Here is a 72,089-nt window from a genome sequence, read left to right on the forward strand (position 1 = left end):
GACAGACATTATGACACACTGCTTGGCCTATTCCAATGAGGCCATCAAAACATGTGGAGATCCGTGTCAAAAGCCCTGAATCCCTTTACTTATTCATGGATCCAAAACGTAACATCTGGAACATTTCATTTCACTGTCAGATTTATTTCTGCCGACTCTAACGCCCTGGTTTGCTCTCCTGCGTCGTCGAAAAGCCAAGTGACAAATTAGAGAATGCCAGACAGCCCGCACTGTGATAGTGCCACTCTGACGGATGGTTGAACAAATAGATTCCCCTCCTGCTCCAGTATGTGTGTCCCAAACATCCTCCCTGATCTTGTTTGTGACCGAAATATGACCCGTAATCTAGTACCTGGTGGAAAATGGATTCTCCCATGAACGACCTGCTTATTCTAAGTAGAACAGAATCTAACCTACTCGTATCTACTCCAATGGTTCAGCGTCAGGTTCACTTTGGGCTTTAGCACAATTACTACACAGGGTGAATGATAGCTTCCAAGTAAGGAGTTGAGCAGGCTGACATTTTCCCCACCAATGTGTAATTACTCTACATCGGCTTGGTGTAACGGAGTTAAGCTCACTCCACAGCTAGCTGTTACATTGGCACACATTTGATTAAAAATAATGATTTTTGATTCAACATATAATTGTAAGGCAATAAGCTGCAGTAGGATTGTGTGTTTGCTCAAAAAATAGCATGAAAGTTGATTCGATGTACAATTGTAAGGCAACCAGCTGCAATATCAACATTTGGGCATATAACTGAACCAACCTACATTTTCAAGTTTAATCGTGTTCATTCAACTTTTAAGTTTTGGTTGAGTGAACATACAATTCAGCGTGATAATTTATTCCACCTTATTTGCATATTTCCCAGTGTAAAATTAAACTCTTTATGACAATACATTACATAGCATAAGGCCTTTCTTTAAGAGCCTAGTTAAACCCTAACGCAATGGTCTGAAACTCCTGGTTTACGGGCCACATCAAGCCTGCAAGTCACATTATGCTGGCTTGCAAGGTGATATGTAATTCCCATTGGAGTGAGGATATCCAACAATTTGAACTTTCAATCACACAAAACCTGCATTGAGAATGACTGCCAGGGTAGGGAAGATTGATTATTGAGACCGCCTAAATCATGTAAACTGGAACAGTCATCTCAGTAACAGATGCAAAAAATCCAACCACTAATAGATTGGATTAGTTTAGAAAAATGTTTTACCTTCCAAAGACACACATGAATTTGTAATCAGAGTTTGGTAGCCCTTTCAAAGGCCCTTCCAAAAGTCCCTTTAAGCGGCCTCATGGGTCGAATAATTTCATAATTATTATGAATAAACATTAATAGAAATTAAACTCAGAAAAGCTGGTGTTTCTATGTCAAATGGTTTTGTTATACCATGTTTAATTGAATAGGGGCCAAACATTAAATTAACTAATTCTTTCCACCTATCAACAGCTGGGTGCTGTGATATATATAAAGTGCAATAATGTGATGCAAACTCAAAATTGTTAAGATTTCAACTCTATATCTGACATGGTACAGGTTCCCATAACCATGTTGGAGAGGTATATACTTTTGTTTCAAAGTAGATTTGTTTAAGACGACCAAGAAACCCTCTGCGTGACCCTGATTCAACCCACTGCAATAAAATTAAGTAAGCAAACTAACACATTTGCTCAAATTTCCGTCCATTTGAAGTCCACTCAATTCACAAAATAACTCTCAGATTAAGCAATTGGTTAAGTTGACTTTTTACAGTGCATATACTATTGAATTATATTGTATTTCGGTATGAATCAGATGTAGTCAATTTGTTGTGTTTGTGCGCCACATTTTGTCACAGCATGTGTGTACTGCTTTCTGTCAGGCCTTAAAGTGGTTTTATTGTGCTGGGTTTGTTGTTGGACAAGGCTCTCAACCAGTAAGCGAAAAATTAAATGCTGTCACATTATTTCAAAAACACTGAGCATGCTGATGACATGGAAATAATGCTCCATGGGGCTGTTTTTGAAACAACACACTTTGTTTTAATTATGGGCAGGTGTTAAGAATGACAGCGATGGCTACTTGCTCAATTGTATCACTTGACAATTTAATTGTCTTGTGCGAGGCTATTGTGAATAAAATATGCGAGGTTTTGTACATGTCTCCTCAAATCGCAGATGACATGTTTCCACTGGCACAAGCAATTATTATAGAAGCAGATGATGAATTAAGCCATGTCAACAAGAACAGCATTGATATCAAGGGACTCACGTACAGTAAGAAGCAGGGAGTAGCACTTCGCTGCTCAGAATAAAGGGGGAATCAATTGCATAGAAAACAACATAGAAATGTGTAGTACATATTGTTGTATTTGTAATTATATCAACTCCACAGTAATAATTGAGCAATTCATTCAAATAACACTCATGTTGCCTAGAAACGTGGAATTTCACACATATCTCTAAATGCTATATGGCTTATGATCTATATTGTATTTCCATGCACTTTAGAGCTAAAATCAATATTAAAACACAACAGCATTGTGACTTCTACACTTCTACACTGAACAAAATTATAATGTGAATTGTTGGTCCCATGTTTCATAAACTGAAATAAAAGATCACAAAAAGCTTATTTCTCTCAAATGCTGTGCACAAATTTGTTTACATCCCTGTTAGTGAGCATTTCTCCCTTGCCAAAATAATCCATCCACCTGACAGGTGTGGCATATCAAGAAGCTGATTAAACAGCATGATCATTACACAGGTGCACTTGTGCTGGGGACATAAAAGGCCACCATAAAATGTGCAGTTTAGTCACACAATGCCATGCCACAAATATCTCAAGTTATGAGGGAGCATGCAATTGGCATGCTGACTCCAGTCATGTCCACCAGAGCTGTTGCCAGATAAATTCATGTTAATTTCTCTACCATAAGCCACCTCCAATGTTGTTGTTGAGAATCTGGCAATACTTCCAACCGGCCTTACAACCGCAGACCACGTGTATGGCATCATGTGGGCAACCGGTTTGCTGATGTTAACATTGTGAACAGAGTGCCCCATGGTGGCGGTGGGGTTATGGAATGGGCAGGCATACGCTACAGTGAACGAACACAATTGCATTTTATTGATGGCAATTTGAATGCATAAAAATACAGTGACGAGATCCTGAGGCCCATTGTGAGGCCCATTTTTTAAAAAGGTATCTCTGACCAACAGTCATGCGAAATCCATAGATTAAGTCCTAAGGAATTTATTTAAATTGACTGATTTCCTCATATGAATTGTAACTCAGTTTTATATTTTTGTTCAGTATACGAAAGAAATATACATTCTTCTCAAATATTAAACCTACAAAATAAGACATTGACAAGCTTTGCAGCAAAAACACTTTACAAAAACCCATACCTGATGGCAACTTTTGATTACTCAAACAGTACATTATGTGCCAAGTTCTAAACAATTTAATACAGACAAGCTGTTACTTGTGAGCCAGTGAGTGAGCGAGTGAGCGAGTGAGCGAGTGAGCGAGTGAGCGAGTGAGCGAGTGAGCGAGTGAGCGAGTGAGTGAGCGAGTGAGTGACTCAGTGAGCGAGCGAGTGCGCGAGTGCGCGAGTGCGTGTGAATTACTCATGAGTATGTGCTGTCCCCTAAAAAAAATCTGTTTTGTAAGCTAGAAACATTAATAATTTTAACTTGGGGGCGAAGCAGAACAGAGGTGGTCTGATTTCAAAAATGAACTTAATCAGAATGCCTTCCAAATGATAACTTTACACAGACTATAATGGTAACGTCCAAATGAAAACTTCAACGTCAGTATTTTCATATTGGCAAAAGCCTAGTGAATCAAAGTTACTCACAAAACTGCATTACATTTTAACAATTAAAACATTTGTTATTAAAATGTAATTGTTTAATTGTCCAATGGGGTTTAAAGTGTTAATATGTGACTGCATGGATAAAACACAATACCAAGTCCACCCTTATAAGCCCAAGTAAGAGATAGGCAGCTTCATTGATTTAATTAACTATTTTAATGACAATTGACACTGTAATTGTGAAATAAAATGCTCTTCCTGGGTTAATGCCCCTCCGTAATAAAAAAAATATATTAGGAGGAATTCAGTTGTAAAATGAAGGTATTGATATTTTTCCGGGATACAGTAGACTTCAGTGACCTGTGGCTATTCTTCCCCGAAGCTTGCTAAGTCCAATATTGTTTTATGAAACTCTAACATCCAGTGAAACTAAACATCAAGCATACCCCCAAATACTTTATGTCAGGCTAAAGCTTTACTCTCCCTTATCTTAACTTGCGACGCATGCACACATCTCAACTTTCTCTTAGATCGTACAGGGACAAAATCCTAACTTGAGATTCATGCGTGCAACTCTCACTTTCACTGTTTCACATAAATCATGCATAGATGCCAATGGGAGATTTGCATGGAAATTCTAGTTAGTCACACATGCATATCGCAAGTAAGTATTAGGCCTGCATAGCTAGAATAAACATTTCACCGGGCAGGTGGACCGATTTCTTAAATGTTTTGCTTCCTTGTTAAATATGCGTGTAGCACGGGAGAATTGTACTTTCAGATAGATCGTTTCTGGGGATGGGATGACAAATACGTTTTGACAAGTAAGATTCATAAGATAACGGTGATGTCCTGGAAAGTACTGAGTTGCCAACATTTTCTAGCCCAACCGCAGTGAAACACAGTAAAGCACTCTTGGCTTCATAACAAGCTTACCATAACCCATGAGCAGCCTGTCATCAGCCATATCAGTTGTCTTAGAGCAGCCTGTCATATCCGTTGTCTTAGAGGCTGCACATTTGAGTTGATTTATAACATTAAACATGAGATAGTCCTTTGACTCAGTGTTTTAAATCATCCATAAGCACTAGCTCTGACACCACCGTTATATGGTCTGTGCAGAGTGCGTCCCATTATGTGTGGCAAAAATACAAATACCACAGATCAATGGTTTTACCCCTTAGAACAGAGCTGCCTTCTCATTTTCCAACTGAATTCCCCTTAATTGATTTTATAACTAATACCAACTTCCTAATTTCAAAAGCATCGTTTAATTGCAGTGTTTTCAAAGTTGGAATATAAAGCCACACCTTTTGTTTGTACAATTACAAGGGTGAATGAATAGGCTTTTTATTGGGTGATAATTGTCTCTTGCCAGTGTTCATTCATTGCTGTTGTTTATCGTGATTTCATACTGTAGAGATCGTTATTCTTCACAGAAGTTATTATGAGCCCCATTTATTTGTAATACCACATGCAACAGCAGAAGTTACTGAAAATGCTGAGAAAGTAACAGAAGAGGGTAGCATATTATTCATGGCCATGCTTCACTGATGTTCTAACTAGAGCTAGGTATTACCTCCAGCCAATGCATTTTCTCCGGGAGGATCTCAAAAAGTTCCCTGTTAACTCAGCCCACAGAACAGAAATTTACAGTATATACTGTATATATAATTTATTTCATTACATTCTAATGAGAGGAAATCAAATTATGTATGAATGGCTGATAATTGGCTTTAAATCCTTTAGTAATATTAAAAATATATATTATTACTGCTGCAACATTAAAAGGCATTGATGGGACACTTATAAATAAAATTCAAAACATGAATAAATACCATTGCATAAAGATACAGGCAAGATAAGGATACAGTAGTCCTGCAATGACTGCCTAGGAAGGAATGTTACAACCACCCCCAAAAAGTTTAACCTTTATTGGAAAGGGGGATACTATTAGGGGATACCATGGCATATGGAAATGGCAATATAAGGATACTGGCAAGATAAGAAGCACTGCAACGACTGCCTAGGTAGGAATGTTTACAATCACCCCAAACTGAAAAGTGTCTTCCGCATTTAACCCAACCCCTCTGAATCAGAGAGGTGTGGGGGGCTGCCTAAATCAACATCCACAGCACCCAGGGAACACCGCCTTGCTCAGGGGCAGAATGACAGATTTTTACCTTGTCGGCATGGGGATTCGATCTAGCAACCTTTCGATTTACTGGCTCTAACCACTAGGCTACCTTCCGCCCCCGAGCAGTGATCAGCAGGTTTTGCCTAGGCAAGGTTCAATACAGTACTGAAGAACAATGATCATTCCTCATTATCATTACTAAGATTACTCATTACTCATTATCATCACTAAGATATGCAACCCATATCGAGATAGCTCTCCATGTTGTTGTAGTTGTATACTATGCAAGAGTAGAAACAAGGGTAGTAGTGTCACGAGTTAGTATAGTTCATTCCCCTGTTGCACTGACATCATCATTACTGCAAAACTCATCAGCACACAGCTGGTCATTTATTCCAAAACAAAGCCCTATCAAATCAAAACAACACACTTTTGATTAGTTAAATCGTAGCAAAGTGTCAATTGCAACATTACAAATCAAACTCATTATCCAAATCATGATCTTTAGTGGAAACTGTCATGAGCAACTAGATTGAGACATATGCTCTCAAGTGTATTCATGTCAGCTTTTTGATTCACAAGGACGATTAATAAAAGCGGAAATTCGATATAAAGTTAATATTTTTGGTTTTGTTCGTTACCTTTTAAAATGGTATCTGATATATTTCAATCATGTGTGTCACTCAGAGCCTTTAGTCAAAATCAATAGACGACCACTAAAGATTGTTTTTACATCGGTAAAACCACTCCCTTTGATGGTTGATGATACCATGCTTGTTGATTAGCAAATTCATTTAATTGGAAACTAAGAGATAAATTCTTGGTCCAAATTTAGTATTTCGTTGTTTTCAAGGTTGATATCCATAGATCTCGTGAAAAGAAATTAAGCTTTTATTGAACTCATGACAAAGCTGTTGCCAAAGGGAGGGTGGATGACTTTGCAGGGCATAAATCATGGCAAATAGCTGAACAACTCCCATTTTATTGGCTGAGCAGGTTGCTCAATATCGGCAAGTGCAAGTTGCTGATCTCTGATGGAGATGAAGCATTCCCAAGAGCTTAAATACGCTTTACCGTCCTGTTCAGGTGTAGTGGGGAATGAGACACGGATCAGCTGTCCCCATAGGAGAACCCTTTTGGAATTCATAGATAGCACCATTTTTTCTAAGAGTGTAATGACCTGCCTTGCACAACTCAAACTGTATGTGCCAAAAACAAAGGGCCCTATAGATGAGATCTATAGTATATGACTAGGAATCATGGCACTCAGGAAGTGGTTGCCTCGCCCTGATGTGATCTCGTATTCACAGTGTGTCAAAAGAGAGTCATTATATGCACTTAACCAGACTCAGGTTCACCCTATCTGCTCCACGAGAGCTTTGCTAGTCTGCCATTTTCAATATCATAGCCTGAGGCAGTGCTGATGCTGTGAAATGTGCTGTGAAAGTACTGGGAGAATCCCCCAACTCTCTTCTATTCAAATTATTTCCCTTGGTGTCTAAACTGAGAGGGGTTACTCGGACTGAATTTTTCCGACAACAAGAAGTTGAATGGCTTAAAACATGTCCTAAGACTATTAGCGCTGACATTCTCTTCTAATCTAATTCTTACTTTTACACGGTGAGAACAGTTAGTCCCCCTTTAGTACCTTAAGAATTTGATCAATTACTGTGTTATCATCCTGCCCTCATAACAGGTGTTTTAACTACAGATGGAGAAAATAGTAGAAATTTGAATGGATGGAAAGTGACACACACACACACACACACACACACACACACACACACACACACACACACACACACACACACACACACACACACACACACACACACACACACACACACACACACACACACACACACACACACACACACACACACACACACACACACACACACACACACACACACACACACACACACACACACACTAGTATTCTATTCAGCTGAAGAAATTCTCAAAAATCTTAACCCATATACAGTTCATTCAGAAAGTATTTAGAACCCTTGACTTTTTCCACATTTTGGTACATTACAGCCTTATTCTAAAATTGATTTAAAAATACATTCCCTCATCAATCTACACACAATACCCAATAATGACAATGCAAAAACAGGTTTTTAGAATATTCTGTAAAACTATTCAAAAACAACTGAAATATCACATTTACATACACTACCGTTCAAAAGTTTGGGGTCACTTAGAAATGTCCTTGTTATTTAAAGAAATTAATTTTTTTTTGTCCATTAAAATAACATCAAATTGATCAGAAATACAGTGTAGACATTATAATGTTGTCAATTACTATTGTAGCTGATGGCAGCTGATTTTTAATGGAATATCTACATAGGCGTACAGAGGCCCATTATCAGCAACCATCACTCCTGTTCCAACAGCACGTTGTATTAGCTAATCCAAGTTTATCATTTTAAAATGCTAATTGATCATTAGAAAACCCTTTTGCAATTATGTTAGCACAGCTGAAGGCTGTTTGGCCTGATTAAAGAAGCAATAAAACTGGCCTTTTTTACTAGTTGAGTATCTAGAACATCAGCATTTGTGGGTTCGATTACAGGCTCAAAATGGCCAGAAACAAAGAACTTCTTCTGAAACTCGTCAGTCTATTCTAGTTCTGAGAAACTAAGGCTATTCCATGCAAGAAGTGGCCAAGAAACTGAAGATCTCATACAACGCTGTGTACTACTCCCTTCACAGAAAAGCGCAAACTGGCGCTAACCAGAATAGAAAGAGTAGTAGGAGACCCCGGTAGCATCACTACACAGCTATTTTCAGGTCTCTCCAGAGATGTTCGATCGGGTTCAAATCCTGGCTCTGGCTGGGCCACTCAAGGACCTTCAGAGACTTGTCCTGAACATTTATCCCCCCTTGTAAATTTAATCTGGTGTAACAGAGTGTGCTTTGGGCATTAGTAAACTCAGACGGCTGTCAGATTGTCAGTTTGTAGTTCAATAGCGCACACTGGACGCTCTGTCCGAGGAGTAGGTGATAATCTGAGCGTTCTGACCTAACAACAGCACTCAAGCTAAATGGCTAACGTTGGCTAGCTTGGTAGCTACTTCCAGACACAAATGAGAGAACAGTTGACTGACCATTTTACAATTTTACAGCAGAGCTGTTAGGCTGTTTTTATGTTATCCAGAGCGTTGGTGACTGCAACTGTGCTGCTGGCAACAATTGAATTATGCTTTTTTGCCGACGTTTACTGACAACGGCTATATTCAACGGCTGTGGAGCATTTTTAAATTCATCAGTTATTCTGTGCTCTGGCACACTCAAACAAGAGTGCTCTGAAATTGAAGTAGATAGCCAGAGCGAATTTACCAGCTACGTCTATCGACAGTTGTTGCAGTGACATCATGAACATTCTATTGAAATGATAGTGGAGTCTTTCGTTTAAACATGTACCTAGCTAGCTAAAGAATGAGCTATAATATCAACTCATAATGTCACTACCCTGCATGAATCTGCAGGTAGTTAACCAACCAGGTTCAATGTTACCTATCCAACATTAGGCTATAACTAGCAATGCAAATGGCTCTGAGATACTAATAATATTACTGCACAGATCATACACGTAATGTTAGCTAGTGAGCCAGCCAGCTAACGTTAGCTAGCTAGCTAGCAGTACACTTTAACTTGAAATAAAAATGACTTTCTGACAAAATTAGAAATGTGCAATATCTGAAAATGGATGGATGCTTCTCCTTCTCTGTCATGGATGCCATGGTTGCCCTTAGTTTGAAGATGTAATCCGGAGACAGGTGTTTTATACAACAGCCTTCTTTCTCTATGCTCTCTTTTCGACTCAGTCTGCATATTTGCAATCAAACGACAGAATTTTCTCATATTCTAATTCCACTGATTTCAAAACTCGGTTCTCCAGAAAGTGGCAAGCAACACTGCAATTCTACTATGTGATATCTTTAAAAAAACGTGTTAGAAAGGATTACCTACACATACTGACCAGCTCAGGTTATAGACAGAAGTGCGCTACATGGCAGACCAATCCGAACTCATCTCTCGGCATATCCAGCCCACTCATTATCTCAGCCAATCATGGCTAGAGGGAAGGTTGCTGGCTTTTTCCATGGCTAAAGCTACTAGGCTCGTAATTTAACAATTGTATTCGTATTTACAGATGGCATAAAAGTTTGTTATTAAGGCACGTGAAAGTTCACATCTTCCAGAAGGCATTTCTGACAAAGAAAACGCATTTTGATACAAAAGAATGTACGTTCAAATTGCTCTCCTGTGAAGTAGTGACAAGTGACATATGCCTCGTTCCCTGAAACTCACTAATAGTCATCCTCTAAATCCAACTAATGATCAATGTCTAGCGCCCAAAGGATTGTACCTGTTTATTCACCAAAAATCATAGTGCACAAAAAGGCAAACATCGTCATATTTATTCACATTTCAAGAGTGTGCGAAGCTGCCATCAAGGCAAAGGGTGGCTACTTTCAAATATAAAATATATATATTTGTATTATTATTTATTTTTTAACCTTTATTTAACTAAGCATTGAAAACAAATTCTTATTTTAAATGATGGCCTAGTGCCTTGTTCAGGAGCAGGTAGAACCACAGATTTGTACCTTGTCACCTTGGGGATTTGATCTTGCAACCTTTTGGTTACAAGTCCAACGGTCTAACCACTATGCTAACCTGCTGCCCCACTTTTTTACACTTTTTTTGGTTACTACACAATTCCATATGTGTTATTTCATAGTTTTGATGTCTTCACTATTATTCTACAATGTAGAAAATAGTCAAATAAAGAAAAATTATTGAATGAGTGGGTGTGTCCAAACTTTTCACTGGTACTGTATATATCACAGTGGCAAGGCAAATTAACTAACAGGTTGTAAAGCAAACAACACAAATATCACAACACACAGGTTGTAATATGGCTTTTTTCATGGCTTGGCTTCCCCAGTGATTTTACCCACGCACCGCTACGGTTATTAGAAAATGGAAGTTGCACCCTTGCCAACATCTATTTCCGCATATTAAAACACTTCAGTTTTTTTCCGATCACGAGTATCATCCGATCCAATTCTACTACCAACTGTCAATTTACGGATACAATTACAAATACGAGTATGGCCATGTCGGCACACCCCAAGCGTTTACCCCCCTATCAAACCTAGGTAGCTAGTAGGGCTAGGTAGCTAGCCATATATTAGGTAATGTTTTTGATTCTAGTTACTAAGATAAATAAAACATCTAAACTTATCTAGCTACTCACTTTAGCGTTAAAAGAAGTTAAGTCTTTTTTGAACAGCTTCTCACTTCTTTGTTTCTCCAGTTGTCAGTTCGAGCACACACCGTTTACACACTCATTTGTGACGCCCAAATTAAAAACTGAAAGTTGGAACTCCACAGCAGAAAATAGTGATTATTGCTAGACTACCAGTTACAGTGCTTTTAGCTTGCGATTTGCGAGTGCATTTTTACAGAGGGAATACAAAAAGTATAGCTAATGTCTGAAATAATTATATGGATGTAATACTTGTCAAATTATTGAACGTGTCCTCAAAACTCAAATAAGTGTCAGAAATTGTACTGATTTAGCATATCTAAAAGCATATCAAGATCCTGATATGGACCTCAGTCAAGATGTATGTGCTGAGAAAATATACTGTGTAGGCCTACTAAACTCAGCAAAAAAAGAAACGTCCTCTCACTGTCAACTGTGTTTATTTTCAGCAAACTTAACATGTGTCAATATTTGTATGAACATAACAAGATTCAACAACTGAGACATAAACTGAACAAGTTCCACAGACATGTGACTAACAGAAATGGAATAATGTGTCCCTGAACAAAGGGGAGGGGTCAAAATCCAAACTAACAGTCAGTATCTGGTGTGGCCGCCAGCTGCATTAAGTACTGTAGTGCATCTCTGCACCAGATTTGCTAGTTCTTGCTGTGAGATGTTACCCCACTCTTCCACCAAGGCACCTGCATGTTCCTTGACATGTCTGGGAGATCTGGGCTCTTCGCTGGACATGGCAGAACACTGACATTCCTGTTTTGCAGGAAATCATGCACAGAACGAGCAGTATGGCTGGTGACATTGTCATGCTGGAGGGTCATATAAGGATGAGCCTGCAGGAAGGGTACCACATGAGGAAGGAGGATGTCTTCCCTGTAACGCACAGCGTTGAGATTACCTGCAATGACAACAAGCTCAGTCTGATGATGCTGTGACACACTGCCCCAGACCATGATGGACCCTCCACCTCCAAATCAATCCCACTCCAGAGTACAGGCGTTGGTGTAACGCTCATTCCTTCGAAGATAAACACAAATTCGACCATCATCCCTGGTGAGAAAAAACCGCGACTCATCAGTGAAGGGCACTTTTTGCCAGTCCTGTCTGGTCTAGCGATGGTGGGTTTGTGCCCATAGGCAAAGTTGTTGCCGGTGATGTCTGGTGAGGACCTGCCTTACAACAGGCCTACAAGCCCTCAGACCAGCTTCTCTCAGCCTATTGCGGACAGTCTGAGCACTGATGGAGGGATTGTGCATTCTTGGTGTAACTCGGGCAGTTGCTGTTGCCATCCTGTACCTGTCCCGGTCCTGAAAAAGGGACGTTTCTTTTTTTTCTGAGTTTATCAGTATTTGTTATCATACAGAGAAAATAAGATGTCCACACTAAACTCAGTAAAGTGGGCCTGGTATACCTGTCAATTTCTGACCAATGGACATAATTCAAAACAGGATCCATTTTTCTTCCCACGCATTATGTACTTTGTTTTATTTGGAATCATATCTCTAAACACTGGGCGGAAGCACAGCTATTGCAGTTGTTGAAAAGTTTGCGGCACATTGACAAATTGGATCTTCCACGATGTATTATCATCCTCTGATGTCTTTTGAAACAATGGGCAGAGAGACACTTTGTCATTCTTGAGACAAACTACCCACACTAGAAAACACTTCCGTACAAAATGATTCTGGTCCAGCATGTCTTGAAAATATTTGGCTGCATTGAAGCCAGACTACTGTTCAAGGTAAGGCCAGACAGCGTAAATGGCTGGCCATTAATTAAATAGTTTTCTGTGTGAATACCTTTAATAAGACGTGCAACCACTGACTCTCAGTCCAGCTAAATCCGCTGTGGAAGGAGAGAGATGGCTGTGAGAGAACGGGAAGAAGGCCGATTAAGTGGCATTAACAGGCTTTTAATTTAAGACCTGGCTTATTAAATGTCAAACTCGAAGGGCTGAATGGATTTCAAAGACGAGCTGAGTCAACGTGCCGTCAGACATGACCATGAAATCGGCCTCATTGCTATTCCTAACTGTTGAGGTGCCGTAGATTATGCTGAGACATATCGAAAAACCTGCCCTCTGATCAAAAATACAAAGGTCAAGGAAGAAGTCAGAGAAGTTGTTGATCCCAGAACAAGATTAAGTAGTCCTGCAACTGTACCCAAGCCCTTTAAGAAAGCAGATACATGAGATGGTTTCTTTTGGAATTATTAGTGAGGGGAGGGAACGGGCAATTCTTGGTTATTCACATCAACAGGACCCTTTCGACCCCTCATTCCCTGTCGTAGGGCTTTCGTGCCACATACGTTATTTGAACCTCTGATGCAGATGAACATGTATATTTGAAAGGCAAGACAATGTCATGCCTGCTTGACAGTGAACACGGAGAAGAAAAGATGGCTGAGAAAGAGCATGTTTAATGACAGCCACAGAGAAAGGGGGAAAGAGAGAGAGAGAGAGATTTGAACGCTGAAACAGCATCCATGATAAGATGGGCCCTGTTTGCCTACTAACACAAAAGAGAAATCCACTAGTATCTGAGTGTAATGGTGCTGATTTTACAGTACTGCCATTCATTTTGGCCCATCAGTTGTCAATTAATGATAACACCCAGGTGTGAAAGTAAGGCGGTAATGTCTGGTACAGCGTCCTGACAAAATAAATAGTGGGGCTACTCCATACCTGTAAAACGTGAGATTATCACAATTAATACAGAATGTGCGCAGGTAGCCTACAGGAGCGCCTTGTTTGACAATCAGATGAAAACATCATGACTGGTTGGGTTTATGCCACATTGAAAGGCTTAGGCGGCGTGTGCTTAAGGCTAGGGGAAGCTTTACCTAAAGTAAATGTAATTCAATTGGCAAAATGATATAGCCTAATTAGCTTACTGCTGTCTTTACATAAATAAATACAATCATTCAAAATAGGCTACTACACCAGAAAGCATGATTTGTCCACAGAGGATCATTAGCTTTTTAAAAATAAATGTGATTGGTCAGAGGGGCCCCCAATTTGGGCAGCGCGCAAATAGATGATTGTTGAGTTGCAACTGTTAGTGAAAATCAGAGACAGGCTTGAGTGTAAAATCGTTGGCCTGTCCAACACACAGGCATACGGCAATAATAATAAAAAATACAGTGCAATTACGGAAAAACTGTTTGGAAAGCAAATGGCTATTGCTGCAAAGAGATGACAATGAAGACTCTTATCTGTCTTTTAGCTACTAGCCTATCAAAATTCGTAACTTATTTGAGCGAACAGAAGCATGTCCTATTGGCACCAGCGGATAACATCCGCCATATCCCCGGTGAGTGTGCATATTCACTGTCTTCATCATTGGGTCAGTGCCACTTTTGTTTGTTTTTGGACAATAATTTCCTCCTTTAGGTTAGATGGACGTCATATTTTATTTGTGTCTCCCCTTTTCGTAGGCCGATTATTTGTCTCAGACAACATCGTTTTTATTGATCTGTTTGTCAGTGTCAGCAGAGTAGGCTAGCCTGTAATTTTTGTCGTATTCAAACAAATGCCTGCGCGCACTTGGGTGTCCCGTACGCGTAATAAATTCAATATACTTTCACCCCTGATAACACCAGTATACCATGGTCAGCCAGTGCATGACAAGTATTGGTTGGTGAAATTGGAAGGAACCGTCCACTGCGCCGTGTTTCTAAAAAGCTAAATGTACAGTGGAAGATAGGGATTTATGCTTCAACGATTGTCCATGTATTTGCTTAAAATTTACAAAGCAAAATGGTAATTTCACAATAATAACGTATTATTTACTTGTCTTTCGTCAGAAATGTGCCTTTGAGATATTTTACCAAAAAGTAATTATCTGGAGAATAGTATGAATTCGAGGTCAATATATGACTGATTACAAGACATGACACCAGGTATAACTTAATGTATTTCAATACCTTAGAATAAGTGCTACAATTAAAGACATGCAGTAGTGAAATGTCAAGTATGTTCTCACCTCACAAATAGTCCATAGGGTGGAAGACACCACAACGTCTCCTTATTTGAGTCATTTTCTTTCCCCTCTGTTGTCCAATTACCTTTAATCAGCCTCAATGCTTCAGTAGCAAAAAGCACATGTCTAGATACTTGCTCAACCCTGGAGCCAGCATATCATAATCTAGGCATGTTGATAGTGCTTTGATAGTGGTGTACATTTACAGACGCATCAATCAGAAATTGATCTAACATTGAAAAGGGAGTGTGTAAAAAAAAACAAGCCTTTATTGATCACTTGCAAAACCTGTTGTAATAGATTGTCCATATTCCCTAGAGCACAGTGTAAACTGATTCTGGGAACATATTTGATGATATAATTAGCCTGCATCCAAGTCACAATTCATTGCCGAGCCAACACAAAGGGAGTGTATCAGCAGTAGCAGAAATCTAGCCTCAGCACTTCCATATTTTTCCTGGAAGCCTGCATCCTACAACACAGCAGGGCATTCAGGTGTGGTTAAGCATTTGTGCCCAATCCTAAAGCTCCTGTACCCTGAAATTCAGAGCACCCAGATAAAGCACTTTCAGTGGAGATTCTCCATTGTGTATACTGCCATCTCAGGAGCAGGCTCAATCTGGGTTCGGGAAACCGAACACTAAGTGTTTTTCCATTAAACTATTCCTTAACTTGACAATGTCACAGCTGCGTATGTAGTCAGTAGTGGAGTTTTCAGAGTGAGTGGCAAGTAGGGGAGGTTTAATTAGGGATCAAGAGGTTTGGATCAGGGGTGCAGGGAGCCATCATTCATTCAATAGATGTACCATACTCAATGGAGAGGACTGTGAGCTGCAGGGATTACATGCATTCAGATGAAAACCACCACAGTAGTCAACCAAAAGCTTTTCCAAAAGCCTCTCCATGGCACATAGCAATGAATGTCTCGCCTCCTTCCGTGTTGTGGGGGCTATGGACACAGAGAACCTCTCGCTCAAAATTGTGCAACGACTCTCCTTGAAAACATGTTCAGTATATAGTTCAAGTTTGACAATGCAATGGGACACGAGAAGGTGTGCGCTGTGGGGGACTTAAGCACGGTTGTGATGCAGTCAAAGGCAGGGTGAAGCTAAAAATATACTGTTGACAAGCACAGCCATGATAAAATCCCCATAATGCATATACCTATTTAATGTTATCCATTATTCGTTATCCATTGTAATATGGCTCTACACTGAAAGCAGGTATTCTGATTATAAATGAATTATTTAAATAAGATTCCCTAGATAGATCGCACACCAAGATTTAAACAAACGCAGATAAAGAACCTGTGCACTACAATTGCTTTGAAGGTGATTTCTGCTTGAGCCAGCAACCGCAATATTTACATTGAGGGTAATCTCTACAAACATGTGGGAAATTGCCTTTAAAAGTCTACTGCGTGTTAATCTGTGTTGGATTGAATCACAGCCTGTATTTGTTTCAGCCCTCCACAAATAAAAATTGTTTGGGGGTCCGAAATATGCGAGGGTTGTCATTTTTTTATTGCTTTGTGGAGAGTTGTGTTTTTTTTATTTGGCACAGGGAGGTTAGTGAGTTTTTTCCCTGGTTTATAATAGCTCCTTTTCAGGTTTTACTAGGCTATAAAATTTCTTCCATCCTAACCAAATTTCCTCATGTGCTTGCATGCACCTCCCCTATATCAAGGTGTTTTGGTATTTCCCTTATGCACTAGGCTTTTCCATATTTAATATATCACAGGTCAGTATAGTCTACCAGTCTAACAGTTTATCCTGCCCAATATCCACCATTCAGAGTGACAACAGTGGGAGGTGGATCGTTTGTCCAGATCTGCAATACGCTAACTAGCAATCATACTACACATAAAAACATTCAAAGCTGCATTCATTTTGAATATGAATTGACAAGAACAAATAGGAATAGCTGATAGGCAGTGGAGAGGCCAGGTGCATCATTGCGCATGAAAGAACAGTGAAGACATGAGACACACAGCTAAAAAATGGCCCTTATTGATCTTGTTTAGTTAGGGACAATACAATTTCCTACCTAGACTACCTACAACACCACAATGCAATGAATAATTGCAATATTGTTTTCAAGTGAGTACAACATTCTACTCTAGGCTGCAGTGGAAATGTCATTTGAATAACAATGCAAAACATTTGAATGTTTCTTTTGATTTGGATGAGTTGTGGGTCTACTCTATACAGTTTATAATGACTAGAAAGGCACAGTAGCAGGCCAGTCTGGATGTATTTTTTACTTCTGACAGAGGGCTGTCTGTTGCAGATCATCATTCTCCCAAATCGTCCAATAATAACGTGGCCACATATGCTCCCAGCGGGCCCGGTTATTCAGGAAAGCTTAAGACATGCTCTGCCTCTTCACCAATCTGAGAGCCTATTCCTCTCGCACATAGAACCTATCGCTTCAATATAGCGTAAATATTTACAATTGAACTTTTATATGGGGCATAACCACAACTAGTGACAATGTTTTAATCTGATTAGGCTTCTTCAAAAGTCTCCTGTAGGCGTGCACACGTTGTATAATTCCAGTATCCTCAAAATGGCTTGACATTAACCAAGTTTCCATCCATCCTTTTTATGTGATTAAAGTAGCCTACATGTCTGATAAAAAATGGCACCCCATCATGGGAAAGCATACAGTTTATTAGACTACAAATGAAATAAGTTACGATGAATTTCACAGGGTGGTGAAAGTGCACAGTGATAAGGTTGATGCTCCTTTCAATACATTTTCGAGGGTCATATTCTGGTGACATGATGATCCATGCTTGGCTGCCATTTCACAAATATAAAGAATCGGTTGATGAGTGAACAGCGTTTGCCAGCAGCTGGTTTGGCAGCTAGAAGGCCAGCTGTGCCACACACCTGAACTAGACAGAAGGGGGAGCCAAAGCGAAGGCTTATGTGGCAGTACACCCCGAAGCGCTGCTCCAGCAGCAGGGTGCACCCGACCTTGGGAATGACCCCGGAGATGCTGTGCGGGTCGGTTGGGACGACTCCTGTGGATGTCCCGAATGAGAGAACGGTCCAGGACGTTCCGCGCCAGTACCCAGCACCACTCTTCGGGACCGTGCCCCTCGCAGGCGAACAGGTGCTGGAGAGACTTCCCATGATACCGTGAGTCCAACAGGCTGCGGACGGAGTATGCCGAGGCCCCCTCAATGTCCAAGGGAGGAGAGGTGTGTTGTGGGGTCCAGCACAAGCCAAGGGACCAGATGCTACCAGCCTGAGGAGAGATACATGAAATGAGAGTGAGATACGGTAATTGACGGGGAGCTGTAATCAGTACATCATCTTATTGACTCTCCTCTCCTCCTTTGAACGGCCCCACAAACCACGGACTCAGCTACCGGCATGGCAGGCGGAGGGGCAGGTCCATCGTAGAAAGCCAGACCCTGTCACCGGGGTGAAATACCGGGGCCACACTGCGGTTACGATAGGCCTGCACCTTCTGCCGGAGGACGACGCGCTGGAGACGGGTGTGCGTTGTGTTCCATACCTCCTTGGCACACCAGAACCAATTGTCCACCGCAGGAGCCTCGATCTGACACCGGTGCCAGGGTGCCAGGGCTGGCTGATAGCCTAGAACACACTGAAAAGGTGTTAAGTTAGTGGAAGAGTGACGGAGAGAGTTTTGTGCATATTCTGCCCAAGGAAGAAGTCCAGCCCACTCCCCTGGCCGGTCCTGACAGTAACTACGAAGGTACCTACCCAGTTCCTGATTTACCATTTCCACCTGCCCATTAGATTGGGGACAGTACCCGGCGGTGAGGCTGACCGTGACCCCCAGGCGTTCCATGAAGCCCTTCCAGAAACGGGAGGTGAACTGAGGACCACGGCCTTAGGGAGACCAGGCAGAGGAATCAAACAACAGGCTTTGGAAAAGCGATCCACAATGACCAGGATGGTCGTGTGCCCCTGCGAGGAGGAAGGTCTGTGAAAAATTCCACAGAGAGATGGGACCAGGGTGGCGTTTGCCATAGGGGAGGTGTCTCGGTGTCTTGCTCTGTGCGCAGGTGGAGCAGGAAGAGACTTAAACCCGGACATCCTGGGCCAAGGTGGGCCACCAGTACTTGGCGGAGAAACAGTTGATAGTACAGGCTATACCCGGGTGCCCCGACACAGGTGCTGTGTGTGCCCAGGTAAGGTCACATCCAGCACCTGTGTCTGGGCACCCGGGTATAGCCCACACATCAGAGGGCATGTAGGTATGTCCCGCGGGACAGTGGGCAGGTGAGGGCTCCTGTCTCAGGGCTCAATGGATATCATCGTCCACATTCCACACGACAGGAGCCGGGACAAGGGATTAATGGGTGTCACTTTCTCCCTCCAATGCACTGTGTCATGCACCTGGGACAAAGCATCGGTCTTGGCATTCTTAGATACCGGCCGGTAGGAGAGGGTAAAGTCTAACCTGGCAAAGAACTCGGGTTCAGCCAATTTGCTGCTCGAATATAATCTAGGTTCAGGAACGGGTGTTGAGCACCCTCCAAATCAAATCAAATTGTATTTGTCACATACACATGGTTAGCAGATGTTAATGCGAGTGTAGCGAAATGCTTGTAGTTCCGACAATGCAGTAATAACCAACAAGTAATCTAACTAACAATTCCAAAACTACTGTCTTATACACAGTGTAAGGGGATAAAGAATATGTACATAAAGATATATGAATGAGTGATGGTACAGAACAGCATAGGCAAGATACAGTAGATGGTATCGAGTACAGTATATACATATGAGATGAGTATGTAAGCAAAGTGGCATAGTTAAAGTGGCTAGTGATACATGTATTACGTAAGGATGCAGTCGATGATATAGTGTACAGTATATACGTATGCATATGAGATGAATAATGTAGGGCATGTAACATTATATTAGGTAGCATTGTTTAAAGTGGCTAGTGATATATTTTACATTTCCCATCAATTCCCATTATTAAAGTGGCTGGAGTTGAGTCAGTGTCAGTGTGTTGGCAGCAGCCACTCAATGTTAGTGGTGGCTGTTTAACAGTCTGATGGCCTTGAGATAGAAGCTGTTTTTCAGTCTCTCGGTCCCAGCTTTGATGCACCTGTACTGACCTCGCCTTCTGGATGATAGCGGGGTGAACAGGCAGTGGCTCGGGTGGTTGTTGTCCTTGATGATCTTTATGGCCTTCCTGTAACATCGGGTGGTGTAGGTGTCCTGGAGGGCAGGTAGTTTGCCCCCGGTGATGCGTTGTGCAGACCTCACTACCCTCTGGAGAGCCTTACGGTTGTGGGCGGAGCAGTTGCCGTACCAGGCGGTGATACAGCCCGCCAGGATGCTCTCGATTGTGCATCTGTAGAAGTTTGAGTGCTTTTGGTGACAAGCCGAATTTCTTCAGCCTCCTGAGGTTGAAGAGGCGCTGCTGTGCCTTCTTCACGATGCTGTCTGTGTGAGTGGACCAATTCAGTTTGTCTGTGATGTGTATGCCGAGGAACTTGCAACTTACTACCCTCTCCACTACTTTTCCATCGATGTGGATAGGGGGTGTTCCCTCTGCTGTTTCCTGAAGTCCACAATAATCTCCTTAGTTTTGTTGACGTTGAGTGTGAGGTTATTTTCCTGACACCACACTCCGAGGGCCCTCGTCTCGTCGTTGTTGGTAATCAAGCCTACCACTGTTGTGTCGTCCGCACACTTGAGGATTGAGTTGGAGGCGTGCATGGCCACGCAGTCGTGGGTGAACAGGGAGTACAGGAGAGGGCTCAGAATGCAACCTTGTGGGGCCCCAGTGTTGAGGATCAGCGGGGTGGAGATGTTGTTGCCTACCCTCACCACCTGGGGGCGGCCCGTCAGGAAGTCCAGTACCCAGTTGCACAGGGCGGGGTCGAGACCCAGGGTCTCAAACTTGATGACGAGCTTGGAGGGTACTATGGTGTTGAATGCCGAGCTGTAGTCGATGAACAGCATTCTCACATAGGTATTCCTCTTGTCCAGATGGGTTAGGGCAGTGTGCAGTGTGGTTGAGATTGCATCGTCTGTGAACCTATTTGGGCGGTAAGCAAATTGGAGTGGGTCTAGGGTGTCAGGTAGGGTGGAGCTGATATGGTCCTTGACTCGTCTCTCAAAGCACTTCATGATGACGGAAGTGAGTGCCAAGGGACGGTAGTCGTTTAGCTCAGTTACCTTAGCTTTCTTGGGAACAGGAACAATGGTGGCCCTCTTGAAGCATGTGGGAACAGCAGACTGGTATAGGTATTGATTGAATATGTCCGTAAACACACCGGCCAGCTGGTCTGCGCATGCTCTGAGGGCACGGCTGGGGATGCCGTCTGGGCCTGCAGCCTTGCGAGGGTTAACACGTTTAAATGTCTTACTCACCTCGGCTGCAGTGAAGGAGAGTCCGCATGTTTTCGTTGCAGGCCGTGTCAGTGGCACTGTATTGTCCTCAAAGTGGGCAAAAAAGTTATTTTGTCTGCCTGGGAGCAAGACATTCTGGTCCGTGACTGGGCTGGTTTTCTTCTTGTAGTCCGTGATTGACTGTAGACCCTGCCACATACCTCTTGTGTCTGAGCCGTTGAATTGAGATTCTACTTTGTCTCTATCCTGACGCTTAGCTTGTTTGATAGCCTTGCGGAGGGAATAGCTGCACTGTTTGTATTTGGTCATGTTACCAGTCACCTTGCCCTGATTAAAAGCAGTGGTTCGCGCTTTCAGTTTCACGCGAATGCTGCCATCAATCCACGGTTTCTGGTTAGGGAATGTTTTAATCGTTGCTATGGGAACGACATCTTCAACGAACGTTCTAATGAACTCGCACACCGAATCAGCGTATTTGTCAATGTTGTTATCTGACGCAATACGAAACATATCCCAGTCCACGTGATGGAAGCAGTCTTGGAGTGTGGAGTCAGCTTGGTCGGACCAGCGTTGGACAGACCTCAGCGTGGGAGCTTCTTGTTTTAGTTTCTTTCTGTAGGCAGGGATCAACAAAATGGAGTCGTGGTCAGCTTTTCCGAAAGGAGGGCGGGGCATGGCCTTATATGCGTCGCGGAAGTTAAGAGTAACAATGATCCAAGGTGTTTCCACCCCTGGTTGCGCAATCAATATGCTGATAAAATTTAGGGAGTCTTGTTTTCAGATTAGCCTTGTTAAAATCCCCAGCTACAATGAATGCAGCCTCCGGATAAATGGATTCCAGTTTGCAAAGTGTCAAATAAAGTTTGTTCAGAGCCATCGATGTGTCTGCTTGGGGGGGAATATATACGGCTGTGATTATAATCGAAGAGAATTCTCTTGGTAGATAAAGCGGTCGACATTTGATTGTGAGGAATTCTAAATCAGGTGAACAGAAGGATTTGAGTTCCTGTATGTTTCTTTCATCACACCATGTCTCGTTAGCCATAAGGCGTACGCCCCCGCCCCTCTTCTTACCAGAAAGATGTTTGTTTCTGTCGGCGCGATGCGTGGAGAAACCCGCTGGCTGTACCGCCTCCGATAGCGTCCCTCCAGTGAGCCATGTTTCCGTGAAGCAAAGAACGTTACAGTCTCTGATGTCCCTCTGGAATGCTACCCTTGCTCGGATTTCATCAACCTTGTTGTCAAGAGACTGGACATTGGCGAGAAGAATGCTAGGGAGTGGTGCACGATGTGCCCGTCTCCGGAGTGTGACCAGAAGACCGCCTCGTTTCCCTCTTTTACGGAGTCGTTTTTTGGGGTCGCCGCATGGGATCCATTCCGTTGTCCTGGTTGAAAGGCAGAACACAGGATCCGCGTCGCGAAAATCATATTCTTGGTCGTACTGATGGTGAGTTGACGCTGATCTTATATTCAGTAGTTCTTCTCGACTGTATGAAATGAAACCTAAGATGACCTGGGGTACTAATGTAAGAAATAACACGTAAAAAAACAAAAAACTGCATAGTTTCCTAGGAACGCGAAGCCAGTGCCGTCATGTTTTCAGCGCCTTCTGACGGCCAGCAACTCGAGATCACCCACGTCGTAATACCACTCCACAGGAGACAGCTTCCGTGAGTAGAAGGCGCATGGATGGAGTTTAGGCGGATCCAGTGCGTTGGGAGATAACAGCCCCTACTCCAACCTTGGAGACATCCACGATGAAGGGCAGAGACGGGTCAGGATGAGCCAGAACAGGTGCGTTTGTAAAATGTTCCTTGAGCGCACGGAAGGCTTCGATGGCCTCCTCAGTCGAGCACAGCTGTCGAGGACCTCCCTTCAGGAGTGCGGTGAGATGGGCCACCGCTGCGCTCAAACCCCTAATGAAGCGCCTGAAATAATTGGCAAAACGTAGTAAGCGCTGCACCACATTTATGTTGGATGGAACAGGCCACGACCATACTGCGCTGACCCTCTGCTCTTCCATCTCCACTCCCACGGTGGATATCCGATAGCCCAGGAAGGAGACCCCTGCTGGAAGAAAAGGCATTTCTCCGCCTTGGCGTACAGCCTCTCAAAATGGACCTGACATGAAAGACATGTTGTAAGACATGCGTGTAGTGGAGTACACCAAGATGTTGGTTATGTACACCACTACACAGAGACCCAACATGTCTCCAAACACCTTGTTAATGAAGGATTTAAACACAGAGGGTGCATTTGTCATGCCGTAGGGCATTACCCTGTATTCGTAGTGCCTGGTACGCACCAGGTTGTAGGTATTGCATAAATCAAATTTGGTAAATTACTGAGCACAGTGCATCTGTTCGATAACAGTGGATATGAGAGGCAGGGGATGACTGAATTTAACAGTTGCCTTATTCAGTATCTGGTAATCGATAGAGGCGGAGACCTCCGTCCTTCTTCTTCACGAAAAAGAAGCTGGAGGAGGCCAGAGAGGTGGACGCATGGAGGAATACTTGGGCCAGCGCCTCCTGGACTTAAACCTCCATGGCTTCGTAAACCTCCATGCATGCGAGAGAGGGTAGATGTGCCCCTGCAGGAGGGTAGAACCAGGGACTTTGTCGTTAGTGCAGTCCCATGGGCGATGAGGGGGCAGGCACGTGGCACGAGTCTTCAAAAAAGCAACCTGTAGGTCCCGGTATTCCTCCAGGATAGGGACGTGGGTGGCCTGGTCCGGACTTTCCACGGAGGTGATACAGATAGACACAGAGATACCCCTCCCATGACACTCCTGTGACCAACTCAGCAACCTCCTCTCTGTCCACGATATCCTGGGGTTATGCAACTGTAACCAGGGGAAACCTAAAACTATGGGGTGTGCAGGAGAGCCCAAGATGAGTAAATTATGCGTTCATGGTGATTTTGAGCAACTGTGAGGGAAATGGGAATCATGGTCTGGCATACCAGTCCTGTTCCTAGGGGACGGTTATCAAGGGCATGGACTGGGATAAGAGGACTGCGTAATGATAAGGCTACTGACCGGTCTAGGAAATTGCCTGCAGAACCTGAGTCCACTAGGGCAGGACTCAGTGGGGGGCCAGGATAGTCCAGGAAGGTGACAGGAAGGAGGACGGGCTGGATGGACAGAGAGGAGCAAGGCAAGTCCTCGCCTACCTGAGAAGGTGCAGGTGCGCTGCTCGGCTTGTCGCCTGGTTCTCCTTCTGGGACAGGTGTTCCAGGGGTGGTCCGACTCCCCGTAGTAGGATCAGAGACCCTGTTGACGACGATGTTGATGTTCCTTTGAGGGAAGGTGTGTCGTGCCTACCTCCATGGGCTCAGTCTCGCTGGAGGTTCCTGGGAGAGACCCGAACCCCCGGGATGGGCGACGACGGGCATTCAGGAGATTATCCAGGCGGATGACCAAGGCGATGAGCTGGTTAAGCATGAGGTCCTCATCATGACAGGCCAGCTTGCTCTGGACGTCCGCCTGTAGCCTGCTGCGGAAAACCGTCAACAGGGCCTAGTTGTTCCAGCCAGTGGGCGCAGCCACCATCTGGAAATCCAGAGCGTACTCAGACACTGTCCTGGACCTCTGGCATAGACGGAGGAGACGCTCATCTCTCTCTCGGCCCTCTGTAGGGTGGTCGAATACGGCCTCTGTTGGGTGAAGTGCTCATAGGACTGCACTTTTGGACTGTCCCTCTCACAGGCGGCGTGCACCCACTCCAGAGCCCCGCCTGTCAATACCGGGATCACCAAGGCCACCTTGTCCCTCTCGCAGGCCGTCCCGGCATGTCGGGCAAGGTGGAGGTCACACTGCAGGAGAAACCCCCTACAGTTAGCTGGGGTGCAGTATAACCGCTCCGGGAGGGGCAGGTGGACGTTGCTGATTGGATCGGTGATGTTGATGGTGGTGGGGTGGCTGGAACGACCGTGGGGAGCTGGGAAGGTGATGGTGTAGCCAGCAGCTGGCGTGCAGTCGGGAGCACCTCCTCCATGGCAGTCCCAAGGGGCTCCAGGCACGAGTCGTAGTATAGGAACTTTCTAAAGCGGAGAGGTCTGGATGTCCTGCAACTTCTTGTTCTCTTGGCTCAGTCATTCAGTCACAAGTGTAGAGAGGAGTAGGCATGAGGCAGTCACAGGTTTAGAACTACTGAATTTGTTAAAGCACCATCTATAAAAGCGGGACGAATCCCAAAGTGCAATATAATAAAGCATTCAGGAAATAGTAGGAGAGATTCCTCTCTGGAAAACAAGCAACATCAACAATGACGACAAAGACAAATGACAGAGGGAGTATATATACAGTGATAGAGTGGGGATTGGGACCAGGTGTGTGTAATGATGACGAGACAAGTCTGGGGTTGATGGGCGAAGGGCGTCTGCCAGCAGCAGGTTCGGCAGCAGCTAGAAGTCCGGTGATGTCGAATGCCTGAGCTGGGGGGAGCCAAAGCGAAGGTTGGTGTGACAGCCCATGCCAATACCAGAGTTTGCACATTCACTATACCTTCGCAAAAATGTTTGTGACAAAACCTTCAGTAGGCCTCGACTTGAAAATGGGATGGAAACCCATTTAACTAAATGGGATGGAAACCCATTTAACTTTTATTTGTGAATTTAACCTTAAAAGTTGTTTTTATGTGCACTACCTATTCACAGTACCCTTCCCCAGATCTGTTCCTCGACACAATCCTGTCTCTACGGACAATTCCTTTGACCTCATGGATTGGTTTTTGCTCTGACATGCACTGTCAACTGTGGGTCCATATATAGACAGGTGTGTGCCTTTCCAAATTATCTCCAATCAATTGAATTTACCACAGGTGGACGCCAGTCAAGTTGTAGAAACATCTCAAGGATGATCAATGGAAACAGGATGCACCTGAGCTCAATTTCGAGTGTCATAGCGAAGGGTCTTAATACTTACATAAATAAGGTATTTCTGTTTTTATTTTGACTAAATGTACAACAATTTCTAAAAACCTGTTTTCAATTGTCATTATGGGGTATTGTGTGTAGATTGCTGAGGATTAAAAAAAATTCATTTTAGAATAAGGCTGTAACATAACAAAATGTGGAAAAAGTCAAGGGGACTGAATACTTTCTGAAGGCCATGTATGTATTCTTTCCCCAGACAAATAGAATTAATCAATCCAAGCTGCAGCAGCAATTTGATGAATGGAAAGAGACATCTGTTACAAATACCAAAACATTTAATGACATTCAGAGAATGTCAAGCCAAGCCTTCAATACTGGGTAAGCCTACAAGGTAGGGAGGGATGTGTTTTCTGTTTGTCGAGATTGACACAGTATATTCATTGTGGTGTTGAAAATACAAACCATGATATTGAAGTGCCCAAAGTTGGTATGTTTTGTTTATTTATTGTGTGATGCATTGGCACTGAAACCTGTTGCTGAATAATTTGTTGCATGTATTTTATATAATTCTAAATATGGCATCAAAATGTTAAAAATCAGACGTCCTCCTAGCTCATAATTGTCTGCAACTGGCTCTGATGTGAAGTAGGCTAATAAAACAGGCAGGGAGAGTGAGTGAGCTCCTCTGTGGTGGTCGGCGAACCCTCAACCTCCTGGCCCATAGCCCTGCGTGGCATCGACTGTGCCACAAAAGAAAAGTAGATATCGACGTTTATAAACACAGGGTCGCTGTGTTTATAAACGGGGGGAGGGTGTTCAATGTATTTTACAGTCCAAGAGGGTCATGTGAAAATATTTGTAACGTTGGGGGGGACTGTTCTAGTGGTTGTTGTGCCTACAGAGCCTTTTTCCCAGTCCTTCAGCCATCTAATCCTCTTTTACAAATATTATTGTGTCATGTTTTTCGATGGCTTTGAGTTCCATCTCATAAGCAGTAACTCATACTGCATGAAGTTTAAACAAACATAGTAAACCTGGATGAATTAAAGCCAGCAAAATACCATAATGCTGAAAATAGTAAGTCAGCCAGTCAGTTAGTTAGTTAGTCGCTAGTTAGTTAGTTATTTCATTTGTTAGCTAGTTAGTTAATTAGTTTGCATGTTAACAGTTTGTTAGTTCACTAGTTATTTAGTGTAGCTTCCAACTCCCTGCCCTTTTCCAAAGTGTAGCTTGGAGAAAATGCCCTTTATTTAAATGAGGGCATTTTTTCTGTCCATTTTTGTGGGGCAACAGATGCTCTTCCATGCCAGAACAAAAATGATAGAAATGAAAACCCTGATGCCATCAAAGTTAATATATAAAGAAGATAAATATATTTTCAAGTGATCTTAACCCATAATGATGAGGAATGCCAGTAAGAATGGGACTCAGGAGGCTCTAGCCAGGTCTCTGGCGAGGAAACAAATAATATGACAGTTAACTATGGTTTTTTAATATTTTTTTCATCTGCAGTAGAGCAGAGTAAATTGCTAAATTAATGAAGGAATGGAGCAGACTGGCAGATAAGCAAACAGGCAACCCAGAGAGATGGAAAAATGCAAATGTTGGTGCTTAACTAAGCTCCCTATTAATATGTACATTAGATGATCACAGAAATAAAAAATATATGAATTTAATACTTTAATCGTTCTTAATACTTAAATGGGTTCTTTGATCATGATGTAGGATAAATCTCATATGGGGTTTTACAATGAAATAATTGTTATACTAATGTACATTTAGTTATGTATATTTTTTGCAACTTGTTTGTATGCCAAAGATATGTTCCTCCAAAAGTTATCCCACTATCCACACGCTTTTTGGTTCACTTGTGTTTTACTTGAAAATAAGTAATTATTTTTGTTTAAATCCTTGTCATTACAAATCATTTCTTCACCTAATTTCACTGAGCATCAACAAAATGTTGAACAAAACCAGTTTAACAAGCAGCTCATGCTGAAGACAACCATGCTTCCCATCACCAGATTGAACAAAAATGTTATTTACTTATAAAGTTTATAAAGTTTATTGTACCTGGGCAACCATTGGCAACCTGATATAAACCGTTTTTTTACATCAAACATTCACTGTATCAGTTATATAATGCTGCTGTAATAGGTACTCTGTATTGATGGGCTTTATGGTTTTTATTTAGCCTTGTTCCCAGTTGTAGGGTAATAGTAATTATAATATTTTGCATTACTGGTGTGTTTTAACAGGTAAACTACATTCAATAAACTCAATGGATACCATGTGAAGATTTAAAAAATATTTCCTTTACTTGGCTCATCGCACTCTAGCGACTCATTGTGGCAGGCCGGGTGCCTACAGGCTGACCTCGGACGTCAGTTGAACAGTGTTTCCTCCGACACATTGGTGAAAGGAGGGAAAAGGGCTACCTAAGTATGGTTCCCAATCAGAGACAATGATAGACAGCTGTCTCTGATTGAGAAACATACCCGGCCAAAACATAGAGATACAAAATCATAGAAAACAAAACGTAGAATGCCCACCCCAAATCACACCCTGACCAAACCAAATAGAGACATAAAAAGGCTCTCTAAGGTCAGGGCGTGACATTAGGGGAGGAAAAAGAGGGTAAAAATTACACAAAAATAATCATAATAATTTTAAAGAACTAACCCTTGGCCTTGCAGCCATAGAGATTTACAGTGCCTTGCGAAAGTATTCGGCCCCCTTGAACTTAGCGACCTTTTGCCACATTTCAGGCTTCAAACATAAAGATATAAAACTGTATTTTTTTGTGAAGAATCAACAACAAGTGGGACACAATCATGAAGTGGAACAACATTTATTGGATATTTCAAACTTTTTTGACAAATCAAAAACTGAAAAATTGGGCGTGCAAAATTATTCAGCCCCCTTAAGTTAATACTTTGTAGCGCCACCTTTTGCTGCGATTACAGCTGTAAGTCGCTTGGGGTATGTCTCTATCAGTTTTGCACATCGAGAGACTGAAATTTTTTCCCATTCCTCCTTGCAAAACAGCTCGAGCTCAGTGAGGTTGGATGGAGAGCATTTGTGAACAGCAGTTTTCAGTTCTTTCCACAGATTCTCGATTGGATTCAGGTCTGGACTTTGACTTGGCCATTCTAACACCTGGATATGTTTATTTTTGAACCATTCCATTGTAGATTTTGCTTTATGTTTTGGATCATTGTCTTGTTGGAAGACAAATCTCCATCCCAGTCTCAGGTCTTTTGCAGACTCCATCAGGTTTTCTTCCAGAATGGTCCTGTATTTGGCTCCATCCATCTTCCCATCAATTTTAACCATCTTCCCTGTCCCTGCTGAAGAAAAGCAGGCCCAAACCATGATGCTGCCACCACCATGTTTGACAGTGGAGATGGTGTGTTCAGGGTGATGAGCTGTGTTGCTTTTACGCCAAACATAACATTTTGCATTGTTGCCAAAAAGTTACATTTTGGTTTCATCTGACCAGAGCACCTTCTTCCACATGTTTGGTGTGTCTCCCAGGTGGCTTGTGGCAAACTTTAAATGAAACTTTTTATGGATATCTTTAAGAAATGGCTTTCTTCTTGCCACTCTTCCATAAAGGCCAGATTTGTGCAATATACGACTAATTGTTGTCCTATGGACAGAGTCTCCCACCTCAGCTGTAGATCTCTGCAGTTCATCCAGAGTGATCATGGGCCTATTGGCTGCATCTCTGATCAGTCTTCTCCTTGTATGAGCTGAAAGTTTAGAGGGACGGCCAGGTCTTGGTAGATTTGCAGTGGTCTGATACTCCTTCCATTTCAATATTATCGCTTGCACAGTGCTCTTTGGGATGTTTAAAGTTTGGGAAATCTTTTTGTATCCAAATCCAGCTTTAAACTTCTTCACAACAGTATCTCGGACCTGCCTGGTGTATTCCTTGTTCTTCATGATGCTCTCTGCGCTTTTAACGGACCTCTGAGACTATCACAGTGCAGGTGCATTTATACAGAGACTTGATTACACACAGGTGGATTGTATTTATCATCATTAGTCATTTAGGTCAACATTGGATCATTCAGAGATCCTCATTGAACTTCTGGAGAGAGTTTGCTGCACTGAAAGTAAAGGGGCTGAATAATTTTGCACGCCCAATTTTTCAGTTTTTGATTTGTTAAAAAAGTTTGAAATATCCAATAAATGTTGTTCCACTTCATGATTGTGTCCCACTTGTTGATTCTTCACAAAAAAATACAGTTGTATATCTTTATGTTTGAAGCCTGAAATGTGGCAAAAGGTCGCAAAGTTCAAGGGGGCCGAATACTTTCGCAAGACACTGTACATGGGTTTTTGTTCTAAATTATGAATAACAGACATATTTTTACTTTCCAGGAGTGGGCTGTCAGATCAGAAGGGTCTGTTATCTTGTATTCTCTTTTGCATGAAACAAAGAAAATTAAAGATTGCTGTTGTGAAGAGTCACTCTTTATTGTTTTATTCCCTTAAAGTATAGGAACCAAGATGTTGTGACACATTGTGAAGTGTAGGTCACGAAGGTACCCGGAGTAATTATTATTAATTATTAATGACAAATCAGTCTTTAGCAATGTGGAAAGCAGTCTACTGTACTAGCAATGAGAGAGAGAGGAGAGGACACAGGAGGAACTCAGCGGGTGGTGGCAAGGTAGTGACTGGATAAGTAGGTATTGTTCTGGCTCAGCTGTCTATACACAGTGTTGGTGGAGACAATTTATGATTTTCTCATATACCATAGCCTTCAGCCAATCAGCATTCAGGACTCGAGCCACCCCTTTTATAATTAAGATTTTGTCATGGGTTATATAGCTCAGGACTGGTTTGGAGGTAGCCAGGTTGCAGTAACTACTTTATCTATTGTCTTGATGTCTTCATTCACAATCATGGATTTTAATTAACAGCTTGACAGCCCAATCGTTTTTTCTTTGGCTTTTATCTCCATAGCAACCAAAACAGAATTTGGGGATTTGGTGCTAATTCACATTATTGTGGGGGCGATACCATCATATTTAAGCCAATGTGATACCAATCTTGATTAAAAATCAACTTAATTGGAGGTACACAGCACACTCCCCGCCTCTCGTCATGAGCCGTATGTCCGTTACCGAGAACCATTACCTGATTTTTAATCTGTTTTTTTTTCTCTCCCAGAACTAGCTCAATATTTAGGCATCGGATAATAACGAGACCTTTAGACTTGCCACCTTTCGAACTGAATACGTTTGTATAATTTATTGCTCTCACATTCTTGTTTCTGTTCATTAATAACCAACGATGTGGTACCTTTTTGTAGCATTTTTGACAATGTTAACATATTTTTTGCCAAAGCTCAGAGTTCTAACACCGGGTCAGTTGCTCTGCAACAACACAGCTGCTTTGCAACAACACAGCTGCTTGCACCAGGCTGCCAGTCATAAGAAGTGTATGGGAACAAACCTAGGCTGTTGTAAATAGCTAGCTATATGGTGATATTCTAGCTGAGTTTATTCAATGAATGCAAACAAACTGACACCAGTCAGCTGAAAGCTAGCTAGCTAACAAACAAGCAAAGAAAGGTAGCTAGCCAATTAATGTGGTTTGGTTTTGATTAGCTAGCTAACATGATGTTATACCAATCAGATGAGAACTAACATTGGCTAGGTAGTTAACCAACAAGCAAGGAAAGCTATCTATATAGCTAGCTATATTTAGCCAAGTAAGGCTTTTCATATAAGTCCAAAGACACCATGTGTAAACTACTGACCTAGACACTTGCATGTAATCAGAGCACAAACAAATTTGCACAAAGCGTGCACCACAAACAAACCAGCTGCAGAAAATGACGTATTGAAGACAGTGGTGCAGAATGCCGCAAGAATGCCTCAAGTTAAAACAAGTCATATTCAATGTCTGTAAATTTGACTAAATATTAGCACTTCACTCCACATACTCGTGGGCTATAACCTTCAATCTGGATAACAACACAAAACGAATTACAAGGCTAGAGAAATGTATCGATCAATATCACCAATACAATCAACACCAGAGAGTAACCATGGATAACCAATTCCCAAAATAAAATAAGATTCCTCGACGGACACAGACGATTTATGCTTTTCACCACCGGGAATGGTAAGTGGAGAAACCGACTTGCTGAAGTCAATAAATTATCAATTTGTCATACTTGAACTAGTCAGGAAAGATATAAAGGAGTTGAAAGCGAGCCTCGAGATGAGAGGCGAAAAAGTTGTGACAATGGAGAAAGAAACAAACGAGCTAAAAGGTACAGTCAATACTATTAAAACAGATGTTAAAGAACTTAAAAAGGAGAACATGTTTCTGAGAGAAGTCTTACTTGATATACAGACTAGATCTATGCGAGAAAAAAATCTGGTATTTACCGGTATTAAAGAAAATTAGGGTGAAGATCCTGAGAGAGTGGTGAAAGAATTCCTTCTAGCAGATCCCATGCTATACTGTCGACAAAATCAAACATGTACACCGTTTTGGACAGCGATACGAGCGCCCAATCAATGCCAAAAGTCTATTCTTTAAAGATAAAATAATGATAAAAAGCCTGGGCAAAAGACTCGCTTTCACGAAAATTGGTATGAATGATCAGTTCCCGAAGGAAATTGCAGAAGTTCTTGTAACTCCCCTAGTCGGTAAACTGTACCTTGATAACCAACTGTTTCGAGACCCTAAGACTACTCCATTACTATTCTAAATAGTACAAAGTTCCCATAGAGGAGTTGAATAACGAAACTCCCAATACTATCCATGGTAGGGATTGTAATAAAAAAAACAGGAAAACATTTAAATACAACAATTAATGAAGAAATAATCTACAAATACGCTATACCATTCACAATAGGGAATGTTGTAAAATAATCAGTATCTGACTATGTATTTAAAGTTTTTATAAATAGATAAAAGACAGCATTAGAAGAAAGGACAACTATTTCAATAATACATCTTCAAATATATGGAACTAGAACACAAAATTACTCAAAATCCCCAAGTTAGGTAGGAATTAACACGGTAGGCATAAAAACACAGCAAACAAGAGGACAATAGAAGACACAGTATGTGGGTATGTGAGGGTGTATTGTAATGGGTGATGGTGTTTTTTGTGTTTGGAAAATTGTGGAGTTAAGTGAGTGAAAATGGAAAATGGTTGCAAATGCCAGAGCCCATGTGTGTCTGCGAGTAGGAGTTATGACAGACAGAGATTTCAATTTTTTGCAGATATGGGATATACATTTTAAAATAAATAATAAATATGTGACCCGTTTCAAAAACTAGGTGTATGTCGCGGGTAGCGGGCTTATGCTCACATGAGTGAACATAAACTTTTTTATCAAAATGCATTTTTTGGCAGAAATGCCTTCTTGAACATTTGAACTTTCATGTGCCTTAATAACAAATGTGTATGCCATCTGTAAATACAAATAAATGTGTTAAATTACGAGCCTAGTTTGTTTAGCCACATAAAAAGGGAACCACCTTCCAGCTAGCCATGATTGGCTGAGATAGTGAGTGGGCTGGACATGCCAAGAGATGAGTTTGGATTGGTCTGCCATATAGCATGCTTCTGTCTATTTGAGCTGGTCAGTATATGTAGTTTATCTTGTCTAACGGGGCTTTTTTTATGTATTGCGTAGTAAAACTTAACAAAATTGTCCACTATGCAAGTATCCATTTCAATAGAATTTCACTGAAGAACTGTTTTAGAGCACTCTCATCTGAGTGTGCCAGAGCGCAGAATAACTGTGCTCTACACCCGTTGAATATGGCCGGTGTCAGTAAACATAGGCAAAAAAAGTTTCATTAAGTTGTTGCCAGGAGCACAGTTACAGTCACCAACGCTCTGGATATCATGAAAACAGCCTAACCAGCTCTGCTAGGGCGAGTAAAATGGTCAGAGTTTGGGTGGGGGCTAAAGCTTAAGATGACTCTAATAGCATTGCACACGGTTAGTGTGAACCAGAGTGACTTGACAAAACACTGGGCCAAGCAAGCTGTACAAACAAAACAGAAATGACACAGGACGTCTTATTTAATGAAAGGGGCTGCAGTGAAGCTTTCATCCATGTATGTGGTCCTTCTGTAGCTCAGTTGGTAGAGCATGGCGCTTGTAACGCCAGGGTAGTGGGTTCGATCCCCGGGACCACCCATACGTAGAATGTATGCACACATGACTGTAAGTCGCTTTGGATAAAAGCGTCTGCTAAATGGCATATATTATTATTATGTATACAGGTTAGAGTCTAGGTACAGTTTCAGATATTATACGTTTCTAATTTTGTCAGAAAGTTGTTTTCATTGCAAATTAAAGTTTACTGTTAACTAGCTAGCTGACTTTAGATGGCTGGCTTGCTAGCTAATATTATGTTTATGATCTGTGTGTAGAATATTATCTCAGAATGCCATTTCGCATTGCTAGTTATAGCCTGATGTTAGCTAGCTAACGTTGAACCTATTTGGTTATGGATTAGGATTATGGTTCATTGTTTAGCTAATATGTCTAAACAAAAGACTCCACTTTGCCAGATGATTACAAGACCCATCAAGTTGGCCAGGTGTGTCTGACAGTGATTATGGCTATCTATTTCTTAATAATGCCAAAATGTTGGTATCTGGAATTTGTCTTTCAGCATCTGTAGAACAGGCTTAACTCTCCTCCACCAGTCATACAAGGATGATGGTCAAATGCCTCCCCATCAAAAATAGAGCTGGCCCAAACAAGAAGAGGACACACCTAAAGCATGAGGACTTGCAGCGAGTTGTGAACTTCATCAACAACTACGCAGAGGATAATGCAATAGTATTACCAGGACACAAACACTTTGTGGAAAGTTGATGCCATCCCATGTGACAAAAGTAGCAGTGTGGCATCTCTACAAGGAATCGATGACAACACTTGGTATGTAAAGCATAAACAACACGTTTTGATTATTTAATTTAGCTCCAACATGATTGGCACTACTTTTATTGATCTCACATTTAAAAATATATATATTTCCTGTTTTACAGGTTTATTGCTCTGGAGCCTGGTGTTGTTGTTTCGAAGGAGTGTTCTGACTCAGCCAAGACCAGGTTTCAGCTGCTGTGCAACGCTGATATCCTTCCTCCCATATATGGTCTGCCTGTACAAGCACTACCTGAACTGGACACAGCTAGACAAACATATATTTTTGAGAAGATCAGGGAGTTTTGCGACGAAGAGGCTATGGACATCACATGCCCTGCACCAAAGTCAAGGACAGAAACAGACTCTGTGAATATAGATTCCTTTGTTCATTCATGGTTCGGATGGACTAATTCATCACTGGGGGCAAGTTCCCAGTCATCAGCACTATCTGCAGTGCCTCTATTCAAATGACTCTCTCCGAACACACACGCCATACGTTGCTACTACTATTGTTGTTCATCCTGCTGCTCAGCCACTTTACCCCTGATTGCATGCATATAACTACCTCATCGATCACTGATATCGTTATTGATATTGTTCTTGTACATACTGTATTTTGTATTCTTTATACTGACACTCTATTTTTCATATTGCTACTATGTAAGTAACCATTTCACTGTACTGTTCACCTTCTGTAGAGACCCAACCACTTAGCAAGATGTGGCTTGGGGTTATAACATTTCTTTCACATGACCCATCAATTTAGACAAGTGTGTCTGGGTAAGCATCATCTAATATTTATAACATATTTTTTATCTGCATACTTTCAGTTTACCTGGAATTTTTCCTTATTGTACAATGCTTCCTCAATTAAAAGTTTTGAGATTATGAAGTAATTTAGAAGTAATTTGTGGTTTTGTACATTACCCCACGTCACTGCTTCATTGCTCCAGACCACAGCAAGGGGGAGATAGAACACTGATGATGTTTTTGGGTTCAAAGGCCTAATGTGTCTCTTCCTGACAATGAATGGGCGATATAAACCAAATGGGAACTGATAATTGTGCACGACTTCAAAATTGAATTTCAATTAACTGAATGAGGAGGATGAAGAAGGTGATTGAATTTAGAAATGGAAATGTTCAATTATATTCCATGACATTTTTAAGATATATGTGTTGACTGAAAAAAAGCAAGTGATGCTGGCTAAATAATCAAGTTGATGGCGCAGTTATATAGCCTCGGCACCTACATAACTCACTCGTGGCTTTGGATCAAAATAAATAAGTACCAACATTCTTTCTGAAAGTCTTTAATAAAATAATGTTTTGGTTATCCTGACCGGCATGCCATGTATTATAGTCTCTAAAAAGATAAATATTACCACCATCACTTACGCATGTCATTTTCCAGATTTGCCCTGTTTGATTGCCAGGCGGCATTGGCGGAGAGTCAGGTGGAGAGCGACCTGTTTAAATTATATGAGCAAAAAATATTCAAGAATCGTCTTTTTCCCTTTATTCAGATCATCTCCAAAATATAGTTAATTTTTAAACAAGGACTTGAAAATGAGATAGTGAACTCTGCAAACAGCACTTCCACTTTATACTGTAGGTCTACCATGGGTACTGTAGGTCTTTAATTAATTTATTTTTATTTTACTACATAAAGGTCTACTTACTCTGCTGGCGTCTTGACCCAGTTTATGCCCTCATTTGTAATGCAAACCCGGGCAGCAGTGTGTTTCGGTCCTACCCTTTTCCGGCTTACAGACAGTTTTCATCAAGCCAGCTTCTTTCTATGGTGCTACCCATTGCAGGGTTAGGACTGGAGTCTCACGTGCGCATTGTTCCACACTTCCTAAGCATGCCAGAACCACTCATCTACCGCAGGAGCCGTGGTCTGGGCCGGGGTCCATGAGGCCCAGGGCCGGCTGGAAACCCAAAACACACTGGCAGGGGATCAATCCAGTGGAGGAGTGACTTAGAGAGTTCTGGGCGTACTCTGCCCAAGGAAGGAAACGTGCCCACTCATCCTACCGGTCCTGACAGAGGCTAAATGTGACCACGAGTTTCTCCAAGAAGGCCCTCCATACTCAGGATGTGAATTGGGGGCCACGGTCCAAGACAATGTCCACCATAAGGCCATAATGCCGGAAGACCTGCTAGAAGAGTGCCTCAGCGACCTGGAGAGCAGCGGGGAGACCAGGAAGAGGGTTTAAACTAAATGAACTGGAAAATCTATCCACTACCACCAGAATGGTGGTGAGACCATCAGAAGGGGGAAGATCAGTAACAAAGTCAACGGATAGGTGGGACCAAGGTGGCTGAGGCACGGGAAGCGGCAGGAGCTTCCCTGCTGGAGCATTCCGCAGGGACTTGGTTTGAGCACACACGGAACAGGAGTTGACATACCGTGTAGCATCCTGCACCAAGGTGGGCCACCAGTATTTCTCAGTGAGGGAATGGATGGTGCATGAAATACCTGGATGGCCAGCGACGCCAGCTGTGTGTGCCCAGGTCAGCAGCTGATCCCTTATACCTGTGAGAATGTAGATGGGCACGGGAGGACAACTCCAGGGTGCAGGCTCCCTCTCTAGAGCCTGGTGAATGTCCACATCTACATCCCAAACCACTGGACCCATGACTTGGGAGGATGGGATTATGGGTGCCCTCTGGACAGGACCCTCTCCCAAATCGTAGATACAGGACAGGGCATCAGCCTTGATGTTCTTAGAACCTGGGCGATAGGTCAGCGTGAAGTCGAACCTGGTGAAGAAGAGGGCCCACCTGGCTTGGCACGGATTCAGTCTCCTCGCTGTCCATATGTACTCAAGGTTCCGATGGTTGGTGAGGATGGCGAATGGTTCCTTGGTGCCCTCCAGCCAGTGTCTCCACTCCTCTAGTGCCAACTTTACCGCCAAGAGCTCCCGATTGCCGACGGCGTAATTCCTCTCTGCGGGGGACAGTTTCTTGGAGAAGGAAGCACAAGGATACAATTTGAATGGGTTCCACTGTGGGTTCCACTGTCTTTGTGACCAAACTTCCCCCACACCCCCTTCCCCCATCTACCTCAACCACAAATGTGGCATGGGATCCTGGTGTTTGAGCAAGGGGGAGAAGGTGAACACCCCCCTTGAGGAGATGAAAGCCCTAGTCGGCTGCTGGAGGCCAGCCCAACCAATGAGGCCCACCCTTGAGGAGGTAGGTGAGAGGGGCGGCGACGCCGCAGAAGTTCCTGATAAAGCGGCAGTAAGAGTTGGAAAACTGGTGGTTGGGACTGGCCATGACCTTACCACATCTACCTTCTTGTCCTCCATCCTCACCCCCTGCAGGCTGATTTGGTAGTCCAGGAAGGAGACAGCCCTCTGGTGGAATTGGCACTTCTCCGCCTTGACGAACAGGTGGTTAGACAAGAGGCGTTCTAGGACTGCTCGAACGTGAGTGATGTGATCTTCCAGGTTGGTCGAGAAGATCAGGATGTCATCGATGTACACAATCACCTGACATCTGAGCATGTCCCTGAACACCGTGTTGACGAATACCTGGAACACTGACGGAGCATTGGCTAAATCAACATAACCAAGTACTTGTAGTGACCAGACATCATGCTGAACACCGTCTTCCACTCGTCCCCCTCCCGGATGCAAATGAGATTGTAGGCACTCCGCAGGTAATCAATACAAGTGCGTAATCCTCCCTCCTTCATGGCCACGAAGACGAAACCTGCGGATGCAGGGGACGTGAACCTGCTGATGAAACCCTGTTGGAGCGCCTCTTGAATGTAGTCCTCCATGGTCTGGGTCTCAGCCACTGACAGAGGGTAGATGCGTCTGTGCGGAGGTGTAGCACCAGAAAACAGGTCAATGGCACAGTCTCAGGGGCGATGAGGAGGGAGAGGTAGCGCGGGTCTTGGAGAATACCTCTCTTAGATCCTGATATTCCTCCGGGATGTTGGGCTGGAGGGCAACCACAGGACTCTCAACCAACGTGGAACCACAGGGAACAAGGAAGGAGGTCATCTGGCATTCAGGTGACCAGTCGGTAATTCTCATCCTCGACCTTGAGATGGTAGGGTTATGGCACTGAAGCCAATATTGGCCAGTTTATTTTTATTTCACCTTTATTTAACCAGGTAGGCCAGTTGAGAACTAGTTCTCATTTACAACTGCGACCCAATGTGTGTGATGGTTCTGGATCCTAGAGATCTTGAAACAGAAAAGGAGAGGAGAGCAGGTAGGTAGTAATATTGAGAGAAGAGGCAAGGGTCTGATCCATAAAGTTTCCCACAGCGCCGGAATCCACTAAAGCTGTAGATACAGGGCATGAGGGACAGTCAGACTTCTCGGTGGCGGGGGCTCCCATCTGATGTGCAAAATAGAGGGAGCACTGAAGGAAGAAGCCACGGCATTTGGATGATGATGCGTCATATTTCTCCGGGAGGGATAGATGGACATTGCTGACCTGAGCGGGTTGCTGGATGGGCTGGTGTGCTAACTCGTTGGGTAGACTGGCTCTAGAATATCCTCCGCTGTTGAGAAGCTGTAGACTGCGGAGAATATCTTCCATGGCCGTCCCCAGTTGAGCCAGCTGATCATGGTGTTGTTCATCGATCGTCTGGGAGATGTCCGGTTGTCCTGCTGCTTCCATATTTTTAGTTGGTATTCTGTAATGATGGGGCGGTGAGTGGGAAGCAGGTACAGGTGAAATGTTTTAATAAAACAACAAAACCAAGAACACGACACTGACATAACGCAGAACATTGATACACAAGAAGAATGCCAACTGGTGAGTGAACATGGGAGAGTGACATATAAAGTGGAGGAAATGATGATGGTAATAGAGTCCAGGTATGAATCATAATGATTAACAGGTGCGCGTAATGATGAGTACCAAGTGTGCGTAATCATGAATCCCAGGATCGGTGCCCAGTACTCTGGCGATGTCGTACGCCGGAGGGGAGGAGCAGGAGCAGACGTGACATAAATATTAAAGTATTAGACCTCTCACTAAAGGCGTCAGTCGTGCAAAAGTTAGTCTCCAACCAGTTCGGTTATAAGTCTATCAGAGTACATGGCCATAAAGGCTAGATCATTTTTCAAGCTGTTCAAACATTCATAGATGACCAACAGGGTCAAATAATATAAACAGTTCAGCACCTTTGGAGTAAATGCCAGTTGGCTTTTCATAGCTGAGCATTCAGCGGTCAAGACATCAAGTGCGTGCGCATGTGCGAGAGAGAGAGAGAGAGAGAGAGAGAGAGAGAGAGAGAGAGAGAGAGAGAGAGAGAGAGAGAGAGAGGATCAAAACACACACAGTAACGTGTGGAATATAGCAAAAAGAATGTCAGTTTAATATGCAGATCACCTCCTATTACCCTTCTCAAAGTTATACGAATTGTGTGTGTTCAATTATTTGTGACATTGTTGCATTTAAAGCGTATTGAAGATAGAAGCAATAGGATTTGAAGCAATAGCCTACCGGCGTGTGGTCAACTATTTCAGCACCGTTTCGCACTACTCTGAGACAAGCATGGGGACTGATCTTGGCAGATCAATTCGATTTTTTATTTAAACTGTCTCTGTTTGGGTATCGGTTAGCCTACAATTAGGGTGTAAACATGTTAGGATTATTTTGCTCTTACTAACCTATTCCCGACCGGTCATGAGTAAACCTGGGGGTTTCGTTTTTCGTGGAATAAAAACACCATAATATTAAATCAAATTAATTAAACTACATTTCTTAAAATCAATCCCATATACTATGTTCTTATAAAAAAGGTTTTCGATTCTCTAGTACAGCCAATATTACAAAAAGTCAAATGCTTCTCAAAGATGCACTCTGCTAGTCAAACTAGCACTAACTAGAATTAATGGTAACAATGGCTGACACTATAATTTGCCATATAATTCTGCGGCAGCAAGCAAGGTGTACTGCAGTATGACACCTTTTACAGGAAGAACCACTGTCGGCTACTACTTTTATTCTTAATCTTTACTACACTACTCATTGTTTAGCACATGACCTCACGTATGAATTCTTAAAGAGATGGGTGGGGCTGGCTTAAAAGGGTGTGAACAATCCTGGATGGGTATAGACAAAGGAGAGCTCTCCAGAAAGTACCAAAACATTCAAAGGCCATTTTCCAAAAGTGAGGTGACAAGTTTATCAACTTTCAAAGCAGAATGACTTTCCCATTGTTCCTCAGATGCAGTGTATGATATATCATTTTGTAGCTCTGTGTCTCTGCTTTTATCCAACGTAAAAAAACACAATTTCAAATTTTGCTACATAAGACCAAATCAAGGCAGTCGGTCACATATAGTTTATTTATTTATTGTCCTATCATGATGGAACAGTCCCCACACCTGTACCCCTGACACCCACCTGAGTGACCCACACACCAAGGAGAAGTCCTTATCTGTTTTATAGGCCTACTGCAAGTATCCTACACGCAGCCAAGACAGAAAGATAAACGTAATAAGATATCCACTAAAGCAACACCGCCCCCTCAAGAGTTTGAGCCTTTCTGGCAGGGTTTGTCCAACAAAGCCAAAGCCCACGGATGGGTGAGCATAATATGCAAGACATTTCTCAAAGCTGCTAATGAGAACCTTGACGACCTTGTACCTAGGGAATTCCGGTGGGGTGCTCCCACTCAGGTAGTGGCAGTGCTGGCAACACTAGCTGTAGTAACCCATGGGGAGGTGGTCACACTTGGGACAATCAGAGAGGGGGCAAATTATTGTGGCCCTGCCCTGGTGGCACAAAATAATCAAAAGGTCCAACCACACAGAGATGCTTGGGTAAAGGCTCACAATGGGGGACCAGCGTGTTTCAGGGGAAAGGGGTGTATCTGAGTTCTATCAGCTAGGACTTGACATTGGTTAATCAAATCTCCCTATTCTTGCAAAATTGTGCATGCCTTCTCAAACAGCTACAACTGTATATGCATTCGCACATTAAGTCTTCTCTTGAGTTGGACTCTGGGGTGGAACAACTGTTGAACATCTGTACTTGTGGTTTGTTTTTGGGGGAAGTGTGTGTGTGTGTGTGTGTGTGTGTGTGTGTGTGTGTGTGTGTGTGTGTGTGTGTGTGTGTGTGTGTGTGTGTGTGTGTGTGTGTGTGTGTGTGTGTGTGTGTGTGTGTGTGTGTGTGTGTGTGTGTGTGTGTGTGTGTGTGTGTGTGTGTGTGTGTGTGTGTGTACAAACCATGGCAATTAAAAACAAAAAACTATGTTTTAAGTAAGAACTAAGTATTGGTCTGAAGCCGAAAAAGAAAGGAAATTCACATGAGCACTACAATGCTTATTCCATCCATGCTCTACCAAGGTTTTCCAGCACAAAGCTTTGACCTACTATAGTCGCTAGGTTGGTATTGTACTTCAACCTATGTGTAGGCAGGTTGCTTAGGATTCAAACCTTCTCAAACAGCCTAATTCATAGAAGGATAATGGACTTTACAGTGTCCTGCTATAAAAAACAATGATGTATACCGGTGTATATATATACAGTGCCTTGCGAAAGTATTCGGCCCCCTTGAACTTTGCGACCTTTTGCCACATTTCAGGCTTCAAACATAAAGATATAAAACTGTATTTTTTTGTGAAGAATCAACAACAAGTGGGACACAATCATGAAGTGGAACGACATTTATTGGATATTTCAAACTTTTTAACAAATCAAAAACTTAAAAATTGGGCGTGCAAAATTATTCAGCCCCTTTACTTTCAGTGCAGCAAACTCTTTTCAGAAGTTCAGTGAGGATCTCTGAATGATCCAATGTTGACCTAAATGACTAATGATGATAAATACAAACCACCTGTGTGTAATCAAGTCTCCGTATAAATGCACCTGCACTGTGATAGTCTCAGAGGTCCGTTAAAAGCACAGAGAGCATCATGAAGAACAAGGAACACACCCCAAGCAGGTCCGAGATACTGTTGTGAAGAAGTTTAAAGCCGGATTTGGATACAAAAATATTTCCCAAGCTTTAAACATCCCAAGGAGCACTGTGCAAGTGATAATTTTGAAATGGAAGGAGTATCAGACCACCTCAAATCTACCAAGACCTGGCCGTCCCTCTAAACTTTCAGCTCATACAAGGAGAAGACTGATCAGAGATGCAGCCAAGAGGCCCATGATCACTCTGGATGAACTGCAGAGATCTAAAGCTGAGGTGGGAGACTCTGTCCATAGGACAACAATCAGTCGTATATTGCACAAATCTGGCCTTTATGGAAGAGTGGCAAGAAGAAAGCCATTTCTTAAAGATATCCATAAAAAGTGTCGTTTAAAGTTTGCCACAAGCCACCTGGGAGACACACCAAACATGTGGAAGAAGGTGCTCTGGTCAGATGAAACCAAAATTGAACTTTTTGGCAACAATGCAAAACGTTATGTTTTGCGTAAAAGCAACACAGCTCATCACCCTGAACACACCATCCCCACTGTCAAACATGGTGCTGGCAGCATCATGGTTTGGGCCTGCTTTTCTTCAGCAGGGACAGGGAAGATGGTTAAAATTGATGGGAAGATGGATGGAGCCAAATACAGGGCCATTCTGGAAGAAAACCTGATGGAGTCTGCAAAAGACCTGAGACTGGGACGGAGATTTGTCTTCCAACAAGACAATGATCCAAAACATAAAGCAAAATCTACAATGGAATGGTTAAAAAATAAACATAATCAGGTGTTAGAATGGCCAAGTCAAAGTCCAGACCTGAATCCAATCGAGAATCTGTGGAAAGAACTGAAAACTGCTGTTTACAAATGCTCTCCATCCAACCTCACTGAGCTCGAGCTGTTTTGCAAGGAGGAATGGGAAAAATTTTCAGTCTCTCGATGTGCAAAACTGATAGAGACATACCCCAAGCGACGTACAGCTGTAATCGCAGCAAAAGGTGGCGCTACAAAGTATTAACTTAAGGGGGCTGAATAATTTTGCACGCCCAATTTTTCAGTTTTTGATTTGTTAAAAAAGTTTGAAATATCCACTTCCACTTCATGATTGTGTCCCACTTGTTGTTGATTCTTCACAAAAAAATACAGTTTTATATCTTTATGTTTGAAGCCTGAAATGTGGCAAAAGGTCGCAAAGTTCAAGGGGGCCGAATACTTTCGCAAGGCACTGTATATAATTTGGCTGTATGTATTTTTAGATATCGTAAATGTGTATTATTATCTTGTGTATTGTTATATTGTAATTGTGTGTTATTGTTGCATCTTCAACATAATTGCAAAAATAAATAGAAGTACAAACATAACTTTAAGCTACATATTATTTTGACAGAGGTAATAAGCTTGATCAGCACAGCAACTGATGAAACAGGACCATGTTCGAAACACAAGTGGTTCTGATCTTATGTCAATAATACACAGGTAAGCTAACAGTTACAGAAATCTACCTGAGATGTTGTGTCCAACACAACACCACCTGTCATATATTGCTAAAGTAAAGGTTTCAGGAAATATAGGCATGCACCACATTAATACAAGACAAAACAGCTCAGTCAAGCCTGATGGTCTTGTAAGCATAAAAGCAAGGTAGAGTAATGGGTTAATGTCTTACTCTGGTGCGTGAAGAACCCAATACCTTACCTTGTATCTGGTACAAATCCCATTATTGTGTAAGCACCTCCTCTAAGAGTATGAGTAAGCCTGTTTGAGAAGGTTTGAATCCCAAGCAACCTATCTACACATACAGTAGTTTGAAGTACAATAACAACATAGCTACTGTAGTACGTCAAAGCTGTGTGCTGGAAAACCGTGGTAGAGCATGGGTGGAATAGGCATGGTGGTGCTCGTGAATTGTTTGGCTTCAGACCAATGCCTACTTCTCACTTAAAACGTTGTTTTTTGTTTTTAATATAATTAGGAATTAGAATACTTCTCAGTGATACGTATATTCCCTTCACTAATTCAGTAACAGTGCGTGATTAGTTATTGCTTGATGGATTAGACAGAAGAAATTACAAGGGAAATGTGACCATTAACAAACATGCACCTTCGTTGGTCCTTTTGTGTTCTGTCAGAGTTGGTGGCTGTCAGAAAATTGTTATTTTAGCATGAAAAGCATTTTCGGGACCATTTCATTAGCAAATATCAATAGGTACATTTAAAACAAAATGCTGCTGTTTCTAAAACCATAGCCTTAGATTCAGGGAAATGCCAGTCTACACAAGGATTGTAGACCTGCGGCTATTTCTCAGATCAAATTTGAGGTGAAACTTGTCTTGCAGGTGATTTACAAAATGACAAAGGATGCAATTTATTAACGTGGAAATGAATTTAAGTCACTCAAACGAGGCCATGGGATGCTGAATTCGGAAGTTTCCATCTTTCATGACATGAAAAACACACATTTTCAAAACGATCTCTGCACACACTACGCTGCATCAGCAAAAAAACTGGGTAATTTTCCTCATATCTAGAAATTCCCACACTGATTTATTCCTTGCTGTTTAATCTGCACCCCTAGGAAGCAGGGGAAGATTTTTCCATTGGAAACATCATAATTTAGATGGATTCTCATTAGAGAAAGGATAGATTTAATACTGCCGTGTCCCCCAGTGCTTATTAAATCAGGCCAGTTTGAGATAATGGATCTTTAAAATTCCACAAGCAGCTCCAGTGATCTCCTCCCCCTGGACTGTGTTTCTTCTCGCCATACTTATTATGGGATGATTCAGGTTTGGAGAGAGACAGAGGGAGAGAGATTTCCAATAGATTACGTGTTTATAATTTTAACAAAGAGTCGTATATACCCGGGAAAGAGCTGCAGGTGTCAGAACTGCTGATGATTTGAAAAAGCAACCGGGGGGGGATTAGAAGAGAATTGAAAAGCCAGTTTACACTAGCAGTCACAGTCAATAGTGTCTTAGTGGAGGGCTCCACACTGGAACAATCTAAGTGGGCTACTGAAGTGAACTTTCTCTTTAAGGAGGGGAGAAGTTGCTAAACCTATAGCTGTCACATTTGATGTTGCTATTGATTTACAAAGCTGGCAGTCTCTAACCACTGTCAGCTTCAAGGGATCTAGTTGTTTAGCTATGCAAAGCTTGCTTTTAATCCCACTGTAGGTTTTAGGCGGTTCCTGCTTTACTTTCCAATCCAGCACAGCAGTGCATGTGTGCAATGATTGGATATATCGAGCCCGGCACATGACTCGAAACTACAAAAATGGTCCCTCTCAAAAAAGATCTCAAGGGCTGCGGTTATCCCTCGAGGAAAATAATGAAATACTATTGGCTGAATTGGAGATAAGGCCCCATTTTATTGCCCAAATGGGTTCCTAAAATGTGAAAATGTGCAGTCAAATGGAAAATAAATGAAGGTGTAGCTGCATGCAGAAATGATACAAAGCTTTGTCAATTGACCGGGAGGGTGTAATGTTTACCAGCATGCCATAATGAGACTATAACACATAATTAGGTAGGCCCCAATTCAATAAAATGCCGATAAAAGGAAACACACTGCGGATTCAGCATGTTGTAACTGTATTTTTTAGGATAAGTGTGGTTAAGCATAAAACATATTTTTTTGCATATTTCAAAAACAAAAAAAATATTCTACTAGGCAAGTCAGTTAAGAACAAATTCTTATTTTCAACATAGGCCTGAGAACAGTGGGTTAACTGCCTTTTTAGGGGTAGAACAACAGATGTGTACCTTGTCAGCTCAGGGGTTTGAACTTGCAACCTTCCGGTTACTAGTCCAATGCTCTAACCACTAGGCTACCCAGTAGGACTATGAATTTGATTGATTTTTGAACCTTTATTTAACCAGACAAGTCTATTAGGAACACATTCTTATTTACAATGATGGCCTAGCAAGAGACAAAAGGCCTCCTGTGGGGACAGGGTCTGGGATAAAAAAGAAAAAAAGACACTACATCACTACATGAAGAGAGACCTATTACAACAACACATGACAACAGCACAACATGGAAGCAACACAACATGACAACAGCACAACATGGCAGCAACACAACATGACAACAACACAGCATAACAAAGGTTACGTATGTAACCATGGTTATGTGAGCTATATGGATAACTCCAATATATTGGTATCACTCCGCGGTGGAGGGATACATCCGAGGTGAAGATTTACAGATTTACTCCTGTGTACACCTGTGTACACCCTATATATAGACCCCATGGCCGAAGTATGTTCTCTACATATTTTTTGAGGCGGCTCTAGCACCGTAGAGGATTGGAGTGATCCATATAGCTCACCGTGGTTACATACATAACCTTCGTTATGTTTCACTATATTGAATCACTCCAATATATTGGAGTGGGACCTGGCCAGCCAGCGGCGAAGAACCAGCGCGGGACTGAGACGCAGGGGCCGTCAATGTGGAAGCTGGTCCCGGCACAGTCCCATGGAATGGGAGGAGATGCCCAGTACCGCTGAACCAACCGCAGAGGGAGGTGACACTTTTACCCGATAGTACCTAGCAAAGGTGCAAGAGGAAGCCCAGCTGTCCGCAGCACAGATCTCAGCGAGGGGCACTCCTCTCAGTAGAGCCCAGGATGCAGCCACACCTTGTGTTGAATGTGCCACCACAGGTCCCAGCACTGGCATGCCAGCCAGGCGGTATGCTGTCGTAATCGTGTCCATGATCCAGTGAGAGAGCCTCTGCTTTGATAGCCCAGCCACGGAGGACTCTCTCACCATAGCAGACAAAGAGCTGGTCTGTTGTTCTCACTGACCATGTCCTACCACATAGGCAGCCAGTGCCCTCACAGGGCACAGCATGCCAGAGGAAGACCCAGATTCCCCCACCACTGCCGGAGGGTCGTAAGAAGACAGGATAAAAGGGATGTTCACATGCCTGTCTGACAGAACCATCGGGAGGAATGAAGGGTTGGGGTGGAGCGATATACTCCTCTCCCCTGGGTACATCCGGTAGCACTTAGAACTTACCGAAAGAGCATGGGGCTCACCCACCCTTTTCAAGAAAGCCACATTCATAGAAAGGTGTTCTGTTATAATCTCCACCCGGCACAGCCAGAAGAGGACTGGCCACCCCACATAGCCTGGTTCCTCTCTAGGTTTCTTCCTAGGTTTTGGCCTTTCTAGGGAGTTTTTCCTAGTCACCGTGCTTCTACACCTGCATTGCTTGCTGTTCAGGGTTTTAGGCTGGGTTTCTGTACAGCACTTTGAGATATCAGCTGATGTATGAAGGGCTATATAAATACATTTGATTTGATTTGATTGTCCAGGGAGGCAAACAGGTCCACCTGCGCCCTCCTGAACGTCTCCCACAGGTGCTGCACCACCTGGGAATGTAGGCTCCAGTCCCAAGGCAGGGAACCCTCCCCCGAGAGCATATCCACTGCCACTGGATGTTAGGTAAGTGCGCTGCGCGTAGAGACACTATACAGCCCAGAGCCCATAGAAGGAGCTCCCGTACTATAAGATTGAGGTGGTGGGACCTCAGTCCACCCTGACGGTTGATGTAAGCCACCACTGTGGTGTTGTCCATTCTCACCAGGACATACTGTATCTTCCTTTGAGATGTGGAAGGAAAGACCGCAGAGCTCTAGTGTATTGATGTGCCTGCCACTCCAAGGGGCTAGCCAACAGCCACTGGCCGACCTGCCCATGGGGTCTATATTTGGAGCGGACCCCAGCCATGACACAGGGAGTAAATCTGTACATCCTCACCGCGGATGTATCCCTCCACCGCGGAGTGATACCAATATATTGGAGTGATCCAATATAGTGAAACATAACAACAACACAGCATGGTAGCAATACAAACATGGCACAAACACTGTTAAGCACAGACATTACCACAAAGGACAACATGTTAGAGGCAATGCACATCGCACAAAGCAGCTACAAGTGTCAATAAGAGTGTCAATGATTGAGTCTTTCAATGTAGATGGAGCTAAAACTGTCCAGTTTAAGTTTGTTTTTTTAGCTCGTTCCAGTTGCTAGCTGCAGCAAACTGAAAAGAGGGGTGACCCAGGTGTGTGCTGTAGGGATGTTTAACAGAATGGGAATGTCAGAATGGGAATGTCAGAATGTCAGTGCTGTATGTGGAGGATGATGGTTGCAGTAGGTACAGTATCTCAGATAGGGAGAAGTGAGGCCTCGGAGGGTTTTAAGCATCAACCAGTGGATCTTGCGTCAGGTATACAGAGAGGGCTAGTTTACAGAGGAGTACAGAGTGTGTCCTCATAGTGTATGCCTCTCTATTATGTATGGGAATACTTTGGAACAGATTTTCAAAATTAAAATAGCTTGGAGCTGATTTGCTTGTGTTTTTACAGTCTTTTATGTCCAACAATAAAATAATGTTTAATTCTATATATATACAGTACCAGTCAAAAGTTTGGACACACCTACTCATTCAAGGGTTTTTCTATATTTTTACTATTTTCGACATTGTAGAGTCATGAAAACATCAAAACTATGAAATAACACATATGGAATCATGTGGTAACCAAAAGAGCGTAAACGAATCAAAATATTTTTTAGATTCTTCAAAGCAGCCACCCTTTGCCTTGATGACAGCTTTGCCAGTCATGGCATTCGCTCAACCAGCTTCGTGTGGTACTCCAGGTGGCTACCTCATGAAGCTTGTTGAGAGAATGCCAAGAGTGTGCAAAGCTATCATCAAGGCAAAGGGTGGCAATTTGAAGAATCCCAAATGTTAAATATATTTTGGGTTTTTTAACACTTTTTTTTGACTACTACGTGATTCCATATGGGTTATTTAATTGTTTTTTTGTCTTCACTATTGTTCTACAATGTAGAACATTTGTAAAAATAAAGAAAAACCTTTGAATGAGTAGTTGTGTCCAAAACTTTTGACTGGTATATTTTGTATTAGAAACTGGGTGGCTTGAACCCTGAATGCTGACAGCCACGGTATATCAGACCAGTGGATGGAAATCCCGGATTGAACCCGCAATCCCGGATTGCCCTGTTAGGGTGAAGGAGACAGAGCTGGCAAGAGTAAAGGTGGGCCAGTGTGTGCTATCTGACAGTAATCTTGGTTACCCAGCAATAAAATTATCTTTAAAAAGTTTGTCATTTCCTGTTTTACTTCTTGGGGGGGATACTGTTAACAGTTGTGATTACCTTTGTGCAAAGAAGGAAAGCGAAGTCTCCTCCCTCACAAACAAACTCTCAGCCAAACCACTCCCTTCCTCTAAATGTTTGTTTTCATACATTTTTACGATGTAGTCAATGTTGTCTTTGTGGTTGTGGAATCTAGAGGAAACCGTTTATCATCCGCACATGGGCTTAAAAATCACTGTCCCAGTTTAAGCACGGCCTTTGTCCAAACACGATTTATCCAAATCTTCAATGATGAAAACTCAAAACCAGGAACTACTGCTGCTTGTAATCATATAACTATACGTGAGCCTTGACAGGCGGTGAGAAGAGAAGGAATGAGTAGTGTTGACGATTCACTGGTCTCTCTGTCTCTACTACCATTGTATGTTTCTCAGCAACCGAGGGATCCCGATATAATGCATGTTAAAAAGGTGGACTTTGTATAATTTATTGGTCATAAACTGTACAGCGTAAACAGAAGAGAAAATTGGCATCATTGTGAGAGCATCTGAACTTTTTCGGGACTCAGGGATTTTACAGCCGAGGCCTTGCAAGGAACCCTGTCTGTAGGGATGTGATTCAAATTGCTGTGACTGAAGGAGTGGGATGTTTTTTTGTGTCTGCTTTTGCATTTTGTATGAGGTTGTTAATTCCCCCCCCTTTCCTGCAATGTTTACTACCCCGTACAAGAGGTGGCAACAATACACCTTATTGGTTGTAGTCTGCCAATAAACCTCAAAGATTTAGAAGATTCCCCGGGAGAATTTCAACCAAAGCACTTCCGACATGCTCCCAACATGCTCAGCATTTCATTCACTTAAACGACGGTACTTAACTCTTCAGAGTAGCCCAGGTTTGAATTCAAATTACTTTACAAGTCAGCCTCTCTCAACCTGGCCCATACAGAATCTAGGTTAGCTTCACCAGCTTGCCATCTTGTTCCCGTTTGGAGAAGCTCTCGGGAATGGCTGTCACAACTGCTCCTGTGTCCAGCTTGAAACTAATCACTTCCTCATGACTGCACAGGTACATGTAGGCTGCTAGCCATTGTCATACATTGTGACATACGGTGCCTTCAGAAAGTATTCACACCCCTTGACTTTTTCCACATGTTGTCTTACAAAGTGGGGTTAAAATAAATGTCATTGTATTTGTCAACAATCTACACCAAAATACTATGTAATGTCAAAATGTATGAACAATAAAAAAACAAATATATCTTGATTAAAGTATTCAACCCCCTGATTCTAGACATTTTAGAATCACCTTTGGCAGTGATTACAGTGATAAGTCTTTCTGGGTAAGTCTATAAGAGCTTTCCTCACCTGAATTATGCAACATTTGCACATTGTTTTTGAAATTCCTCAAGCTCTGTCAAAATGGTTGATGATCATTGCTAGGCAACCATTTACAGTTATTGCCATAGATGTTCAAGCAGGTTTAAGTCACTAACTCGCCCACTCAGGAACATTCACTGTCTTGGTAAGCAACTCGTGTATATTTGGCCTTGTGTTTGAGGTTATTGCCCTGCAGATGTAATGAATACTCAGGGGGAAAAAAGGTGTAGAATCACTCTCAGAGCGCAACAGATGTTTATTAAGAAAGAATACCTCAACCATACAAACAGAAAGAACTGAACTAAATAGGGAGCTGATGAGACCAGGTGAGAAACAAACACCGGTGAAATCAATGAACAAAAATGAAACAGTGCTACGTTCCAGAACACAAAGAAGCAGGGATACGTTCAAGAACACAAGGTTGACTTAGAAAAGAAAAGCAGAAACTTACAGTATCCCCCCCTCCCCGCACTGCGGGTAGAGACTGGAGGATGAAGAGGACTGTAGGTGACCGGTTTTTACAAAGACATGGAAGGACGAGGAGATTTTATACTGACAGGGTAAATGGAAGCGGTATGTGACAGGGATGATGCGATGGGTTATCTTGAATGGACCAATGAAGAGAGGACAGAACTTTTTGCAGGGGAGGCTGAGCCGGATGTCTCTTGTAGAGAGCCACACGCGCTGTCCGGGATGAAAGAATGCCAAGGTCGGCGGCGTCTGTCGACAAAGCATTTCTGGGTATTAGAGGCTTCCTGCAGATGCTGGTGAGCGGTCTCCCATACCCGCTCACTACATCGAAACCAGTCATCAACAGCTGGGACAGTACCAGGCGCCGCCTCCCAGTGAAATATGGGGGGGTTGGTAACCAAGGACACAATGAAATGGAGTAAGGCGGAGGGATGAGTGCATGAATGAGTTCGGAGCGTATTTGGCCCAGGCCATATACCGACTCCAGTCGTGTGGAGAGGCAGAGCATTGTTGGCGGTATTTCCCTATTTCTTCGTTCAGGTGGTCCGTCTGCCCATTGGTCTGGGGGTGGTACCCGGAGGAGAGGCTGAGTGCGACCCCCAGTTGGTCACAGAATGCTCGCCACACCCGGGAGACAAACTGGGCCCGCGGTCTAAGACGATGTCCTTTGGAATCCCATACAGACGGAACACCTGCTGGAACACACTCTGCCAATTCCATGGTGCTAGGTTGACGAGGAAGAGGAACAAACCAGACACATTTTTGAAAAAGACAGTCTACTATGACAAGGATGGTGTTACCAGAGGATTCGGGAAGGTCTGTGATGAAGTCAACAGCTATGTGGGACCACAGTGTGTAAGGGATTGGCAAAGGTTGAAGCTTCCCGGAAAGGAGATGAGGGCTTTTGGTTTGGGCGCAGACAGGACAGGAGTGTATGTACTTCCTTATGTAGGATGCCAGTGAGGACCACCAGAACTTCTGGGCTAGAAGTTTGGTGGTTTGTGTAATGTCTGGATGTCCTGACCACAAGGACGTGATACCATTGCATCAGTTGGGGTCTAACAGCTGCTGGTACATACCTCTTCCTAGCTGGTGTCTCAGGAGGTGCCAGGACTGAGGTTATGGCTTCTTGTATGGCAGAGTGAACCTCCCACTGTACCAGTCCCATAATGCAAGAAGAAGGAAGAATGGGTGTAGGGTCTGAGTTACTGGTCGGAAGGTCAAACTGGAGGGAGAGAGCATCAGCTTTTATGTTTTTCTTTCCAGGGATATAAGTAATGTGAAAATGGAAGCATGTGAAGTAGCGAGCCCAGCGGGCTTGTCTGGAGTTTAACCTCTTGGCCCCTCTGATATATTCCAGATTATGATGATATGTTAGGATGAGAAAGGGCTGTTGTGTGCCCTCCAACCAGTGGTGCCACTCCTCGAGGGCCAGCTTGATGGCGAGGAGTTCCCTGTTCCCCACATCGTAACTTCTCTCAGCAGGGGATAACTTCCAGGGTGAAAGGAATGGTTGGATCAGGTTGGCGAAGGACAGGAGCTGAGGTGAAGATGCATTTCAAGTTGTTGAACGCAGTCAGGGCGATAGCAGTCCATTGAAGGGTTATGGTCTTTTGGCTGGTAAGGGCAGTGAGGGGAGCGGCCGTAGAACTGACGTTCCAAATGAACCGGCGATAGAGGTTGGAGAACCCAATGAAACATTGGAGTTCCTTAACAGTGGTGGGTTTGGGTCAGTTACTGACGGCGGTGACTTTGTTCTCATCTATGCTGACCCCTCCAGGTATCAGTACAAAGCCGAGGAAGTTTACCGAGGTTACATGGAGGGCACACTTTTCAGTCTTCAAATAAAAGATTATAGTCAAGGAGCCGTTGAAGAACCTTTTGCACATGCTGTATGTGTTCCTTCAGGGAGTAAGAGTAAATCAGAATGTCAATGTGGATGAGAAAGTGGTTGATCATATCCTGGAAAACCTCATTCATGAAGGATAGGAAGAGAGCGGGGGTGTTTGTAAGGCCATGACCAGGTATTCGTAAAGCCCTCGGGCAGTGATAAAGGCCATCTTCCATTTGTTGCCTTCACATATATGGACAAGGTTATATGCACTTCGCAGGTCGAGTTTAGTATAGAAGTTGGCGCGGCCCACTTGTTCAAGGGTTGCTGGGATCAGAGGCAGAGGGGAACAAATCTTGATCGTGACGTCATTCAGTGAACAATAGTCAACACATGGTCAGAGACCACAGTCCTTCTTAACCCAACAAAGAAGCTGGACGCAGCCGGGGAAGAAAAATGAATTAAACCGTTTGAGTGATTCATCAATGTAGTGCTCCTCATTTTCCGGGATAGATAGGGGGTAAACACTGCCCTTCGGTGGGGACACTCCAGGGAGAAAGTCAATAGCACAGTCTCCTGGACGATGTGGTGGCAGAGTGGAGGCCTTGATTTTGCAAAGACATTGCTGTACTGGGCGTATTCAGATGGTATGGTGGATGGCACTGCTGAGGCAGAGTCCTCAATGGTGGTGGCTCTGCAGGGTAGGCTGATAACTGGAGAAGCAGGTAGAAGACCAGGACTGTAGTTCACCTGGTTTCCAAGAGATGACGACAAAGCCAGGGGTGCACCGAGGATGAGTGGCTGTTTGGGGGATGAGAGTTCCATGAGTTGAATGGTTTCGGTGTGAAAGACTCCAATCTGGAGGGTGACACTCTGTCAGGTGTATAATGAAGCCCGTGCCCAATTGCTGCCCGTCCAGGGTGTTAATTCTTAAGGGAGGGGTGACAGGTGTTAGATCAATGTCAAGCTCTTGTACTAGCTTGTGATCGATAAAATGACTTGCTGCTCCTGAATCTATCAAGCTGGCTGCGTACTTGGTAACCCCCTTCACGGTTATCAATACTGGGACGGAGAGTTGCTTCGGCGATACTTAGCAATAAGGACACGCTTACCTGCATGGCAGCGGTGGGACCCTTCTCATCTCTCCGTGGGAGGAGAACAGGGCAACGGCTGAGTAGATGATCTTTCCCTCCACAGTATAGGCAGAGCCCTTCTTGGATCCGCTTTGACGTTTGATACACAGGAGAGGGGCATGACCCAACTGCCTGGGCTCTGGAAGACACGGACGGGATGACAGAACCATGGAAAGAGAAGGTTTCTGGTTCCTGGGTGGCAGAGTTCTTCAGCGATGAGGTGGTCGATGGAGATGGACATACGAATGTATTGATTTAAATCCTGAAGGTTCACCTCTACAGGCCAGCTCCGCCTGAAGTTCCCTGTTGAGTCCTCTTCGGTAGACGGTAAGTAAAGCAGTCTCACTCCATCCACTCACTGCAGCCATGGTGCGGACCTCGAGGGCATACTTGGCAGCTGAATTGCATCCTTGTTGACGTTCTATCAGGAGGTTTCCTATAGACCGGAGGAAGAGTGATCGAATACCTCTTTGAAAAGGGTATCGGATCCGGGTTCTGTGCTGTTGGCAGTCCATATGGTGGTGGCCCAATCCAGAGCTTTGCCTGTGAATAGAGACAACAAAATCCACCCTGCTTTGTCGGTGGAGAAGTTAGTGAGGTTGTGCTCAATTTATTCGCTGCATTGCATCAGAAATCCTTGACATTTCCTAGGCGAACCGTCATATTTTCCAGGCATGGGTATGAACGAAGGAGGGCTATGGGTTACAATACCTGGCATCAGAGGAGTAGGGATAGGCTGGCGAAGAAGATGGCAAATTTCCTCCATAAGCTCCTCTTGCTGGATTAGGCGACACTTTAGCTCCGCTGAATCCATTTTGTAATGAATAATCAGGGAGGAAAAGGTGTAGATTCACATGCAGAGCGCTGCAGATTTTTTAAAGCCTTCACAGAAGGCAGGAATCGTGATCGCAGGCAATGGTCAAACACAGGTAGGCCGTCAAAAAAAAAAAATTCAAACAGAAAGAACTGAACTTAATAGGGAGCTGATGACACCAGGTGAGAAACGAACACAGGTGAAATCAATGAACTAAAATGAAAGACAGGGCTACGTTCCAGAACACAAAGAAACAGGGTTACGTTCAAGAACACAAAGAGGTTGGTTGACTAAGAAAATAAAAGCAGAACCTTACACATAACCATAACATGATGCAGCCACCACTATGCTTGAAAATATGGAAAGTGATACTCAGTAATGTGTGGTATTGGATTTGCCTTAAAAATAACACTTTGTAGCTTAGTTAATTGCTTTGCCACATTTTTTCAGTATTACTTTAGTGCCTTGTTGCAAACAGGGTGCATTTTTAAAAATATTTTTTTATAAATGTTCTAACATTTAGAAAAACACAATTTTACTTTGACATTATTGGGTATTGTGTGTAGGCCAGTGACAACAAATCTCAATTTAATACATTTTTTAATTCAGGCTGCAACACAACAAAATGTGGAAAAAGTCAAGGGGTCTGAATACTTTCTGAAGGCACTGTAAATGGTTAGGTTGGTGTTGAGTTTGACAAGGTTTGGGTCTGGTTGGGAGAGCAACATTTTAATAGTCTTCCAGCCACACAGTTATTGAATGAAGGAATTGTGGCCACAAGCTGAATTATCTGTGATTTCTGGAACTTACAACAATTATTTGGATTGATAATACTACGGCTACTACTACTACAACTATAAGCCATTTAGCAGAGCGACGTACAAATATTTTACTTATAGGTATTCCCGTGAATCAAACCCACTATCCTGGCGTTGCAAATGCCATGCTCTATCGACTGAGCTACATAGTACTGCTGCTGCTGCTGTTGCTACAACTAAAGAAAAACAGGCCCTTTGATTTGTGTTCTAAAAGCTTAGTGTGTTATGTATTGTGTGTCCTTGCTCGGAGACATAGATTCAGATCCTTCAACATTGCTTTGAAGTCAGTGAAGAGTCTGTCTTTCTTCCACCTTTGTGGGGGATGTGAATGAGTAAAATGGCATGAAGGAAGGTACAATTGGTTTGATGACAGTATGTCATCTGAAAGAGTATCATCCTCTGCATTGCAGGGCTCCGAATAGCTTTCAGTGTCCTCTGTGCACTCAGATGTAGCCGATTTTAATCAGCTTCCTGCCTTCGCCACAGCATGATACACACTATGGGAGATTGGGGACCTGGAAACACACAGGAACCAGTGGCTGACACTGAGGAGCACTTATGCAAAAGGAAGGGGCTAATAATGCAGGACATAAATTACTGACAGCAGAATATGCCACTTAATTGGTGCCCAACCGTCATGCAGGACACTATAATTCACTGGAGCACAAAAACAATAATTTTTACATTTAGACTTTGTTTATTTCTGAGTTTATACAAAAATAATTTTGAAGCAGGCGTGACAGTAATCAATGAGTGGGACCAGACCACTGTAGCAAGCATGATATGTCTGGGCCTCATAGAGAGACAGAGCTAAAACAAATAGTCAATTAGTCAACAAATAGTCAATTCACTGGGAAAACGTGGCGACTGGGAAAACCCTGACCACTAACCTTAACCCCTAGCCTAGCTAACGTTAGTCATCTAGCTAATGTAGCATTAGCCACCTAGCCACCTAGCTAACGTTAGCCACAACAAGTTGTCATTTGTAATATATCATACGTATTGCAAATTTGTAACATATTGTACGAATTGCAATTCATGACATAGCATATGAATTGTAATTTGTAACGTACTATACAGCCTACAACCGCTATTATATTGGTAGGCCAATGTAATGTAACCTAACGTAAAGTCACATCCTGTGCCATACTAAATGGAGTTGCACAGACTTTAGTAAAATATCATACGTTTTACTCTGAGACCAGGTTACCCAGTGTTGCCCTCCAGTGAGTCACCTAATCAGCTGTAATAAAGGTGGCAACTGAGAAGCGCTAGTAGTTAGCTGCTTTTCACAGCTACATTTACAGCTACTAATTTAGCTGTTTATGCATGCTGTGGTAAAAGTGTGAGGCTATCATTCCTTAATTTCAAAAGTGCTTTTTTTTAGTTAAATGTCTTTCGTGGAACACTCACTTCGCCATGCTAATTTCGTAGGGCTGACAAGATTTCTGAACCTTTTATTAACAAAGTTCAAAAGTACATTGACAGTACAGGATGACTCAATCTCATGTGTGATGTTCTGAAGTAGTAGGTGTGTGTTGTTGTCAATGGAGTAGAGTACAGTGATGGGCTACATATAAGACTGTATGCATCTGCATATTTATTATCTCGGCAACAGACATCCCCTCTCCCAGGGTCCTTAATTCTCATAACCATGAACAAATTAAGTGACCAGTTGCTCTTAAGCCACCATTACTGTACTGTAGCTTCTCCCTGCGGATTTACTAGAGCAATAGCTTTCATAGGCACAAATGTATCCGGAAACAGGAAATTGTTCAATACTACACTTTATTTTGCTATGTGAATTCTGTCACTGCTTATCGATTATCGCATCGAATCTACTTGTTTGTGTTTGGACTTTTATAGATTGTATTTTGTTTCTAAATCTCATGTACAGTACAAACCTAGAGGTCCTCCCGGGTGGATAATAGTTGTAATAATGAGCAGTGCGCCGAGAGAGCTGCAGCATGCACGGTGCATCTCAAAGCATGGCATATAGTGTGAGATCTTGCTTTGTTTCCTCACTTTTGCTGACCTTGGTATTAGCCTCCTTCCCATATATAATTAGGCAGGTGTTAATTCACTCATTCCTCCTCAGTCATAACTCAAACCAAGTGAAATGTGGCAGGCTTAACTAGCAACGCTCTGCTTCGGCGGATAGCGTTGAGTTGTGTGGCTAGCTGGTTGCCGTACTGCTGGCTCACTTAGCCGATCGATAGCTAATTCCCTTACATAATCAAGGGGCCACAGCAAAGGGAATGCAGTGAAAGGTGTGATAATTGATTACGTTTGCTCTACATTTTCCCCAGTGGTTCCGCTGGTGCGTTACCCCCTAATTTTTCACTGAGCTGTTGAGCAGAGGTGCTGAGGTGGGCTCCTTGCACGCATTTGGTTAGAAGGGATATGAGGATATAATGCACATTAGGAGAAGTCTGTGTTGATTTTGTTGTGGGTGTTGTCTTACACAGTAGGCCTCCTATTGGGCCAAAATCTTTATTTATTTATTTAGTCTTACTTACTTTCAGATATACCTACTGGATGTATATGTCGGGCCCACTGGCTTAAAATGCAGAACACATGTGAAATAATGGTATTAATGGGGTCGTCAAACTATTTTGCTACCGCCAGCTTTTGCCGGAACCAACTGTCAGTCTAGAATTAAGAAGGCCTTTCTTTCCCTGAAGTGGTTATAAAATAAAAATCTGTCTGTCGACAAGGCCTCAGGTGTCGTCTCCAGGAGAACTGTCCAAGACACTGTCAATAGTCTAAGTACATCTAGCTGTGGTGCTGAGGAGAGGGCAACGTGAGATGTGAGAAACCGTGGCAGAATTTTGCCTGCCTTGCACATCTAAAGGCGACCGAGCTTAGAGGAGAAATGAGGACTCCCACAATGGGAGCAGCATGAAGTCGAATGAACTCCTTCCCAACAGAGAAGCCATGAACAGCCCTTGGCTGTCTCAAAATGTTACTAGCCGTCGAATCCTTGCTTCCACCGTCCTTGTTTACCTTCATTTCTTCAACTCCTTTTCAAGCGCGTTGGAAGAGAAGGTCGAAGGTCTCGTCCCTAAGACCTCCTTTTCCTCCATTGTGCTTTGAGAGAGGGGTGAGAAATTGACAAAATCAGAATGAAACGGCTAGTAATTTGAGAGCTGGTAATGATTTCAGACACCGCAGTAAACTGCCTTGTTTGTTTGGGAATCCAATTTTATAAACAGTGAAATTCTCTCCAAAAACCAGTCTGGTTTTCATTGGTTTCTGATTATGCTGCCAGACAGTGAATAGGGCCTAATTTTCTCTAGATTGTGTATTGTGTGTGTGGATGCATGTGATTCAATATCATTAGTATTTCATAATAGCAGTTGTTCATTGTCTTCTTACTTTTGAAGGGCAATAATTGTTCAGTTCAACACTTATTTTGGCAAATAACTTTAAATAATCAAAAACTCTTTACAAATCAGTCTTTTTACCTCTAGTAATTGAAATTCAATTTTAACCAAGTGTACGAACAAATTAATTAATTGTGTGGATGCCTTTGTACTCAGAGGGAAATCTGCTCAAGGAACTATACATAAACCATTCCCCACTGGTCGACATGAGTTCGGAGGTATAGGGAAAAACAACACTCATTTTTATTTCATAACTACAGTACATCAAAAAGGACCTCTAAAGTCTAGAAGACAGGTGTCAAACTCATTCCACAGAGGGCCTGCAGGTTTTCGCTCCTACCTTGTACTTGAATGATGAGAATTAATGTCACTAATTAGTAAGGAACTCCCCACACCTGGTTGTCTAGTGCTTAATTGAAAGGGAAAAAAACAGAACCTGAAGATACTAGGCCCTCCATGGAATGAGTTTGACACTTCTGGTCTAGAATGATTATTGGGCTAGTAAAGGACAGTCTGTTTTGAGGGTTAATTTGTGTGCAGAAGTACATCACTTTGATATCTTATGAAATATAAATATGATTAAAATTGTATAAAATATATAGACTACCGTTCAAAAGTTTGGGTTCACGTAGAAATGTCCTTGTTTTTGAAAGAAAAGCCATTTTTGTCCATTAAAATAACATCAAATTGATCAGAAATACAGTGTAGACATGGTAATGTTGTAAATGACTATTGTAGCTGGAAACGGCAGATTTTTTATGGAATATCTACACAGGCGTACAGAGGCCCATTATCAGCAACCATCACTCTTGTGTTCCAATGGCACGTTGTGTTAGCTAATCCAAGTTTGTCATTTTAAAAGTCTAATAGATAATTAGAAAACCCTTTTGCAATGATGTTAGCACAACTGAAAACTGTCCTGATAAAATAAGCAATAAAACTGGCCTTCTTTAGACTAGTTGAGTATCTGCAGCATCAGCATTTGTGGGTTCGATTACAGGCTCAAATTGGCCAGAAACAAAGAAATGTATTCTGAAACTCACCACTCTATTCTTGTTCTGGGAAATGAAGGCTATTCCATGCGATAAATTGCCAAGAAACTGAAGATTTGGTACAACGCTGTGTACTACTCCCTTCACAGAACAGCACCAACCAGAATAGAAAGAGGAGTGGGAGGCCCCGGTGCACAACTGAGCAAGAGGACAAGTACATTAAAGTTTCTTGTTTGAGAAACAGATGCCTCACAAGTCCTCAAATGGCAGCTTCATCAAATAGTACCCGCAAAACACCAGTCTCAATGTCAACAGTGAAGATGCGACTCTGGGATGCTGGCCTTATAGGCAGAGTTCCTCTGTCCAGTGTCTGTGTTCTTTTGCCCATCTTAATCGTTTCTGTTTATTGCAACTCTGCCTAGAAGGCCAGCATCCCGGAGTCGCCTCTTTAATGGAGTCGCCTCTTCACTGTTGAAGTTGGGACTGGTGTTTTGCGAGTACTATTTCATGTATCCAGGCACTCCGCTTTGCGTCATGCGTAAGAACAGCCCTTAGACATGGTATATTGGCCATATACCTCACCCCCCTTGCCTTATTGCTTAAATATCCCATATTCATGGGAGTAGAAACTGCACAGTAGATAAACAACAAATGCATCCAGTGTGCCAGTTTAGCATTTATCTGTCTTTGCAAAGAGGAAACCTACCATTTTCCTCTGGAACGTGATTGTTAATTTCACTCTGTCTCAATGGATGTGCTATGGGCTTTGAGGCTGCCTTTGTGCAGTATGTCTCTAGCAGGGTGAATAAGGCATGCAAGCCTTTTGTTGACGGCTGCTTGGTTTCCTTACAAGCGAAGGGAATTCAGCTGACCTCATCAATGCTGACAAGTGTTTTGTTTTCCTCCGTCCTGTGCTGTCTGGCCTGCAACTAGCAGCTACCCAGGCAAGTCTAACACCTAGGGCTCTTTTCAATCCACATTGCGGAAGTTCAGCTTTACAGCAGAGACTGCATGTACGGTCAATTCTGCATATATCAGCTCAATTGTAAATTACCTTAACATTTATATCACATAATCTGTAACGCTAGAGCCCCTACTGAACTGAACTGCAAGAAGCAGGTAGGCAGCTGCCAAACCAAATCTCTTATGCACTAGCAGGATTGTAGTATTACCTATGCTATGGCGCCCCCCTTTGAAAAGGAGCTGCAATACACTGCCAGGAAGCAGTTATTGTTTTTAAGAAAACAGTTCTCTCTTCATCAAAAACAACAGAGCAGGTTGGTGGGGGTGTTAGGAGGTGATGTGAGAAAAGCCGCTTCCTGAAAACCCTCTGTGACAGCAGCTGCACCTTGCACACCATATGCCCCATTTTGCCACCGATCCTCTCTAATCTCTCAGCTCTATCAGAACTGATCCAAATTGCAGTTAGAGAGTAATGGCATGCATACCATTCCTCTCAGTGTTTCATCGAGATCCACGAGCTGGATCACTGTGGATCTGGAGTATACATTCAAACCTATAACAATTGTCCTTCGCTTCAGTCAATTATGTTAAAGAAGCTATACAGAACTTTTTCCCGTATGGGTGCTCTTAAGCCAAAGCGGTCCCCTAAATGGACAGCAATATTATCGAGAAATGACATCAATGGACATAAAGAGTCACACCTTCCCACACCCATGAGCAAAACCATATATTGTTTGCCTAAAATGGAAGATTTTTGTGCTTTCATGAGATAACAATTTGTTGTAAAATCAAATTTATAAAACCCTTCTTACATCAGCTGATATCTCAAAGTGCTGAACCAGGCTATGAGGGGTGGCCAGTCCTCTTCTGGCTGTGCCGGGTGGAGATTATAACAGAACATGGCCAAGATGTTTAAATGTTCATAGATGACCAGCAGGGTCGAATAATAATAACTCTCACTCTCTCGCTCTCTCTTCTCTCTATCGTTCCGTTCCTGCTCCCAGCTGTTCCTATTCCCCTAATCATCATTTAGTCTTCCCACACCTGTTCCCGATCCTTTCCCTGATTAGAGTCCCTATTTATTCCTTTGTGATCCGTTCCTGTCCCGTCGGTTCCTTGTTTGTATTCACCATGCTGTGATTGCGTTTCGCCCTGTCCTGTCGTGTTTTTGCCGTGATTGTGTATCACCCTGTCCTGTCGTGTTTTGTGCCTTCATCAGATGCTGCGTGTGAGCAGGTGTCTCAGTCGACTACGGCCTGCGCCTACCCGAAGCGACCTGCAGTCTGTGGCCGCTTCTCCAGTTGTTTTCCCCTCTACAACTCTAGAGGATTTCTGTTATTCCGTTTTGGACTTTAATAAACTCTGTTTCTGTTAAGTCGCTTTTGGGTCCTCTTTCACCTGCATGACAGAAGGAACCGACCAAGGAATGGACCCAGCGACTTCAGACGCTCGTTACACTGCCGTCGAGATCCAAGGAGCCATGCTCGGCAGACACGAGCAGGAATTGTCTGCTGCTCGCCATGCCGTGGAGAACCTGGCCGCTCAGGTTTCCGACCTCTCTGGACAGTTCCAGAGTCTACGTCTCGTGCCACCTGTTACTTCCTGGCCTGCCGAGCCTCCAGAACCTAGGGTTAATAACCCACCTTGCTACTCCGGGCAGCCCACTGAGTGCCGCTCCTTTCTCACGCAGTGTGAGATTGTGTTCTCTCTCCAACCCAACACATACTCTAGAGAGAGAGCTCGGGTTGCTTACGTCATTTCACTCCTTACTGGCCGGGCTCGAGAATGGGGCACAGCTATCTGGGAGGCAAGGGCTGATTGCTCTAACAAGTTCCAGAATTAAAGAGGAGATGATTCGGGTTTTTGACCGTTCAGTTTTTGGTGGGGAGGCTTCTAGGGCCCTGGCTTCCTTATGCCAAGGTGAACGGTCCATAACGGATTATTCCATTGAGTTTCGCACTCTTGCTGCCTCTAGTGAGTGGAACGAGCCGGCGCTGCTCGCTCGTTTTCTGGAGGGACTCCACGCAGTGGTTAAGGATGAGATTCTCTCCCGGGAGGTTCCTTCAGATGTGGACTCTTTGATTGCTCTCGCCATCCGCATAGAACGACGGGTAGATCTTCGTCACCGGGCTCGTGGAAGAGAGCTCGCATCAACGGTGTTTCCCTGCTCCGCATCGCAACCATCTCCCCCTCTGGCTTTGAGACTGAGCCCATGCAGCTGGGAGGGATTCGCATCTCGACTAAGGAGAGGGAACGGAGGATCACCAACCGCCTGTGCCTCTATTGTGGAGTTGCTGGACATTTTGTTAATTCATGTCCAGTAAAGCCAGAGCTCATCTGTAAGCGGAGGGCTACAGGTGAGCGCAACTCTCAAGTCTCTCCATCAAAGATCCTGTACTACTTTGTCGGTCCATCTACGCTGGACCGGTTCGGGTGCTACATGTAGTGCCTTGATAGACTCTGGGGCTGAGGGTTGTTTCATGGACGAAGCATGGGTTCGGAAACATGACATTCCTTTCAGAGAGTTAGATAAGCCTACGCCCATGTTTGCCTTAGATGGTAGTCATCTTCCCAGTATCAGATTTGAGACACTACCTTTAACCCTCACAGTATCTGGTAACCACAGTGAGACTATTTCTTTTTGATTTTCCGTTCACCGTTTACACCTGTTGTTTTGGGTCATCCCTGGCTAGTATGTCATAATCCTTCTATTAATTGGTCTAGTAATTCTATCCTATCCTGGAACGTTTCTTGTCATGTGAAGTGTTTAATGTCTGCCATCCCTCCCGTTTCTTCTGTCCCTACTTCTCAGGAGGAACCTGGCGATTTGACAGGAGTGCCGGAGGAATATCATGATCTGCGCACGGTCTTCAGTGTCCCGAGCCAACTCCCTTCCTCCTCACCGGTCGTATGATTGTAGTATTGATCTCCTTCCGGGGACCACTCCTCCTCGAGGTAGACTATACTCTCTGTCGGCTCCCGAACGTAAGGCTCTCGAGGATTATTTGTCTGTGTCTCTTGACGCCGGTACCATAGTGCCTTCTTCCTCTCCCGCCGGGGCGGGGTTCTTTTTTGTTAAGAAGAAGGACGGTACTCTGCGCCCCTGCGTGGATTATCGAGGGCTGAATGACATAACGGTTAAGAATCGTTATCCGCTTCCCCTTATGTCATCAGCCTTCGAGATTCTGCAGGGAGCCAGGTGCTTTACTAAGTTGGACCTTCGTAACGCTTACCATCTCGTGCGCATCAGAGAGGGGGACGAGTGGAAAACGGCGTTTAACACTCCGTTAGGGCATTTTGAGTACCGGGTTCTGCCGTTCGGTCTCGCCAATGCGCCAGCTGTTTTTCAGGCATTAGTTAATGATGTTCTGAGAGACATGCTGAACATTTTTGTTTTTGTCTATCTTGACGATATCCTGATTTTTTCTCCGTCACTCGAGATTCATGTTCAGCACGTTCGACGTGTTCTACAGCGCCTTTTAGAGAATTGTCTCTACGTAAAGGCTGAGAAGTGCTCTTTCATGTCTCCTCCGTTACTTTTCTCGGTTCCGTTATTTCCGCTGAAGGCATTCAGATGGATTCCGCTAAGGTCCAAGCTGTCAGTGATTGGCCCGCTCCAAGGTCACGTGTCGAGTTGCAGCGCTTTTTAGGTTTCGCTAATTTCTATCGGCGTTTCATTCGTAATTTCGGTCAAGTTGCTGCCCTCTCACAGCTCTTACTTCTGTCAAGACGTGTTTTAAGTGGTCCGGTTCCGCCCAGGGAGCTTTTGATCTTCTAAAAGAACGTTTTACGTCCGCTCCTATCCTCGTTACTCCTGACGTCACTAGACAATTCATTGTCGAGGTTGACGCTTCAGAGGTAGGCGTGGGAGCCATTCTATCCCAGCGCTTCCAGTCTGACGATAAGGTTCATCCTTGCGCTTATTTTTCTCATCGCCTGTCGCCATCTGAGCGCAACTATGATGTGGGTAACCGTGAACTGCTCGCCATCCGCTTAGCCCTAGGCGAATGGCGACAGTGGTTGGAGGGGGCGACTGCCTTTTGTCGTTTGGACAGACCATAAGAACCTTGAGTACATCCGTTCTGCCAAACGACTTAATGCCCGTCAAGCTCGTTGGGCGTTGTTTTTCGCTCGTTTCGAGTTTGTGATTTCTTACCGTCCGGGTAGCAAGAACACCAAGCCTGATGCCTTATCCCGTCTGTTTAGTTCTTCTGTGGCTTCTACTGATCCCGAGGGGATTCTTCCTTATGGGCGTGTTGTCGGGTTAACAGTCTGGGGAATTGAAAGACAGGTTAAGCAAGCACTCACGCACACTGCGTCGCCGCGCGCTTGTCCTAGTAACCTCCTTTTCGTTCCTGTTTCCACTGTCTGGCTGTTCTTCAGTGGGCTCACTCTGCCAAGTTAGCTGGTCATCCCGGTGTTCGAGGCACTCTTGCGTCTATTCGCCAGCGCTTTGGTGGCCGACTCAGGAGCGTGACACGCGCCGTTTCGTGGCTGCTTGTTCGGACTGCGCGCAGACTAAGTCGGGTAACTCTCCTCCTGCCGGTCGTCTCAGACCGCTCCCCATTCCTTCTCGACCATGGTCTCACATTGCCTTAGACTTCATTACCGGTCTGCCTTTGTCTGCGGGGAAGACTGTGATTCTGACGGTTGTCGATAGGTTCTCTAAGGCGGCACATTTCATTCCCCTCGCTAAACTTCCTTCCGCTAAGGAGACGGCACAAATCATTATTGAGAATGTATTCAGAATTCATGGCCTCCCGTTAGACGCCGTTTCAGACAGAGGCCCGCAATTCACGCCACAGTTTTGGAGGGAGTTCTGTCGCTTGATTGGTGCGTCCGTCAGTCTCTCTTCCGGGTTTCATCCCCAGTCTAACGGTCAAGCAGAGAGGGCCAATCAGACGATTGGTCGCATACTACGCAGCTTTCAGAAACCCTGCGTCTTGGGCAGAACAGCTCCCCTGGGCAGAATACGCCACAATTCGCTTCCTTCGTCTGCTACCGGGTTATCTCCGCTTCCTTCCTCTGCTACCGGGTTATTTGCCCAGGGCACAGACGGTGAGAGCCGCCAATAAACGCAGGATTAAGAGTCAGAGTAGTCTGGGTTACCAGCCTTCTGTTCTCATCCCAGCTTGCCGAGTCCAGCTTCGTGTGTCTTCCTGTCGTGTTTATATCAGGACTGGGGACAGCAAGGAGTCATCAGGCCAGGCAGTCCCGAGGCATGGTCCAAGGGCTCCGGTCCTCTGAGAGAGAGAAAGAAAGATAGAAAGAGAGAAAGAGAGAGAGAATTAGAGAGCATACCACTAGAGGGATGTCTTCAACCACCAATTTACCATCCTGAGACAAAGCCGAGTATAGACCACAAAGATCTCTGCCACGGCACAACCCAAGGGGGGGCGCCAACCCAGAAAGGAAGACCACATCAACCCACTCAAGTGACGCACCCCTCCTAGGGACGGCATGGAAGAGCACCAGTAAGCCAGTGACTCAACCCCTGTACTAGGATTAGAGGCAGACTCCCAGTGGAGAGAGGGAAACTGGCCAGGCAGAGACAGCAAGGGCGGTTCGTTGCTCCAGTGCTTTTCCGTTCACCTTCACACACCTGGGCCAGACTACACTCAATCATACTGAAGAGATGAGTCTTCAATAAAGACTTAAAGGTTGAGACCGAGTCTGCGTCTCTCACATGGGTAGGCAGACCATTCAATAAAAATGAGCTCTATATGAGAAAGCCCTGCCTCCAGCTGTTTGCTTAGAAATTCTAGGGATAGTTAGGAGGCCTGCGTCTTGTGACCGTAGCGTACGTGTAGGTATGTATGGCAGGGCCAAATCGGAAAGATACTGTAGGTAGGAGCAAGCCCATGTACTGCTTTGTAGGTTAGCAGTAAAACCTTCAAATCAGCCCTTGCCTTGACAGGAAGCCAGTGTAGAGAGGCTAGCATTGGATTAATATGATCAACATTTTCAGCCATATTTAGCACTAACTGAAGTTTATTTAGTGCTTTATCCAGGTGGACGGTAAGTAGAGCATTGCAGTAGTCTAACCTAGAAGTGACAAAAGCATGGATACATTTTTGGACAGAAAGTTTCTGATTTTTGCAATGTCACTTAGATGGAAAAATTTGTCCTTGATACAGTCTTGATATGTTTATCAAAATAGAGATCAGGGTCCAGAGTAATGCCGAGGTCCTTCACAGTTTTATTTGAGATGAGTGTACAACCATCAAGATTAATTGTCAGGTTCAACAGACCTAGAACATGCATCTCTGTTTTGTCCGAGTTTAAAAGTAGAACATTTGCAGGCATCCACTTCCTTATGTCTGAAACACAGGCTTCCAGCGAGGGCAATTTTGGGGCTTCACCATGTTTCATCGAAATGTACAGCTGTGTGTCATCCGCATAGCAGTGAAAGTTAACATCTGGTGGATAGAGAGCCATTTATTATGGTCAACATAGGAGGGCGAAGCACATGAAGCAACCCTTTCGGTAGTTTAGTTGGACTTAGGGTCCAGTATGCAGCTTGAAGGTTTAGAGGCCATGATTATTTTCATCATTGTGTCAAGCGATATAGTAGTAAAACACTTGAGTGTCTCCCTTGATCTAAGGTCCTGGTAGAGTTGTGCAGACTCAGGACAACTGAACTTTGGAGGAATACGCAGATGTAAAGAGGAGTCCGTAATTTGCTTTCTAATGAGCATGATCTTTTCCTCAAAGAAGTTCATGAATGTATCACTGCTGAAGTGAATGCCATCCTCCTCCTTATCTCACGAAAGCACAAAACTCTTTCATTTGAGGAAAACAATATATGTTGATCTGAATACAGCCGACATTCAACCCATAAACAATTAGCAACTAAACTTCCATAGTGTTCCTTCAAGTGGCCTTTCCTGTTTGGGAGGAAAAGCATAGAACAGTCCATTAGGAATAAAGGGATACAAATTCAGGCACTGTTGTAAAATTCAGGAAAATAAATTAGACAGACAAAACAACATAGATGAAGACAAAACAGAATACAAACTGTCTTAACTGTAACTGATTATGAGCTGACACATATTTCAGGTACAGTAGCCAATCTGATACTCTATTACCAAGACATCTGAATGTGTCTTTTGTAAGTTGATAAACTCCAGGCGGTAATATGGTTTGGTGCAGATGACATCAAAATGGAGCTTTTTGGCCACACACACCAATGAAATGTTTTGCGTTGAAAAACAGAAGCATTTGCCGAAAAGTACCTCATATTTACGGTAAAATATGGTGGTGGATCTTTGATGTTATGGGGCTATTTTGCTTCCACTGGTCACGTGGTTCTTGTTAAGTCAACGACATCATGAACTTTTCCAAGTACCAGGACATTTTAGCCAAAATCCTGGTTGCCTCCGTAAGTGGCTCTTCCAGCAAGAACATATCCCCAAGCACTAATCAAAATCAACAAAGAAATAGTTAATTAACCACAAAATCAACATTTTGCAATGTCCATCTCGGTCTCCAGACTTGAACTCCATTGATTTGGTTTGTATTGAAGAGGGCAGTCCATAAGTGCAGAAAAGGGATATCAAAGAACTGGAAAGATTCTGTATGGAGGAATGGTCTAAGGTCCCTCCAGGCCCGGTCCTGGCCGTTCTACCACCCCAGGTGAGACAAAACGAGAATAGTCCCAGTAAGCAAAATTACGTTGAAAATATGTCTAAAATACATATTTTCCACACACTGAGGTCAGGTTCAATTTAGGTTCTGAATGAAAGGTAAAAAATATGTACTTTCCGGACATTTAAAATACGTATTTTCTGGGACGTTGAAAAGACATCATTTATAGACATCTATGTTTGGGCCCTATCAAGGCTGGACTAGACCGGACAAAATCTGAGCCAAACATAGACGTCTATGTTTGGGCCAAATCAAGGCTGGTCCAGATCAGACAAAGTCTGAGTCAATCATAGACATATATGATTGGTTCAGATTTGTTCCGGACCAGACCAAAAACCAACATCGGTGGAAGTGGAAATCAAGACCGATCAAGACTGCACCAAAAAATACATTTAGGTTAGGCTACTTGATCGAAGAAACCTGCATGATGTAAAAAGTGTCTGTCTCATAGGCTACAGAAAAAGCCACATCCTCTTCTACAGTAGGTTATATCTGTTACATGATTTCTGTTAGATTATTTTTGGGGGACGGAACGTTGGTGGAGCGTCGCAGCGACGCATCTCTCCAACAGCACCCTGGAGATGCGCACTGGGAGTGGACCTTAAATATTTTGTGCCCCTGCCTTTGACAAAGTGGGCACTGCTAATTACAGGTTGGCATCAGCTCTCACCTAAAAAGCCATATGCTACTGGTCAGTGGAGGCTCCTTGGAGGAGAAAGGGGGGGAGGGCTCATCCTCAGTGAACTTCATTTTTTTAAAGTGAAACATTTAAAAAATCATTTTTAGATAAAACTACACTAAGTATATTCACGTCACCAAATAATTGATTAAAACACACTGTTTAGTATTGAAGGTCTACAGTATCCTCAGCAACACTGTAGGTTAGCACCATGGTGTAGACAGCTAGCTTCTGTCATCCTCTGGGTACATTGACATCAAAGCAAAACTAGGAGGCTCATTGTTCTCACCCACTTTTATAGACTTACACAGTAATTATGACAACTTCCGGAGGACATCCTCCTACCTATCAGAGCTCTTGCAGCATGAACTGACATGTTGTCCACCCAATGAAAATATCAGGGAATTAATCTAGTACTGAAAGCATATGCTACAGCTAGCTAGCACTGCAGTGCATAAAATATCATGAGTAATTGACTCAAAGAGAAAGAAAGACAATAGTTGAGCAGTTTTGAACAAATTAATTTCTTCCAAAATTAAAGAGAAGCAAGAGAGAGATAGAGAGAGATTTGGTTTTGTATTTTGTTTTACTTTCTCTTTCACAAATTGTCATTGTTTTTGTGCAGAATTTTACGAAAATATAAACACAACATATGAAGTGCTGGTCCTATGTTTCATGAGCTGAAATAAAATATCCCAGAAATTTCCATTCGCACAAAAAGCTTATTTCTCTCAAATTCTGTGCACAAATTTGTTTACATCTCTGTAGTGAGCATTTCTCATTTGCCAAAGTAATCCGTTCACCTGACAGATGTGGCATATCAAGAAGCTGATTACACAGCATGATCATTACACAGGCGCACCTTGTGTTAGGGACAATAAAAAAGCCACTCTAAAATGTGAAGTTTTGTCACACAATACAATGCCACAGATGTCTCAAATTTTGATGGAGCGTGCAATTTGCATGTTGACTACAGGAATGTCCACCAGAGCTGTTGCCAGAGAATTGAATGTTAATTTCTCTACAATAAGCCACCTCCAACATCATTTTAGAGAATTTGGCAGTACGCACAACTTGCCTCACAACCGCAGACCATGTGTTACCACGCCAGCCCAGGACCTCCACATCTGGCTTCTGTTGGAGGTGTGTCTTCCACCATAGGTGGCCTCCTAATGAGAGGGCCGGCCCTGAACCCGTCCCAATTAGTTCTCCAATCTCATTAAACATTTTAGAAAAAGCAGTGGTGGAAAAAGTACCCAATTGTCGTACTTCAGTAAAAGTATAGATACCTTCACAGAAAATGACTCAAGTATTAGTGAGTCACCCAGTAAAAGTCTAAAAGTATTTGGTTTTAAATATACTTACTAAATGTAATTGTTAAAAAGTAAAAGTATAAATAATTTCAAATTCCTTATATTAAGCTAGTTTAATTTAGTCTTTTATTTAAGGATTGCCAGGGGCACACTCCAAACATAATTTACAAACCAAGCATTTGTGTTTAGTGAGTACGTCAGATCACAGACAGTATGACCAGGGATGTCCTCTTGATAAA

General features: G+C 43.2%; 1 long non-coding RNA gene across 1 annotated transcript; it reads left to right on the plus strand.

Annotated features, from left to right (window-relative positions):
- The first annotated feature begins 14,302 nt into the window (after positions 1-14,302).
- Positions 14,303-36,218, plus strand: LOC124033178. Its single transcript, XR_006838326.1, has 3 exons — positions 14,303-14,562; positions 35,132-35,400; positions 35,511-36,218. It is a non-coding gene; the product is annotated as an uncharacterized LOC124033178 (long non-coding RNA).
- Positions 36,219-72,089: the final 35,871 nt, after the last annotated feature.

The sequence above is a fragment of the Oncorhynchus gorbuscha genome, linkage group LG04 (assembly GCF_021184085.1).
Source record: "Oncorhynchus gorbuscha isolate QuinsamMale2020 ecotype Even-year linkage group LG04, OgorEven_v1.0, whole genome shotgun sequence".
NCBI lineage: Eukaryota > Metazoa > Chordata > Actinopteri > Salmoniformes > Salmonidae > Oncorhynchus > Oncorhynchus gorbuscha.